This window comes from Pinus tabuliformis, chromosome 3_2, assembly GCF_031772625.1.
Source record: "Pinus tabuliformis cultivar Carrire ecotype Pingquan chromosome 3_2, CPIR1, whole genome shotgun sequence".
Classification (NCBI taxonomy): Eukaryota; Viridiplantae; Streptophyta; class Pinopsida; order Pinales; family Pinaceae; genus Pinus; species Pinus tabuliformis.
The window spans coordinates 558,841,759-558,913,847 of NC_142302.1; positions in this window are offsets into that span (position 1 = coordinate 558,841,759).

The following is a 72,089-nucleotide window of genomic DNA, read 5'->3' on the forward strand; positions in this document are numbered from 1 at the left end:
CCTTCAAAAAGTGTTGTCCTCAATGCTTGAGTAGTTCTTGATGCTTCTGTATAAATTCTTGTCCTCCCATGTGGAATCTTCAGCGGGTAAGTTCTTCCACTTGATGAGATACTCTGAAATTGATTGATTTCATAGCTGTCAGGTTCTTGTTTCTGTGACTTCTCCAGGTTCCAATATGATTTTTCCTTCCTCTTCAAGTTCTGGTAATATTGTTTGAATTGGGATATTCTGCAACTTTTGAATGACTGGCCACACTTCTTTGTCCTTCTTCCATTCATCCCTTGCTTCATTTATCCAATCTGATTGGATAATATAAATAGCACAAAATAATGCTTCCACATCTTCATCCTTTCTTGAGAGTGCATCTGCAACAAAAATTTTCTTCCCTTTTTTGTAGATGATGTCAAAGTCATAACCCAACATATTTATGAAACCAGCTCACAAAAAGATACAAAAGAAAGATAAATGCATTAGAATTCAGCCTCTTCAAGGGGGAAACCTCCTTTACATTACACAAATGAACAATTCTTGGTTGATACAAATGACAAGACCTCCTTTCTATATATAGGAGTCTAAGGGGTCATAATATAATCAGAGCCGACATAACAATAATAATGTAAGGGCACAATAATAACAATAGTGGGCTTTCTATGGGCACAATAATAACAATATGGGGACTACAAGGGCACAACAATATAATAAGAGGGTTGTACTAATAACAATAAGGGGTTACACTAGTAGTATAGGGACCTAACAGTTGCACGATAAACTGTGAAAGTGATGTCATGTTTCCATCACTTGTCAAAGCAAAAATAGTGTTTGGCCTTATCTTTGTAAATCATGTGTTGCAGTGATGATGTGTTTTCCATCACTTGTTGGAGCAACAATGATATGTTGGCCTTGTTTTCGTAGCTAGGGGGTTGTTTCCATTTCGATGTAAACTTGACCACTGAGTATGTGTTATAAACTCATGGTAAGTGTGGGATGCTTGGGTCATTAGTTGGTCATGAAAGTCAAGCATGTAACTTGCAAAAACAATGTACTACAGGTTGCAGAGGTTGCAGGTGTAGGCTCATCGCTTGAGGCTCCAAAGAACAAAGGTGAAGGAAATAGAAGCGAGACCTTTTCAGAACGCTTATGATGCAGACAAGGTATAGAGAAGTTTTAGATTATTTTTCATTCTTTTGGAGGACCAAAAGCTCCTCAGTGGGGAGGATTGATCTAGGTGGCTCCAAAGACACACATAGGACAAAGGGGGCTTATGGAAGCTCAAAAATCAAAGTGATTAGAATGCTTTTGAACTAGGACCAGAGCATAGATCTTGTCGTCTTGATCGCAGCGGTGTAAACGCTTTGTCAATCCAAGCTCGTATGAGGGAGAACAATCCAGTTAATGTTTTGGTCAAAGTTGGACTGTGGGCCAAGTTTAAGTGTCCTACAATTTGACTGAAACCTAGCTCCCAAAAATGGGCGAATTTGTTGGATCATTAATTTGTCTAATATCCCCTATATTAGACAAATTTGAAAAAATGGTGTTTGTTTAAAAAAATAAAAAATATTATGGGGTGGCAGGCCACCAACCCTGCCACCCCCCCAATGACCAATGTAACAAATTTTTAAAAAAATGGCTGACTGGCCATGAACCCCGCCTACCCCAACCATCATAAAAAAAATTAATATTAAAAGTGGGTCGATGGGCCATGACCCCTACCGACCCTCCCAAACTCCAACCATATATATAACTATCTACAGTGTGGGAGGGCCACCTTTGGTGGACCTGAACCACACCCCAACCACAACCATACATTAAACCAAATGCCAGAGCAGGTGGGAGATGAACCCACAGCCAGTGGGCCCGCCGGCCCCGCCCACGCAACAACCCCATATGGTGGCATACACCAACCAACACCAAACCAAAACATTAATGCAAAAAACTTAACGTGCCCCATTTAATACCACATGCGAACGGTTACAACCGCAACCCTCCAATGGTCACAAACAACCCTCCAATGGTCACAAACCACGCCAAAATAAAAATTATATACGTGGGTTTTATGGGGAGGTGAGATTAGATCCACCAACCTCCCACTAACAAATTTCCAAGTTTGCCAACAGGCCACAACAGTTTCTTTAGAAACTCCTTCCACGATTTTATACATAACCCATTTTTTTATCAGTGCGGGGAAGCATATTTGAGAACAGGGGAACGAACCATTATGCAGAGCGGAACAGAGACCAAGGGCACGGCATGAAAACTGAGACTGAATTTTATAATTATTTTGCAGGTGGAACCATGATTCTAGAAAAACATAGGCGGAACCATGATTCTAGAAAAACACAGGGGGAACCATGATTGAGCCAAATTATCAAGAGGGCGGAATTTTCCCAGTGTCCAAATTGGACAAATTTTATGTCTATCCTACACCTCTCAGCAACACGAACCTGATGGTGCAGTAAAAAAATTTATCTGAGCATTAGATCTTTAGAAGACCCAGAGGAGGGAATCTTTGAGGAATCTAGGGGGAATCTGAAATATTCCTTAAGCCCCATATTTTCACTTTCTCAGAATTCAAAAATTCGACAGACAATTTTACACTATTTGACGCCACAAATATGATGGTGCATTCAGATTTTCCAATTGATCATTTCATTGTTTAGCCACTTTTCAAAGTGGAGTGCAGATGTCAGCATTCAATGTGCGAGCAGTCATTCCATGAGATTTGACGCCACGAGATTGATGGTACGACCAACTTTAGCGGTTTGACATCATTTTCTTTAGATGGCCCCAGGATGTGAGGTATATGTAGTGTGTTCATGTACTTATTTTTCTATGAGATGCATTGTTTTGCACATATCCGTGTTTGATGCTTGATGTGGGATCTTGTTTCTTACTTGTTTCATGATTCCTGCTTGATGTGATGCGGAATCATTTGTGGGTTGTACTTTTTGTCGTGATTCGTCATGTTTTGTTTGAGATCCCTTTGTCGTTATGTTGATGGGATACTCATGTGTAGCCATGTATGTTTGCATTGAGATCCATTTTATGCCATGTTGGCAGGATGCTCATTATTATCATGCATGAGTTTATGTCATACTGATAGGAGTCTTTTTTGAATGAGAGTTCCCGCAGTGGAACATCTCTTGGAGCCACTCCTGCGTGAGGGCATTTCCTTGTATGATAGAGACGTCACCACCTATGTCCATCATCACTCTTTGCAGCACTTAATGCAGTGGCCTACACTATCTTAACACCGGGGCTCAAAGACGTAGTCCCTCCTGGACGAACTCCGTTATCAACGCCTTGTTATTTTATATTGCTGATGACTATCATGTTCCTTCTTCTTTACAGCATGAATATCTGTTCCTTTATGCTATTTTAAAATGCACTTCTAATCACATCATGAAAGTAAAAGATCTTGGTTAAATTCGGGAATTGAGTCAACTCAAATCATGCAGACACTTGTACATGCCAGATCCCACTATAGAAGGGCATGCCACCATGAAGTGCCTCATTGATTCCATGATTTGTAAACTCTTTTACTTGATTATTATAATGATTTTTTGTATTGGAAGGCAAGGGGAAGCATTGGATCTTATGCAAGATTGTAGGTGGATTTTTATTTTGGGCTTGGTCACCCTTTATAGGGTCCTAGCCTTCCAGAGGGACACATGGGAACTTGTAGGGTGATATTTGAGAGCCATGGGCCTCCACCCTAGTAGTGATTACTTCATGGATCACCAACATCAATCATTGATTAATCATGTTCCACCTTTTGGATTAGGATGATGCACCTTGTTCACTATTCCCATTCGGTTCCATATATTCTAAACAGATGTTCCAGGGCCCAAAGGACGTGTCCCATTGCATAGGGAGAGCTTATGCCATCATCTTATCCCTTATAGATGGTCTTCAAGAATTTTTGATCCGCTTGGAGACCCATGAGGTTATCCTTGTGCCCCCACTCCCACTTAGAAGCACCATAGGTTCTTGCTTGGAAAACAAGGGCCCAACCCCTTGTCCACTATGTTTTCAATCCATTCTCTTATCATGACACACATTGGACTTCATTTGGTCTTCTCAATGGCCCAATGACTCACTATGTTTATCATCTTTCCCACTTGAGAGGCTTATCTTTATATTATTGAGCTATTTGGTAGGCTTGTCACCAAAAGTATTGTTATTATGCACATTATTTTATTTTAGGGGCATTATTAGCCCAAATCAAGCCATTTGAATGCATTAGAGATTGTATAAATAGATGACAGGTGATTCATTCTCTCATCATCACTTGGATTGTGTTATTTTCTCTTGTGATATTTTCGTTATCACTTTTGGAGGATGAGTTTGGATGTTATGGATTAATTTTGATGTTTGGATATCACCCTCTTGTCTTGGAGCTTCTTTATTGGCATAGTTTGATGATTGGATATATTGTTCTGTACAATTGTTCTTTTCAAGGAGGAAGCAAGTCTATCTCCCTTGTGAATGATTGAGGAATTGATTCATTAACGATAATTCAATATTCTTCTGATGACTCCATTCATTTTCCAAACCCCTAGTTTACTTGAAGGTAATAACATTCCTCCTATAACTAGGGTTGTTGCAACAAGGGGAGAACGAACTCCATCACCTGTTAGAACTGTCGTTCTCCCTAAATATGAAAAGGTCAGTGATCATACCCCAAATATGGAAATTGGTTCTAGCACTGAACCAAAACAAGACCACCCAAAAATGACCAAAATTGAAAGGCATTTGGTTAGTGTCTTTTCCCCTTTGAAATTGAGTGATGACCCCAAACCTTTACCTAAGAAATACAATAACGAGTTGACGAAGTTCAAAGGAAATGGTACCATAAGTGCATGTGACTTTATTGAAGAGTGTTGGGTCGCTTAAATACCATCTTTTTACCAACCTTTCACTTATCTTTGTCATACCCTTACATTAAACTATTTTCATGATTACATCAAGTTTAGACCTATTATTTTCCAATGCACATGTTTTAGCATTTTTGAGTGAAATTATGATTAAATTTTGGAAAAATAACATGTTTTCACTTATATATGGAAGTGGGATAAGTTTCATGATGTTTGTAGGTGTATTTCAAGACTTCAACAAAGTCACATTTGACCATCAAGCCTCAAATTCGAATTTCTTCTTCAACCCCTTGAAGTTTTGATGAATATTTTGGAGATTCCTTCAAGCATACTGTTGGAGAGGTAAATCCCCTCTACGGATAGAGGTGATCGCTACTAGCCCAGAGTGGGTCTAGCAACAATCAGTCAATGCTACTATGCAAGTTCCTAATTGCAATTAAAAGGTAGGCAAAGAACACCTACTTGGATTCCAACGCTATTGTTTGATGAAGAGATGCCACCTTCGCTCCTTCGCTCTGGCCGGTCACGATCCTCCGCGATCTCCGCGAATAGATACCTGCACACACGAAGAGAAGACAAACACCAGCGTGAAATCTAATAAAAGCAACTATACATCAGTCAGAAAGGATGTAATTCACATTAACCATTGCAGAGACAAATGAGAATGGAACAATAATAGTAGTCATCTATTATTAATCAATAACAGAGAAGAGTACAACCAAATGTTCTGACGTCGATATCCTTCCCAGGAGGGTCCAGTCAGCAAGTCTCTTAAGCATTCACCTTTGGAAATGAATCTCCCAAGACAAGAAACTCTCTCTCACACACAAGCAACACAACACAACCTTCCCTAAGCTATCAAGCACTTCCACACTTATCACACCAACTACCTATAGTAGCAGCAATCTGAGCACTATAAGCTCCACACAATCCAAACTATTCCAACTTGCTACTCATGGCAATGGTAGAGGTATAAATAGGAGAGGGAGCCTCCTTGAATGGTGGAAGGATGAGCTTATCTTCAAGGGAAGTAGTTGCAAAGGGTCGAACATACATGCCATAGAAGGGAGGCGATGCTCACAAGGCCAACAACCAAGCCTGTAGTTATCTGGAAGGCTGGCCGTTGGAACAAATTCGCCCAAACTGGATCAGCGCGGGTGCATAACTGGTCTGGCGCGCTGACATCGCAAAGCAATAACGGTCAAGCCTTTGTCAGCGTGGGTTAATACAAACATAAGCTGCGCTGGTCATGAAATTCGACCAGCGCGGGAAAGTCGTGTGCTTCCGCACTGGCAACGCATGCGGTCTGTTATGAAGCGCCAGTCAGCGCGGGTATTTTGAAAACAGACGCGCTGATGAGGAAAACTTTGGAAAAAGTGGGTTTTTGGCCAGTTCAGAAGGCATGAACTTGATTATTGTGAACCCCTGACACAGTAGGGTGACTGACAGGGAGACAGTGACAAATTACTGTGTAACACATACTTTATGGAGAAGAATCATGGAACTTTTGATAAGATTTCTTATCAAAGATATTAGATATTTGTGAGAGGATTTGTAGAGATGTTACTTGCTAAGTGTTAGCACATGGTTGTAACCACATGAGACATTTTTGGATTTAGGAGAGATTTGTGGATTTCAAATATTTGTTAGTTATCTCAATTTTATGTATAAATATGAGTGCTTCCTCCATTCCAAGATTATGACTCTTGGAGCATGTATCCAACTTATGATGGAATAGAATAAAGCTTAATTTTACATAAATTTCCATTCTATAGTTTTAGATGTAAATTTTTCTAATAATTTAGATTTTGGAATTGATCTCTTTTTAGTGACTAGTTTGAGTAAGGAAGGACAATCCAAGTCTCCAAGTTGGAGCCTCTTCCTTGTGAACTAAGAATTGGACTAAAGTCTCTTTCTATGCATTCATCTTTTTTTTTTTTCTTGAATCAATTATTTCTTAAATCTGTTGTTATTATTTATGGTGTGTTTGGTTTTAGTTGAAAAAGAATCAAAGGAAGGACAACTAGGATCTCTATATATAGAGCCTCTTCTGTGTTGATTCTGTTTCAGTTAAAATCATTATTTTCTTGTTTATGCATGTATATGAAGTTTTTATGGATTTATGGAATAGTTTTTCACTTTCATCTTAGGAGAATTGAGCTCACTTTGATTTTGTTTCATTATGACCAAGTTTTCTTATCTTAAAGACAAATTCCTACTCTTGAATATATTTTGTTGGCATCATCACAAGCTTACAAGTATCCCTGGTTAATAATTTAATGAAACCAATTTAACCAATTGAATTTTCCAACGAAGATTTATATTGGAACATGTCCCCTAGGTTGAGATTCGATGAGGATAGGCTCATGATGGTTTTCACTTTGTCTCTTGAAGGAAAAGTGAGGGAATGGTACCTTAGTCTTCCCCCAACACGCATAGAAGTCTCTAACCAATTTGAGGAAATGTTCATGATAAGATGGTCATGTAATGCACAAGGAACCTTCAACATTGAGAATTTCTATCAAATAACTAGGGGAAGGGAAGACATATGAGAATTCATCCAAAAATTTGATAAGGTAGTTATGGATATCCCTAAACATTTGAAGCCCCCTGATGCTAACATTCTCGAAAAATTCATTAAAGTTGTGGGTGGCCACCTAACTTATGCATTAAGGGATAAGAAAGCTTCAACCTTGGCTGAAGCTAACGAGATAATAATGGAAGTTTAGTAAAACTGACGAATCTCCAAAATGGATGCTAATGAACACCCTAAAGCTAAGTCAGAGGTCAAGAAGGAAAAATCCAAAGATCAACATGAAGAAACCGTCCTGGTACTTCTCAAGAAAATGGAAAATCTCAATGAAGAAATGAATTCATGAGATAGGCTCTACATGAACAAACTCACTTCATTGCAAAGGGCCCAAAATTCTAGTTATATCCCAAAAGGAAATCCTTTCCCTAGGAAGAAAAATGAGGAAGACAATCCGAGCTCATCGCAAATTCCCAATACTTTTGATCCAACTATTACAATTGAGAAAAATTCATCTTCCAAAGATGAGAAAAGTGATGAGGGTGAGAGTGATGATGAAGAAGTTAATGAGTAGGCTAATCTTGTAGAATCTGGATCTTTCAAAATTTTCTAGGGGGTTCATATTTTCACCCTCTCATTAGTGAGGTCACTGATGAGCCTCAGTATTGCAACAAGAATGTTGTAACTCCCAAGGCTACCAACTTTAATTATCAACTCGAGGTTTGTAAAAACTTAAGAGGTATCGGCACTATATGTGCAACATACAATGTGTCCTTCCTTTGCTGTCATGATGTAATGGAGTGCATGTAATGAAATCAAATCCTAACTAGTTGCAGAAATGGAAATGCTCGAAATGGAAACCTTAACCTATTGCAAGAAAGAAAATACAAGGAAGGAAAAACTATTCTAATTGCATAAAGTAAATATCATTAACTAAATATCAATCATTACATTTCAAAGAGTTTAGATCCATTGACAGAGTTCATTGGATGTGGCAATCAAGAAAATCATTATTGTATTATCCAATTCATAAATTTGTCCATTAACCCAATTCACTGAGATGTTTTGCATGGGTAAAAAGGCAAGTCCTAAGTGGTGTTTATTCCTCATAAACCATTTATTTAGAACCTAGGGGTCATGATTCAACCCTAAGGGATGAAAACCAATATTTTTGAGCAAATATGGGCAAATATATACATGCTGGAAGAGTGCTACAAGAAACTACATGATGCTACAGGATGCTACAGGAAGTTATAATTCATCGAATGACAAAGAAAATCAAATCCAAATTGGATGGGGAACTTTTTTTTTATTGACTAGGATGTATTAGGTCTCCATTCCAAGTGAAATACCCCTATTAACCCATGCTAAAAAAATAACAAAAAATTACTAGTATAAAATCTAGAAATTCGAGAACTAGTGAGCTAGTAAATCTCTCAAGCGCCTAACCTAATCAAGTTCAAATGCAATGGGGATATTTTTTTTATAAACTAGAATGTTTTTTTTATTTAATGAAAGTGGAATTAAGTCGATTGAATCTCATTGTATGTTCTAAAAAATACCAAAAAATTATTGTTATTTGCCACAAGGGACTTCCAGACATTTGGATTGGGGAATACGCAAACTAATATAAGTAGCTCAATGGTTACTATGACCTTACAAATTCGTTCCAAGTATGAAATGATGCTTGTGATCCTACAAAATAACTTACTGCAACCATTTAACCAAATCCTAAAACAAGAAATCATTAATACTAAATGCAAAAATAGAAAAAGATAAGAACAAGAGATGTACGTGAATAAGAAGTGAAAGGAAGAAAATTAAATAATACAAAAGGGATTTGAGGCTTTTGGGATGGCCAAGCCCAAGGAAAATCAGATTCCTATGAAGGATACCAAGATTTAGAAGCTGAACATGGCACCAATATTCATTATTTCCATCAATACAATTACATCCTTGAAAGAAATGAAAGTGGCGCTGCAAAAATACGAGTTCTCTCCACAATAAGAATAATAAAAATCAACCCCTAGAGGAAAATTTGACTTGGTGCTTATACAAAATGATTATGAATCGGACATTGGGGTTCGGGGGAAGGACGAGGGATGAGATCGTCGGAGACCGCAGGAGTCGAACCAGGGTAGCCTAGGCCGATGGCCTAGGATGTTGCAGTCCAGGGAAAAGGCAGGCTGATGGAGACACGATGGTACGGGATGGGGTAGCTGGCTTTTCCACCGAGGCAGAGGACGTTTAGCCATGTTAGGAGGGGACAGCTGGGTATTCAGCAGAAGGGGTTCTCGGAACATGTTTGCATTACCTCTCACCGGGCTAGTTTGTTGGTAAAACCATTTTGGAGCTCTCGCGGTTGACGTTCCCAGGCGGTTTTTAGAAAGAGTAGCAGGTAACGGACCATTAGCGGTGGCTGTTATTTATTGCAGATAATTACCATGGTGAAACCTAGAGAGGCAGTTGACCTAGACCCTGCACCGGAAGATATCTTGTCAGTTTGGGGAAAGGAGGTTAACGCCCAAAATATTGTCAAGTTTTTCGGGTCAGCTGGCAGTCATGCACCCGCGGATTTCGCAGTGGAAGGTTCGTGGAGCAACAGAGCAGCAAAAGGTCTGTTGGAGGAAAGCTTGGAGCTGGCTGGACTGCATAACAAAGGAGGAAGGGGCGTCAAAGTTACAGGCCCTCTGGAGAAGGGCTTCCACCTGACTGAAAAACCCTACGGCGCCCATGTAAGTAAGGAAAAATCTCCCTCTAATGCGTTTTTTCTATCTGGAGGGCTTGAAGATATCATAAATTTCAAAGCAAACCAGGGAGTCTGGAGGCCTGTGGGTGGAGGTTTAAAGCCGGAAAGTGTAGTGACGGAAGGGGGCGGCTCGCCGGCTGTCACCAGACCTTTAATAACAAAAGGGTCACCCAAGCCCAGCTTGGGAGCTGGAGTGAGTAGTACAGGTCCCGGCGAACCTTTGGAGTTAGGGAAGGAAGGTCAGAAATTAGTTGCTGGCTGGGAGGAAGTGGTTTTAGGCTTAGGCACAGGCATAAAGGAAGGATTCGAAGGTGGACTCCATGCAGCTATCTCAGATAAGGACGAAAAAACCCTAGCAAATAGTGAGTCTGGACCTCAGGTGAATTTGGATAAGGCAGACCCAAAAACTCAAGCTAGGGAGGAAGATCCTGGATAAGAGAGGGCTAGGGGAAAACGGAAAAAGGCGAAACCCCTAAAGAAGAAAAAGATTGAGGGGAATTTGGTTCTAGGCATGGATGTTTAGGTTGAGGATGCTCTAGAGGTGGCGGAATGCACTCTAGTGGGTAGAGCTAGAGGAAGGGTTTTCTCTGGTAAATTCTTGAACCAGTGGGCAGAGCAGCAGTGGAAAGAGGCCCTGGTAAAAAACTTCAAGATTGCAGCGCTTGTGAAGGGTTGGTTTATGGTGAGATTTGAAAACAAGGAAGCGGCGGATTGGGTTGCAGGGAGAAATTGGGCTTTTGGGAATCACCCAGTCTTGTTCAAAAGGTGGTCGCCTTTATTTGATGCGAAGAGGGAGAAGGTTGATGAGTTTCCAGTTTGGGTCAGGGCACCCGGTCTTCCTCCTTTCCTGTGGGTAGAGTCTGTCTTCAGATCAATAGGGAATCTACTTGGCACTTACCTGGAAGCAGACATGTCCTTCCTTCATACCCACAAAAGAGCCATGGCCAGGATCTTGGTCCGATTAAATCCTAAAGAAGGGCTTGCCGAATCCATAAATCTACAGTATAAAGAATATGTTTTTGAGCAACCGTTGGATTATGAACATCTTCCTTTTAGATGTCACAGATGCCACGAATATGGGCATCTGGCAAGGGGCTAACCGCTGGGTAATCGTAAAAGGAGGACTCAGAAAAAAGGTGAGCAGCGGGTGAAGAAATCGCGGAAAGACAAGGATACTGAAATTGAGAATCAATCAGAGGAGAATATTACGGAAGCGGTCCAAACCCAGAAAGGAGCCTTAGATAGCCAGGCCAGAGAGGACCCGCCAGAAGAAAAAGAGGTCCAGCGCAGCCCGGAGAAGTTAAGCAAAGAGGTTATCAATGAGGCTGCAGACATCCCTGTCGAAGACCCAAATGGTATGCAACTAGACTCAAGTAATCCATCTTTATTATCTGAAACTAAAGATGCTTGCTTGAAATCTAGCTCTCCTCTAAATAATTGTTGCAATGATGATCTTTTAAACATTGAAAATCTCACTGCTGTTATCCCATCCCTAGACCTGAACTGTGAAGATGCTTCTCTTAGTAGGATGGTTCATGTTCTTTCCACACCGGTGTGTCATTATAACCTAAGATCCCTCAACAAAAAACATGTCAAAAAGCTTGAAATCCCTGATCCGGTCGGTGGGCTAGGCCCAACCTCGTCTCAGGCCTTAAAAAGGAAGGCCAGAGGCAGGAAATCAAACCTGTCCAAAGCACAGGTTAAAGCGAAGTTTGATGTGGCTGACGGTAAACAAATGTCTATACCTGGGGTGCTTAGAGCAGCAAATCCCCTTGAAAATGTTTTAAAATGATGTTCCTATCTTGGAATTGCAGGGGTTTTGATCTGGATTTAAACAGGAACGCAACAAAATACAGAGATAACCATATACACAAAGATGCAGCGGAAATAATACTTCATTTCATTAATGGAAAATACTGAAATATGCTTACAACCAGAAATGGAAATAAACCAGCTAGGGCGATGGTAGCTTATCTCTGAGAAGAGATGTGATGGCTACATGCCTCTGAACTGTGTTACAATGAGGCTTGAAGGCCTATTTATTGTTGAGAAACAATGGAAAACCCTTAACATTCCAAAACCTAACCCTAGGAGATGAAACGCCAAACTGTGGGCCCCGTTTGGGGTAAATTGGTACATCAACTTCCCGGGGTCGTAACTTTGGCATATGATCTCCGTTTGACGCATACAATAGCTCGTTAGAAAGATCTATCCGAGCACTACCATTGTTGGAACGAGCAACATCGGTCCATTCCATGGACCCATGTTGCCCCCGGATTCCCCAAAAAACGTCGTTTAGGGCCTCAAAACGGCTCCGGAAGTTCAGGACCCGAAAAACTGCTAAAAATAGTAAGTTGTGCTACAATTAAGGAAACTGAAAATGCTGAGAAAAACAATGGTGGGGGTCCAGGTGGACTTGGCAGGTGGCCACCAATATCCACCTGGATCATTCCTCCCCCCTTAGGAAGCAATGGTCCCCATTGCGTTGAGCCCCTCCATGAGATGAGGAAACTTTTGCTGAACTTGTTCCCTGGTGAGCCACTTGCCCTGCTGAAGGAGTTGGCCTGCTTTGACAATTCGATACAGTTGGATATTCTGTTGGCGAGTGTTCTTGATCTGTGTGTCCATGATCTGATCAGTTGCAGCTTGTTCCATGCAATCTGGATTTAATTCTGTGGGTTTGAGCTGTTCTGCAATGTCGGATGTGTCTAGCAATGGTGGAAAGTATGGTCGAAGGCGGTCCACATTGAACACTGGGTGCAGGCCAAGGAATGGGGGAATGCTGAGCTCAAATGCATTGTCTCCCATAGCCTTAGTAATGGTGTAAGGACCATATCGGAGTGGTCTCAATTTCCGATAGGCTCCAGTAAGGCGTTCCTTCTGCAAAGGCAACCAGACTTTGTCGCCCACCTGAAACTTCTGTGGCACCCGATGTTGATCATGTCGCTGCTTGTACTTGGCATTTGATTTCTCAAGAATGTCATGGACCTGCTGGCGAATATGTTGGATGCGCTCAATGAAGCTGGTGGCCTTATCTGTTTCGGACTGGACATGAGCTGAATTTATGTGAGTAGCTGCAAGTGGCATGGCCACATCAATGGGGCATAGTGGCTGGAATCCCAAACCCACCTGAAAAGGGCTATGGCCAGTGGAGCTGTGAAGAGCTCAGTTGTAGCTGTGCTGAACATAGGGGAGGCTCTCGTCCCATGTGCGTGGATGCTTTGAGTTATACATGCGCAGAATGTGTACAATCATCCTATTGACAACCTCTGTCTGGCCATCAGTTTGAGGATGGAAGGTTGTGGACTTCGTGAGTTTGGTGTCTAGCATTGACCAGAGACTGGACCAAAATGTGCTGAGAAACCAACTGTCTCGATCTGAGATGATAGACTGTGGGATCCCAAAGTGCACCCACACTCGTTCAAAGAAGAGTTTAGTAGTGGCTTCTGCTGTGATATTCTTCTTGCAGGCCACCATAATGACCATCTTCGAGAACCTGTCGACGACCACAAAAACACAGTCATTTCCATGCTTAGTGGAAGGAAGGCCTGACATGTAATCCATGGAGATGGATTCCCAAGGTCGACTAGGGGTAGGCAACGGGGTATAGAGGCCGTGCTTTTTAATGGTCGGTTTGGCAATGGCATAGGCAGTACATGATCTGATGTACTTCCCAACATCCTGTCGAAGATTCGGCCAATAGAAATAATTTTGCAGTACTACCACTATTTTCTCAACCCCGAAATGCCCAGCAGCCCGACTGTAGTGTGCTTCCCAAATCATCTTGGCACGCTCGCTTGAAGGAACACAAAGGTGACCGAGGTGGCATAATAGGGCATCCTGGAGGTGAAAATCTGGAACATGCCGACCCTCCAAGAGTGTCTGGTATGTGTGCCCTGACTGGCCATGAACCCCGCCTACCCCAACCATCATAAAAAAAATTAATATTAAAAGTGGGTCGATGGGCCATGACCCCTACCGACCCTCCCAAACTCCAACCATATATATAACTATCTACAGTGTGGGAGGGCCACCTTTGGTGGACCTGAACCACACCCCAACCACAACCATACATTAAACCAAATGCCAGAGCAGGTGGGAGATGAACCCACAGCCAGTGGGCCCGCCGGCCCCGCCCACGCAACAACCCCATATGGTGGCATACACCAACCAACACCAAACCAAAACATTAATGCAAAAAACTTAACGTGCCCCATTTAATACCACATGCGAACGGTTACAACCGCAACCCTCCAATGGTCACAAACAACCCTCCAATGGTCACAAACCACGCCAAAATAAAAATTATATATGTGGGTTTTATGGGGAGGTGAGATTAGATCCACCAACCTCCCACTAACAAATTTCCAAGTTTGCCAACAGGCCACAACAGTTTCTTTATAAACTCCTTCCACGATTTTATACATAACCCATTTTTTTATCAGTGCGGGGAAGCAGATTTGAGAACAGGGGAACAAACCATTATGCAGAGCGGAACAGAGACCAAGGGCACGGCATGAAAACTGAGACTGAATTTTATAATTATTTTGCAGGTGGAACCATGATTCTAGAAAAACACAGGCGGAACCATGATTGAGCCAAATTATCAAGAGGGCGGAATTTTCCCAGTGTCCAAATTGGACAAATTTTATGTCTATCCTACACCTCTCAGCAACACGAACCTGATGGTGCAGTAAAAAAATTTATCTGAGCATTAGATCTTTAGAAGACCCAGAGGAGGGAATCTTTGAGGAATCTAGGGGGAATCTGAAATATTCCTTAAGCCCCATATTTTCACTTTCTCAGAATTCAAAAATTCGACAGACAATTTTACACTATTTGACGCCACAAATATGATGGTGCATTCAGATTTTCCAATTGATCATTTCATTGTTTAGCCACTTTTCAAAGTGGAGTGCAGATGTCAGCATTCAATGTGCGAGCAGTCATTCCATGAGATTTGACGCCACGAGATTGATGGTACGACCAACTTTAGCGGTTTGACATCATTTTCTTTAGATGGCCCCAGGATGTGAGGTATATGTAGTGTGTTCATGTACTTATTTTTCTATGAGATGCATTGTTTTGCACATATCCGTGTTTGATGCTTGATGTGGGATCTTGTTTCTTACTTGTTTCATGATTCCTGCTTGATGTGATGCGGAATCATTTGTGGGTTGTACTTTTTGTCGTGATTCGTCATGTTTTGTTTGAGATCCCTTTGTCGTTATGTTGATGGGATACTCATGTGTAGCCATGTATGTTTGCATTGAGATCCATTTTATGCCATGTTGGCAGGATGCTCATTATTATCATGCATGAGTTTATGTCATACTGATAGGAGTCTTTTTTGAATGAGAGTTCCCGCAGTGGAACATCTCTTGGAGCCACTCCTGCGTGAGGGCATTTCCTTGTATGATAGAGACGTCACCACCTATGTCCATCATCACTCTTTGCAGCACTTAATGCAGTGGCCTACACTATCTTAACACCGGGGCTCAAAGACGTAGTCCCTCCTGGACGAACTCCGTTATCAACGCCTTGTTATTTTATATTGCTGATGACTATCATGTTCCTTCTTCTTTACAGCATGAATATCTGTTCCTTTATGCTATTTTAAAATGCAATTCTAATCACATCATGAAAGTAAAAGATCTTGGTTAAATTCGGGAATTGAGTCAACTCAAATCATGCAGACACTTGTACATGCCAGATCCCACTATAGAAGGGCATGCCACCATGAAGTGCCTCATTGATTCCATGATTTGTAAACTCTTTTACTTGATTATTATAATGATTTTTTGTATTGGAAGGCAAGGGGAAGCATTGGATCTTATGCAAGATTGTAGGTGGATTTTTATTTTGGGCTTGGTCACCCTTTATAGGGTCCTAGCCTTCCAGAGGGACACATGGGAACTTGTAGGGTGATATTTGAGAGCCATGGGCCTCCACCCTAGTAGTGATTACTTCATGGATCACCAACATCAATCATTGATTAATCATGTTCCACCTTTTGGATTAGGATGATGCACCTTGTTCACTATTCCCATTCGGTTCCATATATTCTAAACAGATGTTCCAGGGCCCAAAGGACGTGTCCCATTGCATAGGGAGAGCTTATGCCATCATCTTATCCCTTATAGATGGTCTTCAAGAATTTTTGATCCGCTTGGAGACCCATGAGGTTATCCTTGTGCCCCCACTCCCACTTAGAAGCACCATAGGTTCTTGCTTGGAAAACAAGGGCCCAACCCCTTGTCCACTATGTTTTCAATCCATTCTCTTATCATGACACACATTGGACTTCATTTGGTCTTCTCAATGGCCCAATGACTCACTATGTTTATCATCTTTCCCACTTGAGAGGCTTATCTTTATATTATTGAGCTATTTGGTAGGCTTGTCACCAAAAGTATTGTTATTATGCACATTATTTTATTTTAGGGGCATTATTAGCCCAAATCAAGCCATTTGAATGCATTAGAGATTGTATAAATAGATGACAGGTGATTCATTCTCTCATCATCACTTGGATTGTGTTATTTTCTCTCGTGATATTTTCGTTATCACTTTTGGAGGATGAGTTTGGATGTTATGGATTAATTTTGATGTTTGGATATCACCCTCTTGTCTTGGAGCTTCTTTATTGGCATAGTTTGATGATTGGATATATTGTTCTGTACAATTGTTCTTTTCAGGGAGGAAGCAAGTCTATCTCCCTTGTGAATGATTGAGGAATTGATTCATTAACGATAATTCAATATTCTTCTGATGACTCCATTCATTTTCCAAACCCCTAGTTTACTTGAAGGTAATAACATTCCTCCTATAACTAGGGTTGTTGCAACAAGGGGAGAACGAACTCCATCACCTGTTAGAACTGTCGTTCTCCCTAAATATGAAAAGGTCAGTGATCATACCCCAAATATGGAAATTGGTTCTAGCACTGAACCAAAACAAGACCACCCAAAAATGACCAAAATTGAAAGGCATTTGGTTAGTGTCTTTTCCCCTTTGAAATTGAGTGATGACCCCAAACCTTTACCTAAGAAATACAATAACGAGTTGACGAAGTTCAAAGGAAATGGTACCATAAGTGCATGTGACTTTATTGAAGAGTGTTGGGTCGCTTAAATACCATCTTTTTACCAACCTTTCACTTATCTTTGTCATACCCTTACATTAAACTATTTTCATGATTACATCAAGTTTAGACCTATTATTTTCCAATGCACATGTTTTAGCATTTTTGAGTGAAATTATGATTAAATTTTGGAAAAATAACATGTTTTCACTTATATATGGAAGTGGGATAAGTTTCATGATGTTTGTAGGTGTATTTCAAGACTTCAACAAAGTCACATTTGACCATCAAGCCTCAAATTCGAATTTCTTCTTCAACCCCTTGAAGTTTTGATGAATATTTTGGAGATTCCTTCAAGCATACTGTTGGAGAGGTAAATCCCCTCTACGGATAGAGGTGATCGCTACTAGCCCAGAGTGGGTCTAGCAACAATCAGTCAATGCTACTATGCAAGTTCCTAATTGCAATTAAAAGGTAGGCAAAGAACACCTACTTGGATTCCAACGCTATTGTTTGATGAAGAGATGCCACCTTCGCTCCTTCGCTCTGGCCGGTCACGATCCTCCGCGATCTCCGCGAATAGATACCTGCACACACGAAGAGAAGACAAACACCAGCGTGAAATCTAATAAAAGCAACTATACATCAGTCAGAAAGGATGTAATTCACATTAACCATTGCAAAGACAAATGAGAATGGAACAATAATAGTAGTCATCTATTATTAATCAATAACAGAGAAGAGTACAACCAAATGTTCTGACGTCGATATCCTTCCCAGGAGGGTCCAGTCAGCAAGTCTCTTAAGCATTCACCTTTGGAAATGAATCTCCCAAGACAAGAAACTCTCTCTCACACACAAGCAACACAACACAAACTTCCCTAAGCTATCAAGCACTTCCACACTTATCACACCAACTACCTATAGTAGCAGCAATCTGAGCACTATAAGCTCCACACAATCCAAACTATTCCAACTTGCTGCTCATGGCAATGGTAGAGGTATAAATAGGAGAGGGAGCCTCCTTGAATGGTGGAAGGATGAGCTTATCTTCAAGGGAAGTAGTTGCAAAGGGTCGAACAGACATGCCATAGAAGGGAGGCGATGCTCACAAGGCCAACAACCAAGCCTGTAGTTATCTGGAAGGCTGGCTGTTGGAACAAATTCGCCCAAACTGGATCAGCGCGGGTGCATAACTGGTCTGGCGCGCTGACATCGCAAAGCAATAACGGTCAAGCCTTTGTCAGCGCGGGTTAATACAAACAGAGGCTGCGCTGGTCATGAAATTCGACCAGCGCGGAAAAGTCGTGTGCTTCCGCGCTGGCAGCGCATGCGGTCTGTTATGAAGCGCCAGTCAGCGCGGGTATTTTGAAAACAGACGCGCTGATGAGGAAAACTTTGGAAAAAGTGGGTTTTTGGCCAGTTCAGAAGGCATGAACTTGATTATTGTGAACTCCTGACACAGTAGGGTGACTGACAGGGAGACAGTGAAAAATTACTATGTAACAGATGCCCCCTAAAGCATGAAGACCGAGAGAGTGGGAGGGGTGAAATGCTTTACCAAACTCGCCGAACTGGAACACCACCAGGAAGGACCGAAATATCTCTGATAATCAAGTACATGCAGTCTAGGCATGGGCACAGCCATCCGAAAGACATGCGAAAGGTCTGTGGAATGGACGCAGCCACCCATCTAAAGAGACCATAGTAATGATAAGGTATGGTCGCAGCCATCCGTAAAGACTCAGGTATGGGCGCAGCCATCCATCAATGAGTCATGTAATGATCATCCACAAAATCGCAGCCTGGACCATAACAGACAGGGATCCAGGGTCTTGCGCTCCGTCCCGACCCGAACAAAGTACAAGTCCAAGCATGTGAATACATGAGCCGAAGTCGAACATGCATGAACATCGTCTGATTACCAGTCAATGATGAAAACTGTTAACAGACGCGAGAGGTACCACCAATAATGACGATGGTCCTCAAGGTACTATAGGTACAATCCGTGGCGTGTGAATCAATGAGCTGGTGTCGAACACCCGCAGAATCATCCGATCGGAGGCCAATGATGAAAACCTCGCGTCGAACACGAAGAACCTGCCATTGAGGCATGCAGGCTCCAAGGCACCTGAAGGGAGTCTCTAAGTCGCCTTCCTGGATAATGAGTTGAAGTCGACAGGAAGTGACCTTGATCGAATGTGGGCCATGATGTTTCCCACATCATCGACACGAGACAGAGGTCAAATGATTTGTGTGAGATAGCAGATGAGGTTGTACTACTGCAGAGGTCAACTTCTCTTGAACATATCGGCGGCACGACAGTGGATTTGGCAGTATTTGACATCAAATGAGCAGAGGGTATGATGACGAGGCAATGAGCAAATGAGAGGTCAAATAGGATTACCCGCACCCACGGAGGCCAGTGTGAAACAAGCTGAGAAATCCCCACCCGACACGAATGCAGACCAGTGCCATGTTCAAGAGCGACACGACAATTATTACAGTTCCATTTTCCCCACCATTTCTGGCAGGTACCCTGGTTATTTTTGGATGACAAGCTTGACGGGGATAGCATATGCTTGGAAAGTGTCATTTCGACGATGCCCGATGTCATCAAGTTTTAACGAGCCCGACAAAGGAAAAACTCGGCATCTTTTCTTGTTTAGAGAGTCTGAAAAGACAGCGGAAAAGGAAACTCCAGGGGGGTCCTTTTTCATAAAGTTGTGTCTCTCGAGCCCGAAAAAGTATAAAACAATGCTCGAAAGAACAGCCCGACCATTACGATCAAGGAGTACTTTTCGTAAATAGCGCCTTCGACCAGAAAAAGTAAAAAAATCCGTCGGAAGCACGTCGCTTTAGAGCCAATAACGAGTGCGAAACGACACACACCCGGCAATCTTTTTAAGTTGAACGGTCGAAAAAGAGCTTAAAACGACCGCCTCTCGTTCCTTTTAACGAGCCGAAAGGAAGCTCGGCCATCTTTTCTTGATTCATGTCGGAAAAGAGCTCAAAGACGACATTTTTTGGGACCAAGTGCACGAAGAACCGTTATGACCACGCCGGTTACCAGAACCTGCACAAGAACACCACCTGCATAAATCTGTTCGATATGTGCAAAAACATAGCAAAACATGCATAAAGGCATAATATAGTGACATTAGTGCTAAATCCATGGTGAAAAGACGACAAAAACCCATATGGATAAGAAATTATAGCTAATTATGAATTTTTTACCATAAATAGGGGGGTAAAAGTCATTTTTTATCATTGTTACCATTTTGAGTTGTGAAGAACGTTGAGGAGCTGCAAGGTTGACGGAGCGATTTCCAGCCCGTGTGGACACCATTCATCCGGCAGCTTTTTCCAGGTAGGTTCTCCTCTCCCTGCGTTTCATTTTGAGCCTTTTTGAGAGCAATTCCATGGTGGAATTTGGCCGTTTGGGCAAATTCTTTGAGCGTTGGTGCGCTCTCGGTCAGCGCGGATTTCCCGCTCGGGTCCGCGCTGATCGATTTATATTTACACGTACCACCTCATGGGTCAGCGCGGAAAACACGTGTGCTTCCGCGCTGACCCAAGGAAAAAACAAAGGTGCGCCATTATCAGCGCGACTGTTTTAAAAACAGTCGCGCTGGCACCGAAAAGTTTTGTTTTTAAGAAAATGAACGTTCAAAACTCCACGATTAGCGTCCTAATGTTTCTTCATGGTCTTGCAGGGCAAAATGTCTTTTGTTTGGCAAGAGAGAGCTCACGATGATGAGGATATAGCCGCTTATGCACTTGCCGAATGCCGAAATGCAATGCGGGCATGCGGGTTCTTGAAATTCTTCCTGACTCCGCGCCTGAGGGCGCAACCTGACTTGCTGGAGTTCTTAATCAGAGCTTGGAACCCAGTGGATGGAAAATTCACGATCCGTGGCCAGGACATTGAGTTTGATTCCACGGATATCTATTTTTTGACTGGATTATCACGCCGGGGCCAGATGCCCATCCTGGAGGGGCAACGACCCAGCGGTGAGACTCTTGACCAGCTGATGGCTCGAGTATGCCCAGGAGCCGTTAAAACACGGAGCGGGAAGGTTGGTATCCCGACAGTGAGAGACATGCCTCTTCGCACTATACTCTTTCTGGTGACACGGGCAGCGGGTTCTTTGGCCAATCATGAGGCCTCAAAGACCCAACTACTACTAGCTCTGGAGTGCTTACAGCCCACCATTTTCAACTGGGCAGCGGCTGTGACGACTAGCATGAAGAGGCAACTAAGCAACTGTCGACGCGGAGAGTCGAAGCAGTTTGCATATGGGTCGCTTCTACTTCCGCTCATGCTGGAGCGGGTGCCGGCCCTACAGCTACAGACCATGGCCGTGGATCCACCTAGAGGTCCCCAGGAGACGAGGGCCAGCCGATGGGCCCGCGTCATGCCACGTGGAGGTGGAGGCCGCCCAGTGGCTTGGGGGGTGTATTTCCGAGAGTGGCTGGATCGGCAGGTCATTTTTGTCGAGGACTGGCCATATGCCGGTATGGACTTCCGCAACGATCCTGACATGCCACTGCCTGCAGGAGAGCATTGGGACGATGGAGGTATGACACTTGATCTCATTTTAATATTTTTTGATGTTTTTGATTTTTCATGTACATGTCTTGATAAATGTCACGGTGTGCAGATGTGGGACCCGCGAGACCCATTGGCCTAGCCCCAACGGCATGGAGAGAGGGGCAAGGAGCTGGAGCCCTGGCCCTAGTTCCTCCAGGAGTTGACACAACGGAGACTGTAGCTCGCAACCTTGAGGGTTTGCTGGAGGGGGTACCAGATTACCAGGGGGTCGAGGAGGTCCCCATAGCTCATCAGATCCACACAGTGGGGGTGGAACCCAGGATGCACCGCCTTTTGAGGCGGGTGGCACGAGCAGCTGTATGCTACAGAGAGCATAACCCGGCACAGTAGTCGCCTAGGTTTTACTTCCACTGACGTTTTGAGAGACATATGTCTCGGATGTATTGAGGACACTGACTCTATTTTTGACATATACATTTATTTTTGAGCGCCTTAGTGCGCCACACGATATATATATATATATATATACATACCGATTTTTTGGATGGATCTTGTTACATGTGATGATGTTTTTTATATGCTATGCAAATGTTCAGTACAAATGTAATCTCATGTATGAATTGCATAACACATGACCCATGTATTTTAATTTTTTAAATGCAAGCTTAAAAGCACACACGACACGCATGCAAACTATGCTTGGAAAAATATTTTATTTACATATGCTTTACTCTATGGTCTTATTATGCTTTCTATGTCTTCTTGTATGATGTTTATCTATTCCGAAAATGCCTATCTAACACACGATTTGCCAATGCATCAGTCAACGTGTTTAATCGTCTCGGAATATGTTGATATGTGATATAGTCAAAATTCCTTTCCAACAATCTGACACGTAGATACAACCTTAGAATGCGTTGGTCTCTGACGGAATATCGCCCGTTGAGTTGATGGACGACAAGCTGAGAGTCCAGGTTTACCATCATTGCACGAATGCCGAGATCAACTGCTTCGGCTAGTAATTCAATTACGGCACTATATTCGGCAACAGTATTAGTGGTACGACCGAGGCAGACTCCTTGAAGGTCTAGCAACTCTCTGTGAGGATCATAGATTGCCCACGCCGCAGAAGACAAATTGCAAGTACTACGGCAGGCGCCATCAGTGAAACCAACATAGGGTGCACTAGACATCTGCACAAGAAGGAGAAAACACAATAATTGGCAAACACGCCTTCACACCAAAGAAAAACATGAAATCATGCACACACAAAACACACTAGACACGTCTATGTACAAGCTGAGTGCACGAAATCATGCATAATATTTCTTCAAATAAATCCCGTTGCGGGGCTTGTCAAGAGGATTTCCTTCGTAATCAATCAACTCATATGCGCCCTTCTGTAAAACTCTCTTCACGATATAGGGACCTAGCCACATGGATTTGAGTTTTCCTGCCCCCAGCTTGCCTTTAGCTTGATCATAGAGCAGTACTAGATCTCCCTCAATGAAGGAACGAGGTTGAATATTATGGTCGAAGTGAGCCTTGACTCTCTTCTTTTGCTCTTCGATAGCCAGAGAAGCTAAACGACAGGTCTCGTCTAACCGTTCTAGGTAAAGAAGCCGTTCCTCCACCAGAGTGGTGTTGGGAAGCAACTCGACAGCTAATTTCAACGAAGGAATCTCACACTCAACGGGAAGGGTGGCCTCCAGTCCATAAACCAACTGAAACGGAGTGAAACCGGTGGCGTCCTTCACAGAAGTCCGGTAGGCCCACAAGGCAGGGAACAGCATCAGATGCCAATTAGACTTGTGCGTATTGACGGTGCGTTGAAGCATAGTGATCAAAACTTTGTTCACGGCCTCGACTTGACCGTTAGATTGTGGATAGTATGGTGTCGAACTATCTTGACGCAAGCCTAGCTGGGTTGTTAGTTCCGTCATCATGTGATTACGGAAATGTTTTCCGTGATCCGTGACGATAGCCTGAGGGACTCCGAAACGAGTAATGACATGATTAAACAAAAACTGCGCCGTTGTGTAACCGTCTTCGTTCAATGTAGGCATCGCTTCGGCCCACTTGGTGAAATAATCCACAGCAACGATGATATACCCATGCCCCCCGGCCGAACGAGGGTTACAGGACGTATAATCGATGCCCCATTTGGCAAATGGACCTACGGTAACAACAGGGTGCAGTGGTGCAGGAGGTGCACGCATTTTCCGGTGGTACACCTGGCATTCATGGCATGCACGAACGGCAAGAATGCAATCTTTGAAGATAGAAGGCCAAAAGTAACAAGCACGGAGAATCTTCTGGGCGGTAGCATATCCGGACATGTGGCCGCCACAAGCACCAGAGTGGCAGTCATTCAACACTCGCTCAGCTTCCTCGAGAGTCAAACATCGGCGGAGAACAGAATCAACGCCGAGGCGGTACAGGGTATCACCCAAAATGCGATAGGGTTGAGATTGGTGACGAATTCGCCGTCGAGCATCTTTCGACACATTGGGATGGAAGGAAGATGTGTGCAAATATACTATAATGTCCCCGTACCACGGGTCGAGGGTACTGATTTGAAACAATGTTTCATCTGGGATATGCTCCTCCGAACGAGATGGTGCAGAATGAGATGGCAAGGAACAGAGCAGTTCGGCAAAGAACAGAGATTTCTTAGACTTGGCCGCAGTAAATTCCAAGTCGAACTCTTGGAGGATTACAATCCACTTCGAGTATTTTCCCCCCAGCAGTTGACGCGACAAAATGTAGGTCATTGGGTTGCAGTCAGAGATCACGGTCGTTGTGCGCAACAGGATATAATGCCGGAATCGTTGAACGGCGCAGACAGCTGCCAATGCCAACTTCTCGACATATGCGTAGCGAGTTTCCGTATCCAGAAGGTTGCGACTAAGGTAATAGATAACGTGCTCAGTGCCGGCATCATCATCCTGCACTAGAACCATGCCGATGGTGGTGTCAGCGGCAGCTAGATAGAGAGTGTAATCACGGTGGTAGTTCAGAGGTCTTAAGAGCGGAGCTGAGACAAGAAGGTCTTTAAGGCGCTCGAAAGATTCCTGGGCGATAGCATCCCAACGAAAGGGTGTGTCTCGCTTTAATAACCGTGTGAAACCCTTAGCCACCTCGGCATAATTCGGAATGAATCGTCTAAGAAAATTAGCTTTGCCCTGCAAGCTCTGCAATTGCTGCAAAGAGGCAGGGGGAGGAAGATTCAAGATGGCCTCGACTTTGAGGGGATCCAGACGGATGCCTTCCCGAGAGACGATGAACCCGAGCAGTCGGCCAGATTCTACGCAGAAGACACACTTGTGCGGATTGAGTCGAATACGGTAGTGTCGACAGCGGAGAAAAATTTCGCGTAGATGAGATGGATGGTCCTGACGCTTAGCTGAATGAGCCGGAAGGTCATCCAGGTAAGGCTGTACGATGTGTCGAATATCATGAAAAGCATATGACATCGCACGCTGGAAGGTGGCACCGGCATTTTTGAGACCGAAAGGGAGCTTCTTATAGGTGAAGGTGCCCCAAGGACAAATGAAAGCTGTCTTATGTTGGTCTGCAGGGGCTATGTTGATCTGGTTATAGCCAGAGAAGCCGTCCATAAACGATTAAATTTCACTTCCTGTGCAGTCATTAATAAGCTGATCAATGAAAGGCGTAGGAAAGTTATCTTTTGGACAGGCACGATTGATATCGCGGTAGTCAACACAGACCCGGATAGTGCCCTGTTTTTTATTCACAGGGACTATATTGGACACCCACTCTGTGAGGGGGATGGCGTAGATGAAACCAGCTCTAAGAAGCTTTTCGACTTCGGCCTTGATGGCTGCAGCCTTTCGAGGGTGCACTGGACGTAAGCGCTGACGAACAGGCTTAGCATCTGGATAAGTAGGTATTTCGTGCACCACGATACTAGGGTCGATGCCGGGCATTTCCTCGTAGGACCATGCGAAGACATCACGGAATTCGCGAAATAGGGCAGTATAGAGATGAACTTCCTCAGGAGTGCACGTGACTCCAATAAAAATATTCTCGACAACCCCTGGTTTGACAGAGATGTCGATAGGCTGGGTTTGCATGATGTTGCCCATATTGCCCTCTGAAGACACTTGATATAGCTGAACAGGTGTTTGGAGGGGCGGGGATGGGACACATGAAGCAAACCGCTCGAGACATGCGACCATTTCCGAATGTGGAGGGAGAAACGAAGAGCGATGGTGGTGATCTGACCAAGGGAGCTCTTCGAGAGACATAGTCTCTATGATGGCCTCATCGGAGGGAAATGTTTCCTTCAGTGGATCCGAAGTGGCCTCATCACCCAACCAAGGGAAATGATCATATGAATCGGGAACACTGCTTAGAAAAGCAGGTTCAGGAGGGGGAGCCGATGCAGCGACAATCTCGATGTAGTTGAGCTCGGCAGGACTCAACGGCATCATATCACCCCAAGAGTCTTCCTGATTCAAGGGAGGAAGAACCCATGGATCAGAACGTACTGAAATCATGTTAACAGGGGCGAGATTCGGAGGTGGGAGGGGAAAGACTCCCATTAAGGAGGGATCTTTGAACAGTCCGGCACCCACACTCACTAATGACTTGGAGGTATGCTCCACGAACGACACATTACCTTCAGAAGAAGAAGCAAAAAAGGAGAGCTGGTCCACCGTGACGATCTTCCCCTGATGAGGGAAGCGAACGACACGGAACAAGGAGGAAGCCACGGCTTGCATGGCGTATGTCCAGCTTCGTCCAAGGAGGAGGTTGTAAGTGAGATTAGCGTCAACAACTTCGACCTCCACCTCTACGGTCTTCCCTTCTAAAGAGATAGGCAATCGTTGGAGGATACCATATGGACGAGATTCTCTTCCATCGAAGGCTTCCAGGGTCGTAGGAGACTGGCTCAAAGTAGGAGAACCAATAGCCTTCCAGCAAGCAACAGACATGATGCAGGTTGAGGCACCCTCATCAATAACTGTACGATGGATCGTTTTGCCATTGATGATGACCTGTATAAGGAAAGCCACTTGGGGAGGCAGTCTCTGTGTGAAACCCTCGAGATCAAAAGAGATTAAATCCGAATCTACTGGGTCGATGCCACCAATAGCTGATAGCAAGGACTTCCTCTGGGAGGGGCAGCTCTGGAGGACTTCTAACGCGGACATAGCAGACGGAGCCTGAGCTAAGTCCTCGACAATGCTATAGTGCTGGGTGGCACGAGCATTGGGGTTATAAGATGACTTCCTGAGTACACCTTTGGGAGGGGGTCGGGGGATCGTCTCAGTGCTGGGCCGTTCGATGTGAAGGGGACCAGAACTAGACGGAGGAGCGCTGGAGGGAACCTCTGGCTCTTTCCTGGCTTGAGATGGATAATCTTTCGCTCGAGTTGAAACATGGATGGGAATCGTTCCAGCCATGAACACTTGGGAACCGAACGAGGAAGAGGATTGAGACGTATCTGCCACCATTTGAGTCTGCTGGGAAGGGAAAGGCTCTTTAAGCACAACAGGAGGCCCAGGAGCACCTTTCAAAAGTCGACTAACTTCGGACCGCCTCGGGCAGTCCTTGGTGTAGTGATCCTCATCACAGATGAGACAAGGATACTTAGGCTTTCGCTTAGCTCCTTCCTCGGAGGGAGGCTTAGGGGGATCCTGCTTGGGCTGTCCAGATTTATCTTTAGCTTTCCCTTTCTTTTTCCCTTTTGAGGATTTATCCGCTGCGGTGGACTGAACGGCGTTTACCTCGGAGGTACTCCCAGAAATTGATTGGCCCTGAGAAGCATTCTCGTTAGAAGCATTATGTTTCTGTTTCCCAGGGTTCGCGGCCGATTTCTTTGATGACGAATTCACAGAGCCAATGACTCCATCAACAGAGGGTTTCGGTGGAGCCTTGGACTGTCCAGGCCTCGGGGCATCTGGCAAATACTCATACAAAGTACCCGACTGAGAGTATACTAAGTCGAGGTACTGAGCTCGCGCGATTGCTTGCTCTTCAGTTACACACGCTCCCATTGCGATGTCTTTTGCGATCTTAGGGACAAAGGACGTCGTGAACCAATCAGTCAGGAGTTGATCAGGAATCCAAAATTTGATCAGGCGACGACGTCTTCTCCATTCATGTATATGATCAGAGATGTGCGTAGCCGTATCCTGTTTGAGAGACGTGAGGAGATGTGTCCCAGTCTCGTACCGAATGGGTAACTGAAAATGAGTCAAGAAGGCCATAGCCAATGAGTTGAAATCTTGAAACATGCCGCAATTCAGTTCAATGTACCACTTAGCGGCTGAACCAGTGAGAGTTCTCTGAAAGAGGCGGAGTCGGATAGAGTCATCAAGCCATGAGTTCGATGAACACCAAAGGTGATAGGTCATTACATGGGCCTGAGGATCTTCACCAGCTTTGCCATCAAATTTTGGACAATCACCTGGTATTTTGGTTGGAACTGGTGGCCAATATGGATTATGCAAAATAGGATCATTTGTTAACTTGGACACATCAGGAAGTTCCAACGTCGCTAAGAACGGCAACTGCGGGTTAAAGGACATTTGTGGCTGCGAATTCGAGGTAGTATTAGGGTTCCAACCAGTGGTGGTTTCCCCCATGAGCTCTGTCCAGATGGACCCGGCCCAAAAGGACCCGGTGCATAGGGACCTTGCCCATAGGAGTTCTGTCCATATGGATTCTGGCCATATGCGGACAGTTGTCCCTGTGTCTGCCCCCCAGCTCCCCATGTATTAGCAACTTGCCCTGAAGGTGCAGCATACTGATAATTTTGGTAAGGAGTGACCTGTGGCTGTTGATAATTTTGATAAGGAGCAAACTGAGTTTGCCCCTGGGGTTGCTGGTAGCCATACATTTGCTGGGCTCCATACTGAGCCTGATAAGGAGGCTGCATCTGGTAAGAAGGTTGAGGTTGTGGCCCACCTTGCATCTGATAACCCATTTGAGTTTGGGGCCCAGAATAATGTCCTTGAACCGGTTGGGCTTGGATCATCTGGCCCGAAGGTTGACTTGGTTGGGTTTGGGATGGACCTGCCTGCCCAGAAGGACGAACTTGCTGGGCGCCAGGTTGTCCGTGAACCACCAAGGGTTGTCCTTGCGGAACAGATGGCTGAGCCGGCTGGACGGCTGGTTGACCCTGAGGTTGGCCAGCTTGTCCAGATGGATGATTAGGGCGGACAGCGGGTTGGCCTTGCTGCATAGAAGGTTGGCCCGTCTGCCCCCCAGGGTGCACAGGCTGAGCAGTGGGTTGGCCTTGCTGTATAGCAGGCTGCCCCCCTTGCCCAGAAGGATGCATGGATTGAGCAGTGGGTTGGCCCTGCTGTACGTAGGGTTGCCCTCCTTGCCCAGAAAGATGACCAGACTGGGCAGTAGGTTGGCCCTGCTGTAAGTAGGGTTGCCCCTGCTACCCAAGAGGATACCCCTGCTGGACTGTTGGTTGACCTTGAGGAGTGTAAGCTTGCCTAGCTTGTCCAGATGGGTACCCCTGCTGGAAACCAGGTTGGCCTTGTTGGATGTAAGGCTGCCCTGGTTGTCCAGTCGGGTAACCTTGCTGGGTACCAGGTTGCCCTGGGTAACCAGAAGGTTGATTCTGATAAGAAAACGACGGACCATCAACGGCCGAGGGTTGTCCCGGGTAGGGTTGTCCCTGCGGACCCCCAGATTGTCCTGGGTAAGGCGGGCCATAAAGTGGTTGCCCTTGAGGGGTTTGCACATAAGGTGGCTGGCCTTGATTTGGCGGTCCTTGAGGCTGCCCAGGGATTACCTGGCGTCCCTGAAAAGTATGAGTACTGGCATCATAAGAGATAGACAATGGTACCGAGACTTCAACGACAGGTTGAAGAGGCGCGGATTGAGCAAACTGAAGGTACTGACCAGTAGAGTCATAATAGAAGAGGGGACCTTGGTAATTCAGATCCACTATGGGCTGCCCCTGAATATCATAGGGCCCCCCTCCTGGAACAGCACCAGAAGAGGGTTGAGCACTCTGTGCAGGATCAACGACTCCAGATGAAACTTCTGGCTGGCCCTGACTGTGAGAAGGACCAGCACCATCGTTTGTAGACGAAGACGCTGACACGGCACTAACGACCGGAGTCGAGTGCGCTACACAAATGGTTGGATTGGTAGGAACTGAGGTAACAGGCGTATTAAGAGGTCGTGAAATAAAGGGCCCCGTGGTGGCAATAAGACTAGGATCCCATATAGTCGTAGAAGTAGTTCTGGCAGCTATTCTATCCCTCACTGACTGATATCGTGGAGGGAGTGGAGAAGTAGCTGGGATGGGAGTTTCAATATTTGACACCATGGGTGTCTCACCTGTGCTGGGAGATGTCTCATCCATGTGGGAAGTGGACATCGGAGATGACATACCGTGAGGAGTACGAGGGGTATCGCCTCTGTCAGGCTCCCAGATAGGATTCCAATCTTCTATGTAATCCTCGTCGCCCGGGGCACGTACGTTGATAGGCTGGATACTCGGAACGATAGGAAGAGTATCACTTACAACTGGTACCTCAGGAGCAACAGAAGATGGAGAACCTTGATCACTTGGACCGGGAGTTGACGGGTCAGCCAGGATGACAAGACCCCTTAGAAAACCTAAAGAAAACGAACGATAAAGACCCTACTCAAGCTAACGCACACAAGATCTAACCAGGTGATATTATCGTGGCCGAATAAATTTTAAGACACAGGAACCAAACTTGACTTTTCATGTTTCAAGAGTCGAGAAAAGGACAAAAGGATGACTCCAGTCCCTAGGAATGAAAAATGAGGAAGACAATCCGAGCTCATCGCAAATTCCCAATACTTTTGATCCAACTATTACAAGTGAGAAAAATTCATCTTCCAAAGATGAGAAAAGTGATGAGGGTGAGAGTGATGATGAAGAAGTTAATGAGTAGGCTAATCTTGTAGAATCTGGATCTTTCAAAATTTTCTAGGGGGTTCATATTTTCACCCTCTCATTAGTGAGGTCACTGATGAGCCTCAGTATTGCAACAAGAATGTTGTGACTCCCAAGACTACCAACTTTAATTATGAACTCGGGGTTTGTAAAAACTTAAGAGGTATCGGCACTATATGTGCAACATACAATATGTCCTTCCTTTGCTGTCATGATGTAATGGAGTGCATGTAATGAAATCAAATCCTAACTAGTTGCAGAAATGGAAATGCTCGAAATGGAAACCTTAACCTATTGCAAGAAAGAAAATACAAGGAAGGAAAAACTATTCTAATTGCATAAAGTAAATATCATTAACTAAATATCAATCATTACATTTCAAAGAGTTTAGATCCATTGACAGAGTTCATTGGATGTGGCAATCAAGAAAATCATTATTGTATTATCCAATTCATAAATTTGTCCATTAACCCAAATCACTGAGATGTTTTACTTGGGTAAAAAGGCAAGTTCTAAGTGGTGTTTATTCCTCATAAACCATTTATTTAGAACCTAGGTGTCATGATTCAACCCTAAGGGATGAAAACCAATATTTTTGAGCAAATATGGGCAAATATATACATGCTAGAAGAGTGCTACAAGAAACTACATGATGCTACAGGATGCTATAGGAAGTTATAATTCATCGAATGACAAAGAAAATCAAATCCAAATTGGATGGGGAACTTTTTTTTTATTGACTAGGATGTATTAGGTCTCCATTCCAAGTGAAATACCCCTATTAACCCATGCTAAAAAAATAACAAAAAATTACTAGTATAAAATCTAGAAATTCGAGAACTAGTGAGCTAGTAAATCTCTCAAGCGCCTAACCTAATCAAGTTCAAATGCAATGGGGATATTTTTTTTATAAACTAGAATGTTTTTTTTATTTAATGAAAGTGGAATTAAGTCGATTGAATCTCATTGTATGTTCTAAAAAATACCAAAAAATTATTGTTATTTGCCACAAGGGACTTCCAGACATTTGGATTGGGGAATACGCAAACTAATATAAGTAGCTCAATGGTTACTATGACCTTACAAATTCGTTCCAAGTATGAAATGATGCTTGTGATCCTACAAAATAACTTACTGCAACCATTTAACCAAATCCTAAAACAAGAAATCATTAATACTAAATGCAAAAATAGAAAAAGATAAGAACAAGAGATGTACGTGAATAAGAAGTGAAAGGAAGAAAATTAAATAATACAAAAGGGATTTGAGGCTTTTGGGATGGCCAAGCCCAAGGAAAATCAGATTCCTATGAAGGATACCAAGATTTAGAAGCTGAACATGGCACCAATATTCATTATTTCCATCAATACAATTACATCCTTGAAAGAAATGAAAGTGGCGCTGCAAAAATACGAGTTCTCTCCACAATAAGAATAATAAAAATCAACCCCTAGAGGAAAATTTGACTTGGTGCTTATACAAAATGATTATGAATCGGACATTGGGGTTCGGGGGAAGGACGAGGGATGAGATCGTCGGAGACCGCAGGAGTCGAACCAGGGTAGCCTAGGCCGATGGCCTAGGATGTTGCAGTCCAGGGAAAAGGCAGGCTGATGGAGACACGATGGTACGGGATGGGGTAGCTGGCTTTTCCACCGAGGCAGAGGATGTTTAGCCATGTTAGGAAGGGACAGCTGGGTATTCAGTAGAAGGGGTTCTCGGAACATGTTTGCATTACCTCTCACCGGACTAGTTTGTTTGGTAAAACCATTTTGGAGCTCTCGCGGTTGACGTTCCCAGGCGGTTTTTAGAAAGAGTAGCAGGTAACGGACTATTAGCGGTGGCTGTTATTTATTGCAGATAATTACCATGGTGAAACCTAGAGAGGCAGTTGACCTAGACCCTGCACCGGAAGATATCTTGTCAGTTTTAGGAAAGAAGGTTAACGCCCAAAATATTGTCAAGTTTTTCGGGTCAGCTGGCAGTCATGCACCCACGGATTTCGCAGTGGAAGGTTCGTGGAGTAATAGAGCAGCAAAAGGTCTGTTGGAGGAAAGCTTGGAGCTGGCTGGACTGCACAACAAAGGAGGAAGGGGCGTCAAAGTTACAGGCCCTCTGGAGAAGGGCTTCCACCTGACTGAAATACCCTACGGTGCCCATGTAGGTAAGGAAAAATCTCCCTCTAATGCGTTTTTTCTATCTGGAGGACTTGAAGATATCATAAATTTCAAAGCAAACCAGGGAGTCTGGAGGCCTGTGGGTGGAGGTTTAAAACCGGAAAGTGTAGTGACGGAAGGGGGCGGCTCGCCGGCTGTCACCAGACCTTTAATAACAAAAGGGTCACCCAAGCCCAGCTTGGGAGCTGGAGTGAGTAGTACAGGTCCCGGTGAACCTTTGGAGTTAGGGAAGGAAGGTCAGAATTTAGTTGCTGGCTGGGAGGAAGTGGTTTTAGGCTTAGGCACAGGCATAAAGGAAGGATTCGAAGGTGGACTCCATGCAGCTATCTCAGATAAGGACGAAAAAACCCTAGCAAATAGTGAGTCTGGACCTCAGGTGAATTTGGATAAGGCAGACCCAAAAACTCAAGCTAGGGAGGAAGATCCTGGATAAGAGAGGGCTAGGGGAAAACGGAAAAAGGCGAAACCCCTAAAGAAGAAAAAGATTGAGGGGAATTTGGTTCTAGGCATGGATGTTCAGGTCGAGGATGCTCTAGAGGTGGCGGAATGCACTCTAGTGGGTAGAGCTAGAGGAAGGGTTTTCTCTGGTAAATTCTTGAACCAGTGGGCAGAGCAACAGTGGAAGGAGGCCCCGGTAAAAAACTTCAAGATTGCAGCGCTTGTGAAGGGTTGGTTTATGGTGAGATTTGAAAACAAGGAAGCGGCGGATTGGGTTGCAGGGAGAAATTGGGCTTTTGGGAATCGCCCAGTCTTGTTCAAAAGGTGGTCGCCTTTATTTGATGCGAACAGGGAGAAGGTTGATGAGTTTCCGGTTTGGGTCAGGGCACCCGGTCTTCCTCCTTTCCTGTGGGTAGAGTCTGTCTTCAGATCAATAGGGAACCTACTTGGCACTTACCTGGAAGCAGACATGTCCTTCCTTCATACCCACGAAAGAGCCATGGCCAGGATCTTGGTCCGATTAAATCCTAAAGAAGGGCTTGCGGAATCCATAAATCTACAGTATAAAGAATATGTTTTTGAGCAACCGTTGGATTATGAACATCTTCCTTTTAGATGTCACAGATGCCACGAATATGGGCATCTGGCAAGGGACTCTCCGCTGGGTAATCGCAAAAGGAGGACTCAGAAAAAAGGTGAGCAGCGGGTGAAGAAATCGTGGAAAGACAAGGATACTGAAATTGAGAATCAATCAGAGGAGAATATTACGGAAGCGGTCCAAACCCAGAAAGGAGCCTTAGATAGCCAGGCCAGAGAGGACCCGCCAGAAGAAAAAGAGGTCCAGCGCAGCCCGGAGAAGTTAATCAAAGAGGTTATCAATGAGGCTGCAGACATCCCTGTCGAAGACCCAAATGGTATGCAACTAGACTCAAGTAATCCATCTTTATTATCTGAAACTAAAGATGCTTGCTTGAAATCTAGCTCTCCTCTAAATAATTGTTGCAATGATGATCTTTTAAACATTGAAAATCTCACTGCTGCTATCCCATCCCTTGACCTGAACTGTGAAGATGCTTCTCTTAGTAGGATGGTTCCTGTTCTTTCCACACCGGTGTGTCATTATAACCTAAGATCCCTCGACAAAAAACATGTCAAAAAGCTTGAAATCCCTGATCCGGTTGGTGGGCTAGGCCCAACCTCGTCTCAGGCCTTCAAAAGGAAGGCCAGAGGCAGGAAATCAAACCTGTCCAAAGCACAGGTTAAAGCGAAGTTTGATGTGGCTGACGGTAAACAAATGTCTATCCCTGGGGCGCTTAGAGCAGCAAATCCCCTTGAAAATGTTTTAAAATGATGTTCCTATCTTGGAATTGCAGGGGTTTTGATCTGGATTTAAACAGGAACGCAACAAAATACAGAGATAACCATATACACAAAGATGCAGCGGAAATAATACTTCATTTCATTAATGGAAAATACTGAAATATGCTTACAACCAGAAATGGAAATAAACCAGCTAGGGCGATGGTAGCTTATCTCTGAGAAGAGATGTGATGGCTACATGCCTCTGAACTGTGTTACAATGAGGCTTGAAGGCCTATTTATTGTTGAGAAACAATGGAAAACCCTTAACATTCCAAAACCTAACCCTAGGAGATGAAACGCCAAACTGTGGGCCCCGTTTGGGGTAAATTGGTACATCAACTTCCCGGGGTCGTAACTTTGGCATATGATCTCCGTTTGACGCATACAATAGCTCGTTAGAAAGATCTATCCGAGCACTACCATTGTTGGAACGAGCAACATCGGTCCATTCCATGGACCCATGTTGCCCCCGGATTCCCCAAAAAACGTCGTTTAGGGCCTCAAAACGGCTCCGGAAGTTCAGGACCCGAAAAACTGCTAAAAATAGTAAGTTGTGCTACAATTAAGGAAACTGAAAATGCTGAGAAAAACAATGGTGGGGGTCCAGGTGGACTTGGCAGGTGGCCACCAATATCCACCTGGATCATTCCTCCCCCCTTAGGAAGCAATGGTCCCCATTGCGTTGAGCCCCTCCATGAGATGAGGAAACTTTTGCTGAACTTGTTCCCTGGTGAGCCACTTGCCCTGCTGAAGGAGTTGGCCTGCTTTGACAATTCGATACAGTTGGATATTCTGTTGGCGAGTGTTCTTGATCTGTGTGTCCATGATCTGATCAGTTGCAGCTTGTTCCATGCAATCTGGATTTAATTCTGTGGGTTTGAGCTGTTCTGCAATGTCGGATGTGTCTAGCAATGGTGGAAAGTATGGTCGAAGGCGGTCCACATTGAACACTGGGTGCAGGCCAAGGAATGGGGGAATGCTGAGCTCAAATGCATTGTCTCCCATAGCCTTAGTAATGGTGTAAGGACCATATCGGAGTGGTCTCAATTTCCGATAGGCTCCAGTAAGGCGTTCCTTCTGCAAAGGCAACCAGACTTTGTCGCCCACCTGAAACTTCTGTGGCACCCGATGTTGATCATGTCGCTGCTTGTACTTGGCATTTGATTTCTCAAGAATGTCATGGACCTGCTGGCGAATATGTTGGATGCGCTCAATGAAGCTGGTGGCCTTATCTGTTTCGGACTGGACATGAGCTGAATTTATGTGAGTAGCTGCAAGTGGCATGGCCACATCAATGGGGCATAGTGGCTGGAATCCCAAACCCACCTGAAAAGGGCTATGGCCAGTGGAGCTGTGAAGAGCTCAGTTGTAGCTGTGCTGAACATAGGGGAGGCTCTCGTCCCATGTGCGTGGATGCTTTGAGTTATACATGCGCAGAATGTGTACAATCATCCTATTGACAACCTCTGTCTGGCCATCAGTTTGAGGATGGAAGGTTGTGGACTTCGTGAGTTTGGTGTCTAGCATTGACCAGAGACTGGACCAAAATGTGCTGAGAAACCAACTGTCTCGATCTGAGATGATAGACTGTGGGATCCCAAAGTGCACCCACACTCGTTCAAAGAAGAGTTTAGTAGTGGCTTCTGCTGTGATATTCTTCTTGCAGGCCACCATAATGACCATCTTCGAGAACCTGTCGACGACCACAAAAACACAGTCATTTCCATGCTTAGTGGAAGGAAGGCCTGACATGTAATCCATGGAGATGGATTCCCAAGGTCGACTAGGGGTAGGCAACGGGGTATAGAGGCCGTGCTTCTTAATGGTCGGTTTGGCAATGGCATAGGCAGTACATGATCTGATGTACTTCCCAACATCCTGTCGAAGATTCGGCCAATAGAAATAATTTTGCAGTACTGCCACTATTTTCTCAACCCCGAAATGCCCAGCAGCCCGACTGTAGTGTGCTTCCCAAATCATCTTGGCACGCTCGCTTGAAGGAACACAAAGGTGACCGAGGTGGCATAATAGGGCATCCTGGAGGTGAAAATCTGGAACATGCCGACCCTCCAAGAGTGTCTGGTATGTGTGCCCTGACTGGCCATGAACCCCGCCTACCCCAACCATCATAAAAAAAATTAATATTAAAAGTGGGTCGATGGGCCATGACCCCTACCGACCCTCCCAAACTCCAACCATATATATAACTATCTACAGTGTGGGAGGGCCACCTTTGGTGGACCTGAACCACACCCCAACCACAACCATACATTAAACCAAATGCCAGAGCAGGTGGGAGATGAACCCACAGCCAGTGGGCCCGCCGGCCCCGCCCACGCAACAACCCCATATGGTGGCATACACCAACCAACACCAAACCAAAACATTAATGCAAAAAACTTAACGTGCCCCATTTAATACCACATGCGAACGGTTACAACCGCAACCCTCCAATGGTCACAAACAACCCTCCAATGGTCACAAACCACGCCAAAATAAAAATTATATATGTGGGTTTTATGGGGAGGTGAGATTAGATCCACCAACCTCCCACTAACAAATTTCCAAGTTTGCCAACAGGCCACAACAGTTTCTTTATAAACTCCTTCCACGATTTTATACATAACCCATTTTTTTATCAGTGCGGGGAAGCAGATTTGAGAACAGGGGAACAAACCATTATGCAGAGCGGAACAGAGACCAAGGGCACGGCATGAAAACTGAGACTGAATTTTATAATTATTTTGCAGGTGGAACCATGATTCTAGAAAAACACAGGCGGAACCATGATTGAGCCAAATTATCAAGAGGGCGGAATTTTCCCAGTGTCCAAATTGGACAAATTTTATGTCTATCCTACACCTCTCAGCAACACGAACCTGATGGTGCAGTAAAAAAATTTATCTGAGCATTAGATCTTTAGAAGACCCAGAGGAGGGAATCTTTGAGGAATCTAGGGGGAATCTGAAATATTCCTTAAGCCCCATATTTTCACTTTCTCAGAATTCAAAAATTCGACAGACAATTTTACACTATTTGACGCCACAAATATGATGGTGCATTCAGATTTTCCAATTGATCATTTCATTGTTTAGCCACTTTTCAAAGTGGAGTGCAGATGTCAGCATTCAATGTGCGAGCAGTCATTCCATGAGATTTGACGCCACGAGATTGATGGTACGACCAACTTTAGCGGTTTGACATCATTTTCTTTAGATGGCCCCAGGATGTGAGGTATATGTAGTGTGTTCATGTACTTATTTTTCTATGAGATGCATTGTTTTGCACATATCCGTGTTTGATGCTTGATGTGGGATCTTGTTTCTTACTTGTTTCATGATTCCTGCTTGATGTGATGCGGAATCATTTGTGGGTTGTACTTTTTGTCGTGATTCGTCATGTTTTGTTTGAGATCCCTTTGTCGTTATGTTGATGGGATACTCATGTGTAGCCATGTATGTTTGCATTGAGATCCATTTTATGCCATGTTGGCAGGATGCTCATTATTATCATGCATGAGTTTATGTCATACTGATAGGAGTCTTTTTTGAATGAGAGTTCCCGCAGTGGAACATCTCTTGGAGCCACTCCTGCGTGAGGGCATTTCCTTGTATGATAGAGACGTCACCACCTATGTCCATCATCACTCTTTGCAGCACTTAATGCAGTGGCCTACACTATCTTAACACCGGGGCTCAAAGACGTAGTCCCTCCTGGACGAACTCCGTTATCAACGCCTTGTTATTTTATATTGCTGATGACTATCATGTTCCTTCTTCTTTACAGCATGAATATCTGTTCCTTTATGCTATTTTAAAATGCAATTCTAATCACATCATGAAAGTAAAAGATCTTGGTTAAATTCGGGAATTGAGTCAACTCAAATCATGCAGACACTTGTACATGCCAGATCCCACTATAGAAGGGCATGCCACCATGAAGTGCCTCATTGATTCCATGATTTGTAAACTCTTTTACTTGATTATTATAATGATTTTTTGTATTGGAAGGCAAGGGGAAGCATTGGATCTTATGCAAGATTGTAGGTGGATTTTTATTTTGGGCTTGGTCACCCTTTATAGGGTCCTAGCCTTCCAGAGGGACACATGGGAACTTGTAGGGTGATATTTGAGAGCCATGGGCCTCCACCCTAGTAGTGATTACTTCATGGATCACCAACATCAATCATTGATTAATCATGTTCCACCTTTTGGATTAGGATGATGCACCTTGTTCACTATTCCCATTCGGTTCCATATATTCTAAACAGATGTTCCAGGGCCCAAAGGACGTGTCCCATTGCATAGGGAGAGCTTATGCCATCATCTTATCCCTTATAGATGGTCTTCAAGAATTTTTGATCCGCTTGGAGACCCATGAGGTTATCCTTGTGCCCCCACTCCCACTTAGAAGCACCATAGGTTCTTGCTTGGAAAACAAGGGCCCAACCCCTTGTCCACTATGTTTTCAATCCATTCTCTTATCATGACACACATTGGACTTCATTTGGTCTTCTCAATGGCCCAATGACTCACTATGTTTATCATCTTTCCCACTTGAGAGGCTTATCTTTATATTATTGAGCTATTTGGTAGGCTTGTCACCAAAAGTATTGTTATTATGCACATTATTTTATTTTAGGGGCATTATTAGCCCAAATCAAGCCATTTGAATGCATTAGAGATTGTATAAATAGATGACAGGTGATTCATTCTCTCATCATCACTTGGATTGTGTTATTTTCTCTCGTGATATTTTCGTTATCACTTTTGGAGGATGAGTTTGGATGTTATGGATTAATTTTGATGTTTGGATATCACCCTCTTGTCTTGGAGCTTCTTTATTGGCATAGTTTGATGATTGGATATATTGTTCTGTACAATTGTTCTTTTCAGGGAGGAAGCAAGTCTATCTCCCTTGTGAATGATTGAGGAATTGATTCATTAACGATAATTCAATATTCTTCTGATGACTCCATTCATTTTCCAAACCCCTAGTTTACTTGAAGGTAATAACATTCCTCCTATAACTAGGGTTGTTGCAACAAGGGGAGAACGAACTCCATCACCTGTTAGAACTGTCGTTCTCCCTAAATATGAAAAGGTCAGTGATCATACCCCAAATATGGAAATTGGTTCTAGCACTGAACCAAAACAAGACCACCCAAAAATGACCAAAATTGAAAGGCATTTGGTTAGTGTCTTTTCCCCTTTGAAATTGAGTGATGACCCCAAACCTTTACCTAAGAAATACAATAACGAGTTGACGAAGTTCAAAGGAAATGGTACCATAAGTGCATGTGACTTTATTGAAGAGTGTTGGGTCGCTTAAATACCATCTTTTTACCAACCTTTCACTTATCTTTGTCATACCCTTACATTAAACTATTTTCATGATTACATCAAGTTTAGACCTATTATTTTCCAATGCACATGTTTTAGCATTTTTGAGTGAAATTATGATTAAATTTTGGAAAAATAACATGTTTTCACTTATATATGGAAGTGGGATAAGTTTCATGATGTTTGTAGGTGTATTTCAAGACTTCAACAAAGTCACATTTGACCATCAAGCCTCAAATTCGAATTTCTTCTTCAACCCCTTGAAGTTTTGATGAATATTTTGGAGATTCCTTCAAGCATACTGTTGGAGAGGTAAATCCCCTCTACGGATAGAGGTGATCGCTACTAGCCCAGAGTGGGTCTAGCAACAATCAGTCAATGCTACTATGCAAGTTCCTAATTGCAATTAAAAGGTAGGCAAAGAACACCTACTTGGATTCCAACGCTATTGTTTGATGAAGAGATGCCACCTTCGCTCCTTCGCTCTGGCCGGTCACGATCCTCCGCGATCTCCGCGAATAGATACCTGCACACACGAAGAGAAGACAAACACCAGCGTGAAATCTAATAAAAGCAACTATACATCAGTCAGAAAGGATGTAATTCACATTAACCATTGCAAAGACAAATGAGAATGGAACAATAATAGTAGTCATCTATTATTAATCAATAACAGAGAAGAGTACAACCAAATGTTCTGACGTCGATATCCTTCCCAGGAGGGTCCAGTCAGCAAGTCTCTTAAGCATTCACCTTTGGAAATGAATCTCCCAAGACAAGAAACTCTCTCTCACACACAAGAAACACAACACAACCTTCCCTAAGCTATCAAGCACTTCCACACTTATCACACCAACTACCTATAGTAGCAGCAATCTGAGCACTATAAGCTCCACACAATCCAAACTATTCCAACTAGCTGCTCATGGCAATGGTAGAGGTATAAATAGGAGAGGGAGCCTCCTTGAATGGTGGAAGGATGAGCTTATCTTCAAGGGAAGTAGTTGCAAAGGGTCGAACAGACATGCCATAGAAGGGAGGCGATACTCACAAGGCCAACAACCAAGCCTGTAGTTATCTGGAAGGCTGGCTGTTGGAACAAATTCGCCCAAACTGTATCAGCGCGGGTGCATAACTGGTCTGGCGCGCTGACATCGCAAAGCAATAACGGTCAAGCCTTTGTCAGCGCGGGTTAATACAAACATAGGCTGCGCTGGTCATGAAATTCGACCAGCGCGGAAAAGTCGTGTGCTTCCGCGCTGGCAGCGCATGCGGTCTGTTATGAAGCGCCAGTCAGCGCGGGTATTTTGAAAACAGACGCGCTGATGAGGAAAACTTTGGAAAAAGTGGGTTTTTGGCCAGTTCAGAAGGCATGAACTTGATTATTGTGAACCCCTGACACAGTAGGGTGACTGACAGGGAGACAGTGAAAAATTACTATGTAACAGATGCCCCCTAAAGCATGAAGACCGAGAGAGTGGGAGGGGTGAAATGCTTTACCAAACTCGCCGAACTGGAACACCACCAGGAAGGACCGAAATATCTCTGATAATCAAGTACATGCAGTCTAGGCATGGGCACAGCCATCCGAAAGACATGCGAAAGGTCTGTGGAATGGACGCAGCCACCCATCTAAAGAGACCATAGTAATGATAAGGTATGGTCGCAGCCATCCGTAAAGACTCAGGTATGGGCGCAGCCATCCATCAATGAGTCATGTAATGATCATCCACAAAATCGCAGCCTGGACCATAACAGACAGGGATCCAGGGTCTTGCGCTCCGTCCCGACCCGAACAAAGTACAAGTCCAAGCATGTGAATACATGAGCCGAAGTCGAACATGCATGAACATCGTCTAATTACCAGTCAATGATGAAAACTGTTAACAGACGCGAGAGGTACCACCAATAATGACGATGGTCCTCAAGGTACTATAGGTACAATCCGTGGCGTGTGAATCAATGAGCTGGTGTCGAACACCCGCAGAATCATCCGATCGGAGGCCAATGATGAAAACCTCGCGTTGAACACGAAGAACCTGCCATTGAGGCATGCAGGCTCCAAGGCACCTGAAGGGAGTCTCTAAGTCGCCTTCCTGGATAATGAGTTGAAGTCGACAGGAAGTGACCTTGATCGAAGGTGGGCCATGATGTTTCCCACATCATCGACACGAGACAGAGGTCAAATGATTTGTGTGAGATAGCAGATGAGGTTGTACTACTGCAGAGGTCAACTTCTCTTGAACATATCGGCGGCACGACAGTGGATTTGGCAGTATTTGACATCAAATGAACAGAGGGTATGATGACGAGGCAATGAGCAAATGAGAGGTAAAATAGGATTACCCGCACCCACGGAGGCCAGTGTGAAACAAGCTGAGAAATCCCCACCCGACACGAATGCAGACCAGTGCCATGTTCAAGAGCGACACGACAATTATTACAGTTCCATTTTCCCCACCATTTCTGGCAGGTACCCTGGTTATTTTTGGATGACAAGCTTGACGGGGATAGCATATGCTTGGAAAGTGTCATTTCGACGATGCCCGATGTCATCAAGTTTTAACGAGCCTGACAAAGGAAAAACTCGGCGTCTTTTCTTGTTTAGAGAGTCTGAAAAGACAGCGGAAAAGGAAACTCCAGGGGGGTCCTTTTTCATAAAGTTGTGTCTCTCGAGCCCGAAAAAGTATAAAACAATGCTCGAAAGAACCGCCCGACCATTACGATCGAGGAGTACTTTTCGTAAATAGCGCCTTCGACCCGAAAAAGTAAAAAAATCGGTCGGAAGCACGTCGTTTTAGAGCCAATAACGAGTGCGAAACGACAAACACCCGGCAATCTTTTTAAGTTAAACGGTCGAAAAAGAGCTTAAAACGACCGCCTCTCGTTCCTTTTAACGAGCCGAAAGGAAGCTCGGCCATCTTTTCTTGATTCATGTCGGAAAAGAGCTCAAAGACGACATTTTTTGGGACCAAGTGCACGAAGAACCGTTATGACCACGCCGGTTACCAGAACCTGCACAAGAACACCACCCGCATAAATCTGTTCGATATGTGTAAAAACATAGCAAAACATGCATAAAGGCATAATACAGTGACATTAGTGCTAAATCCATGGTGAAAAGACGACAAAAACCCATATGGATAAGAAATTATAGCTAATTATGAATTTTTTACCATAAATAGGGGGGTAAAAGTCATTTTTTACCATTGTTACCATTTTGAGTTGTGAAGAACGTTGAGGAGCTGCAAGGTTGACGGAGCGATTTCCAGCCCGTGCGGACACCATTCATCCGGCAGCTTTTTCCAGGTAGGTTCTCCTCTCCCTGCGTTTCATTTTGAGCCTTTTTGAGAGCAATTCCATGGTGGAATTTGGCCGTTTGGGCAAATTCTTTGAGCGTTGGTGCGCTCTCGGTCAGCGCGGATTTCCCGCTCGGGTCCGCGCTGATCGATTTATATTTACACGTACCACCTCATGGGTCAGCGCGGAAAACACGTGTGCTTCCGCGCTGACCCAAGGAAAAACAAAGGTGCGCCATTATCAGCACGACTGTTTTAAAAACAGTCGCGATGGCACCGAAAAGTTTTGTATTTAAGAAAATGAACGTTCAAAATTCCACGATTAGCGTCCTAATGTTTCTTCATGGTCTTGCAGGGCAAAATTTCTTTTGTTTGGCAAGAGAGAGCTCACGATGATGAGGATATAGCCGCTTATGCACTTGCCGAATGCCGAAATGCAAGGCGGGCATGCGGGTTCTTGAAATTCTTCCTGACTCCGCGCCTGAGGGCGCAACCTGACTTGCTGGAGTTCTTAATCAGAGCTTGGAACCCAGTGGATGGAAAATTCACGATCCATGGTCAGGACGTTGAGTTTGATTCCACGGATATCTATTTTTTGACTGGATTATCACGCCGGGGCCAGATGCCCATCCTGGAGGGGCAACGACCCAGCGGTGAGACTCTTGACCAGCTGATGGCTCGAGTATGCCCAGGAGCCGTTAAAACACGGAGCGGGAAGGTTGGTATCCCGACAGTGAGAGACATGCCTCTTCGCACTATACTCTTTCTGGTGACACGGGCAGCGGGTTCTTTGGCCAATCATGAGGCCTCAAAGACCCAACTACTACTAGCTCTGGAGTGCTTACATCCCACCATTTTCAACTGGGCAGCGGCTGTGACGACTAGCATGAAGAGGCAACTAAGCAACTGTCGACGCGGAGAGTCGAAGCAGTTTTCATATGGGTCGCTTCTACTTCCGCTCATGCTGGAGCAGGTGCCGGCCCTACAGCTACAGACCATGGCCGTGGATCCACCTAGAGGTCCCCAGGAGACGAGGGCCAGCCGATGGGCCCGCGTCATGCCACGTGGAGGTGGAGGCCGCCCAGTGGCTTGGGGGGTGTATTTCCGAGAGTGGCTGGATCGGCAGGTCATTTTTGTCGAGGACTGGCCATATGCCGGTATGGACTTCCGCAACGATCCTGACATGCCACTGCCCGCAGGAGAGCATTGGGACGATGGAGGTATGACACTTGATCTCATTTTAATATTTTTTGATGTTTTTGATTTTTCATGTACATGTCTTGATAAATGTCACGGTGTGCAGATGTGGGACCCGCGAGACCCATTGGCCTAGCCCCAACGGCACGGAGAGAGGGGCAAGGAGCTGGAGCCCTGGCCCTAGTTCCTCCAGGAGTTGACACAACGGAGACTGTAGCTCGCAACCTTGAGGGTTTGCTGGAGGGGGTACCAGATTACCAGGGGGTCGAGGAGGTCCCCATAGCTCATCAGATCCACACAGTGGGGGTGGAACCCAGGATGCACCGCCTTTTGAGGCGGGTGGCACGAGCAGCTGTATGCTACAGAGAGCATAACCCAGCACAGTAGTCGCCTAGGTTTTACTTCCACTGACGTTTTGAGAGACATATGTCTCGGATGTATTGAGGACACTGACTCTATTTTTGACATATACACTTATTTTTGAGCGCCTTAGTGCGCCACACGATATATATATATATATATATACATACCGATTTTTTGGATGGATCTTGTTACATGTGATGATGTTTTTTATATGCTATGCAAATGTTCAGTACAAATGTAATCTCATGTATGAATTGCATAACACATGACCCATGTATTTTAATTTTTTAAATGCAAGCTTAAAAGCACACACGACACGCATGCAAACTATGCTTGGAAAAATATTTTATTTACATATGCTTTACTCTATGGTCTTATTATGCTTTCTACGTCTTCTTGTATGATGTTTATCTATTCCGCAAATGCCTATCTAACACACGATTTGCCAATGCATCAGTCAACGTGTTTAATCGTCTCGGAATATGTTGATATGTGATATAGTCAAAATTCCTTTCTAACAATCTGACACGTAGATACAACCTTAGAATGCGTTGGTCTCTGACGGAATATCGCCCGTTGAGTTGATGGACGACAAGCTGAGAGTCCAGGTTTACCATCATTGCACGAATGCCGAGATCAACTGCTTCGGCTAGTAACTCAATTACGGCACTATATTCGGCAACATTATTAGTGGTACGACCGAGGCAGACTCCTTGAAGGTCTAGCAACTCTCCGTGAGGATCATAGATTGCCCACGCCGCAGAAGACAAATTGCAAGTACTACGGCAGGCGCCATCAGCGAAACCAACATAGGGTGCACTAGACATCTGCACAAGAAGGAGAAAACACAATAATTGGCAAACACGCCTTCACACCAAAGAAAAACATGAAATCATGCACACACAAAACACACTAGACACGTCTATGTACAAGCTGAGTGCACGAAATCATGCATAATATTTCTTCAAATAAATCCCGTTGCGGGGCTTGTCAAGAGGATTTCCTTCGTAATCAATCAACTCATATGCGCCCTTCTGTAAAACTCTCTTCACGATATAGGGACCTAGCCACATGGATTCGAGTTTTCCTGCCCCCAGCTTGCCTTTAGCTTGATCATAGAGCAGTACTAGATCTCCCTCAACGAAGGAACGAGGTTGAATATTATGGTCGAAGTGAGCCTTGACTCTCTTCTTTTGCGCTTCGATAGCCAGAGAAGCTAAACGACGGGTCTCGTCTAACCGTTCTAGGTAAAGAAGCCGTTCCTCCACCGGAGTGGTGTTGGGAAGCAACTCGACAGCTAATTTCAACGAAGGAATCTCACACTCAACGGGAAGGGTGGCCTCCAGTCCATAAACCAACTGAAACGGAGTGAAACCGGTGGCGTCCTTCACAGAAGTCCGGTAGGCCCACAAGGCAGGGAACAGCATCAGATGCCAATTAGACTTGTGCGTATTGACGGTGCGTTGAAGCATAGTGATCAAAACTTTGTTCACGGCCTCGACTTGACCGTTGGATTGTGGATAGTATGGTGTCGAACTATCTTGACGCAAGCCTAGCTGGGTTGTTAGTTCCGTCATCATGTGATTACGGAAATGTTTTCCGTGATCCGTGACGATAGCCTGAGGGACTCCGAAACGAGTAATGACATGATTAAACAAAAACTGCGCCGTTGTGTAACCGTCTTCGTTCAATGTAGGCATCGCTTCGGCCCACTTGGTGAAATAATCCACAGCAACGATGATATACCCATGCCCCCCGGCCGAACGAGGGTTACAGGACGTATAATCGATGCCCCATTTGGCAAATGGACCTACGGTAACAACAGGGTGTAGTGGTGCAGGAGGTGCACGCATTTTCCGGTGGTACACCTGGCATTCATGGCATGCACGAACGGCAAGAATGCAATCTTTGAAGATAGAAGGCCAGAAGTAACCAGCACGGAGAATTTTCTGGGCGGTAGCATATCCGGACATGTGGCCGCCACAAGCACCAGAGTGGCAGTCATTCAACACTCGCTCAGCTTCCTCGAGAGTCAAACATCGGCGGAGAACAGAATCAACGCCGAGGCGGTACAGGGTATCGCCCAAAATGCGATAGGGTTGAGATTGGTGACGAATTCGCCGTCGAGCATCTTTCGACACATTGGGATGGAAGGAAGACGTCTGCAAATATACTATAATGTCCCCGTACCACGGGTCGAGGGTACTGATGAGAAACAATGTTTCATCTGGGATATGCTCCTCCGAACGAGATGGTGCAGAATGAGATGGCAAGGAACAGAGCAGTTCGGCAAAGACCAGAGATTTCTTAGACTTGGCCGCAGTAAATTCCAAGTCGAACTCTTGGAGGATTACAATCCACTTCGAGTATTTTCCCCCCAGCAGTTGACGCGACAAAATGTAGGTCATTGGGTTGCAGTCAGAGATCACGGTCGTTGTGCGCAACAGGATATAATGCCGGAATCGTTGAACGGCGCAGACAGCTGCCAATGCCAACTTCTCGACATATGCGTAGCGAGTTTCCGTATCCAGAAGGTTGCGACTAAGGTAATAGATAACGTGCTCGGTGCCGGCATCATCATCCTGCACTAGAACCATGCCGATGGTGGTGTCAGCGGCAGCTAGATAGAGAGTGTAATCACGGTGGTAGTTCGGAGGTCTTAAGAGCGGAGCTGAGACAAGAAGGTCTTTAAGGCGCTCGAAAGATTCCTGGGCGATAGCATCCCAACGAAAGGGTGTGTCTCGCTTTAATAACCGTGTGAAACCCTTAGCCACCTCGGCATAATTCGGAATGAATCGTCTAAGAAAATTAGCTTTGCCCTGCAAGCTCTGCAATTGCTGCAAAGAGGCAGGGGGAGGAAGATTCAAGATGGCCTCGACTTTGAGGGGATCCAGACGGATGCCTTCCCGGGAGACGATGAACCCGAGCAGTCGGCCAGATTCTACGCAGAAGACACACTTGTGCGGATTGAGTCGAATACGGTAGTGTCGACAGCGGAGAAAAATTTCGCGTAGATGAGATGGATGGTCCTGACGCTTAGCTGAATGAGCCGGAAGGTCATCCAGGTAAGGCTGTACGATGTGTCGAATATCATGAAAAGCATATGACATCGCACGCTGGAAGGTGGCACCGGCATTTTTGAGACCGAAAGGGAGCTTCTTATAGGCGAAGGTGCCCCAAGGACAAATGAAAGCTGTCTTATGTTGGTCTGCAGGGGCTATGTTGATCTGGTTATAGCCAGAGAAGCCGTCCATAAACGAATAAATTTCACTTCCTGCGCAGTCATCAATAAGCTGATCAATGAAAGGCGTAGGAAAGTTATCTTTTGGACAGGCACGATTGATATCGCGGTAGTCAACACAGACCCGGATAGTGCCCTGCTTTTTATTCACAGGGACTATATTGGACACCCACTCTGTGAGGGGGATGGCGTAGATGAAACCAGCTCTAAGAAGCTTTTCGACTTCGGCCTTGATGGCTGCAGCCTTTCGAGGGTGCACTGGACGTAAGCGCTGACGAACAGGCTTAGCATCTGGATAAGTAGGTATTTCGTGCACCACGATACTAGGGTCGATGCCGGGCATTTCCTCGTAGGACCATGCGAAGACATCACGGAATTCGCGAAATAGGGCAGTATAGAGATGAACTTCCTCAGGAGTGCACGTGACTCCAATAAACATATTCTCGACAACCCTGGTTTGACAGAGATGTCGATAGGCTGGGTTTGCATGATGTTGCCCATATTGCCCTCCGAAGACACTTGATATAGCTGAACAGGTGTTTGGAGGGGCGGGGATGGGACACATGAAGCAAACCGCTCGAGACATGCGACCATTTCCGAATGTGGAGGGAGAAACGAAGAGCGATGGTGGTGATCTGACCAAGGGAGCTCTTCGAGAGACATAGTCTCTATGATGGCCTCATCGGAGGGAAATGTTTCCTTCAGTGGATCCGAAGTGGCCTCATCACCCAACCAAGGGAAATGATCATATGAATCGGGAACACTGCTTAGAAAAGCAGGTTCAGGAGGGGGAGCCGATGCAGCGACAATCTCGATGTAGTTGAGCTCGGCAGGACTCAACGGCATCATATCACCCCAAGAGTCTTCCTGATTCAAGGGAGGAAGAACCCATGGATCAGAACGTACTGAAATCATGTTAACAGGGGCGAGATTCGGAGGTGGGAGGGGAAAGACTCCCATTAAGGAGGGATCTTTGAACAGTCCGGCACCCACACTCACTAATGACTTGGAGGTATGCTCCACGAACGACACATTACCTTCAGAAGAAGAAGCAAAAAAGGATAGCTGGTCCACCGTGACGATCTTCCCCTGATGAGGGAAGCGAACGACACGGAACAAGGAGGAAGCCACGGCTTGCATGGCGTATGTCCAGCTTCGTCCAAGGAGGAGGTTGTAAGTGAGATTAGCGTCAACAACTTCGACCTCCACCTCTACGGTCTTCCCTTCTAAAGAGATAGGCAATCGTTGGAGGATACCATATGGACGAGATTCTCTTCCATCGAAGGCTTCCAGGGTCGTAGGAGACTGGCTCAAAGTAGGAGAACCAATAGCCTTCCAGCAAGCAACAGACATGATGCAGGTTGAGGCACCCTCATCAATAACTGTACGATGGATCATTTTGCCATTGATGATGACCTGTATAAGGAAAGCCACTTGGGGAGGCAGTCTCTGTGTGAAACCCTCGAGATCAAAAGAGATTAAATCCGAATCTACTGGGTCGATGCCACCAATAGCTGATAGCAAGGACTTCCTCTGGGAGGGGCAGCTCTGGAGGACTTCTAACGCGGACATAGCAGACGGAGCCTGAGCTAAGTCCTCGACAATGCTATAGTGCTGGGTGGCACGAGCATTGGGGTTATAAGATGACTTCCTGAGTACACCTTTGGGAGGGGGTCGGGGGATCGTCTCAGTGCTGGGCCGTTCGATGTGAAGGGGACCAGAACTAGACGGAGGAGCGCTGGAGGGAACCTCCGGCTCTTTCCTGGCTTGAGATGGATAATCTTTCGCTCGAGTTGAAACATGGATGGGAATCGTTCCAGCCATGAACACTTGGGAACCGAACGAGGAAGAGGATTGAGACGGATCTGCCACCATTTGAGTCTGCTGGGAAGGGAAAGGCTCTTTAAGCACAACAGGAGGCCCAGGAGCACCTTTCAAAAGTCGACTAACTTCGGACCGCCTCGGGCAGTCCTTGGTGTAGTGATCCTCATCACAGATGAGACAAGGATACTTAGGCTTTCGCTTAGCTCCTTCCTCGGAGGGAGGCTTAGGGGGATCCTGCTTGGGCTGTCCAGATTTATCTTTAGCTTTCCCTTTCTTTTTCCCTTTTGAGGATTTATCCGCCGCGGTGGACTGAACGGCGTTTACCTCGGAGGTACTCCCAGAAATTGATTGGCCCTGAGAAGCATTTTCGTTAGAAGCATTCTGTTTCTGCTTCCCAGGGTTCGCGGCCGATTTCTTTGATGACGAATTCACAGAGCCAATGACTCCATCAACAGAGGGTTTCGGTGGAGCCTTGGACTGTCCAGGCCTCGGGGCATCTGGCAAATACTCATATAAAGTACCCGACTGAGAGTACACTAAGTCGAGGTACTGAGCTCGCGCGATTGCTTGCTCTTCAGTTACACACGCTCCCATTGCGATGTCTTTTGCGATCTTAGGGACAAAGGAAGTCGTGAACCAATCGGTCAGGAGTTGATCAGGAATCCAAAATTTGATCAGGCGACGACGCCTTCTCCATTCATGTATATGATCAGAGATGTGCGTAGCCGTATCCTGTTTGAGAGACGTGAGGAGATGTGTCCCAGTCTCGTACCGAATGGGTAACTGAAAATGAGTCAAGAAGGCCATAGCCAATGAGTTGAAATCTTGAAACATGCCGCGATTCAGTTCAATGTACCACTTAGCGGCTGAACCAGTGAGAGTTCTCTGAAAGAGGCGGAGCCGGATAGAGTCATCAAGCCATGAGTTCGATGAACACCAAAGGTGATAGGTCATTACATGGGCCTGAGGATCTTCACCAGCTTTGCCATCAAATTTTGGACAATCACCTGGTATTTTGGTTGGAACTGGTGGCCAATATGGATTATGCAAAATAGGATCATTTGTTAACTTGGACACATCAGGAAGTTCCAACGTCGCTAAGAACGGCAACTGAGGGTTAAAGGACATTTGTGGCTGCGGATTCGAGGTAGTATTAGGGTTCCAACCAGGTGGTGGTTGCCCCCATGGGCTCTGTCCAGATGGACCCGGCCCAAAAGGACCCGGTGCATAGGGACCTTGCCCATAGGAGTTCTGTCCATACGGATTCTGGCCATATGCGGACAGTTGTCCCTGTGTCTGCCCCCCAGCTCCCCATGTATTAGCAACTTGCCCTGCAGGTGCAGCATACTGATAATTTTGGTAAGGAGTGACCTGTGGCTGTTGATAATTTTGATAAGGAGCAAACTGAGTTTGCCCCTGGGGTTGCTGGTAGCCATACATTTGCTGGGCTCCATACTGAGCCTGATAAGGAGGCTGCATCTGGTAAGAAGGTTGAGGTTGTGGCCCACCTTGCATCTGATAACCCATTTGAGTTTGGGGCCCAGAATAATGTCCTTGAACCGGTTGGGCTTGGATCATCTGGCCCGAAGGTTGACTTGGTTGGGTTTGGGATGGACCTGCCTGCCCAGAAGGACGAACTTGCTGGGCGCCAGGTTGTCCGTGAACCACCAAGGGTTGTCCTTGCGGAACAGATGGCTGAGCCGGCTGGACGGCTGGTTGACCCTGAGGTTGGCCAGCTTGTCCAGATGGATGATTAGGGCGGACAGCGGGTTGGCCTTGCTGCATAGAAGGTTGGCCCGTCTGCCCCCAGGGTGCACAGGCTGAGCAGTGGGTTGGCCTTGCTGTATAGCAGGCTGCCCCCCTTGCCCAGAAGGATGCATGGATTGAGCAGTGGGTTGGCCCTGCTGTACGTAGGGTTGCCCTCCTTGCCCAGAAAGATGACCAGACTGGGCAGTAGGTTGGCCCTGCTGTAAGTAGGGTTGCCCCCCCTGCCCAAGAGGATACCCCTGCTGGACTGCTGGTTGACCTTGAGGAGTGTAAGCTTGCCCAGCTTGTCCAGATGGGTACCCCTGCTGGAAACCAGGTTGGCCTTGTTGGATGTAAGGCTGCCCTGGTTGTCCAGTCGGGTAACCTTGCTGGGTACCAGGTTGCCCTGGGTAACCAGAAGGTTGACTCTGATAAGAAAACGACGGACCACCAACGGCCGAGGGTTGTCCCGGGTAGGGTTGTCCCTGCGGGCCCCCAGATTGTCCTGGGTAAGGCGGGCCATAAAGTGGTTGCCCTTGAGGGGTTTGCACATAAGGTGGCTGGCCTTGATTTGGCGGTCCTTGAGGCTGCCCAGGGATTACCTGGCGTCCCTGAAAAGTATGAGTACTGGCATCATAAGAGATAGACAATGGTACCGAGACTTCAACGACAGGTTGAAGAGGCGCGGATTGAGCAAACTGAAGGTACTGACCAGTAGAGTCATAATAAAAGAGGGGACCTTGGTAATTCAGATCCACTATGGGCTGCCCCTGAATATCATAGGGCCCCCCTCCTGGGACAGCACCAGAAGAGGGTTGAGCACTCTGTGCAGGATCAACGACCCCAGATGAAACTTCTGGCTGGCCCTGACTGTGAGAAGGACCAGCACCATCGTTTGTAGACGAAGACGCTGACACGGCACTAACGACCGGAGTCGAGTGCGCTACACAAATGGTTGGATTGGTAGGAACTGAGGTAACAGGCGTATTAAGAGGTCGTGAAATAAAGGGCCCCGTGGTGGCAATAAGACTAGGATCCCATATAGTCGTAGAAGTAGTTCTGGCAGCTATTCTATCCCTCACTAACTGATATCGTGGAGGGAGCGGAGAAGTAGCTGGGATGGGAGTTTCAATATTTGACACCATGGGTGTCTCACCTGTGCTGGGAGATGTCTCATCCATGTGGGAAGTGGACATCGGAGATGACATACCGGGAGGAGTACGAGGGGTATCGTCGCTGTCAGGCTCCCAGATAGGATTCCAATCTTCTATGTAATCCTCGTCGCCCGGGGCACGTACGTTGATAGGCTGGATACTTGGAACGACAGGAAGAGTATCACTTACAACTGGTACCTCAGGAGCAACAGAAGATGGAGAACCTTGATCACTTGGACCGGGAGTTGACGGGTCAGCCAGGATGACAAGACCCCTTAGAAAACCTAAAGAAAACTAACGATAAAGACCCTACTCAAGCTAACGCACACAAGATCTAACCAGGTGATATTATCGTGGCCGAATAAATTTTTAAGACACAGGAACCAAACTTGACCTTTTCATGTTTCAAGAGTCGAGAAAAGGACGAAAAGATGACTCCAGTCTCCTTCGAATGTTTAATGAGCACGAAGTGACAAGACGCTCACAGGCACCTTTTCTTTTAGGGAGTCCGAAAAGGATCAAAAGTGACTGCTCTGGAGACTCTAGGTAAAGGGTTTACCAAGTAATCCGTAAAACTACTTATACACCTTGGCAATCGTATGAGAACCAAGGACTTTCCGTACTGCAGTCAATCTTCCCGAATGCTGTGTTCGGTGCGTTACGGTTCACAAGGCGGCAGACTCGGCTTCCTATGGATCAAGGATAAAAGCCTAGTGGGGTCTCCCTATATACGCGACGGTACGTGGGAGCACAATCCGTGTTAGACCACTATCGAGTCACAGAAGGAGGAATCACCCAACCGTAATGTGAAACAATAGTGACTATGTTTAAAGACGCCGGAACACGTCTCTAACCTAGACCTCTAGATGTTTGTGTTAAGTTCCAATGCGTTTTTAGGTTTATTCAGTTCATTTTATGGTTGATCTTGAATTTAAGTTTCGATTTCAGGCCCTATCGTGTGATCTCTCACAATTACCTAGATGCAAGCTATATGCCAAAGAACACCATTTCGTTCGATGAATTCTAACTATGAGAAGGTTAAGAGCTTTCAATCAAACGAAACGAACCCAAACAATCAAACAATCTAATGCAGCTAATGACAAAGAAATAAGGCTTTTCTTTAGAGAATGCAAATTAACAAAATGCTCTTCCTTTGATTAACTATTGAATGCAAAAGATATTAGTTCGATTTCTTTTTCAATGACATAATGCACTTACAATGAATTTTGAGAGACAGCAACACCGAGTAAAAGAAACAAAAATCACTCAATGGAACACACAACAAGCGTGAAAAGAGCTGGTTGAACCCAAGCAATTGTAATCTATGTCTGGGCGGCGAAGAGTAACCGAAACAACCGAAGGACTGGTTCGAGAACAACCACCTAAACAACCAAGCGAGGAAAGCAAAAGGGAAGGTTTCCGCAGCAGCAAAGGCAAGCAGCAACGAACTTTTGCGAACAAGTGAACAAGCGAATAAAACAAGGTCAGTCCAGTGGAAACTGGACGATGGCACTAGGTCACGGGACACAAAAACGAAATTCGTTCGACAAGACTTTGCAAGCAAGTGTGTAACAGTTCAAACAATAAATATCAAGTCACAAACCAAGTAGAAAGAGCTGGAGATAGTCAAACCAATAGGCTCAGGAGGTAAAATTGAGACAAATTCGATTTTACAGGATCAGCGCGGGTAGCGCTCAGCAACTGTGCGCTGACTAGAGGTCACGCGTAGCAACTTGGCGTTGTCAGCGCGGAAGGACACGGCTTAAGCGCGGTGGTTCGGTTTCAGAACCGTCGCGACTGTTTTACGTACAAGCGCGATGACAACAGGTTTAAAGAAACAGCTATGCGCTGTCAGCGCAACTGTTTTGATATAAACCGCGCTGAGGTAAAAAAAGAGGCAAAATCAAGCCAAAAAACTCCCAAACCAAGGCCAGAACTCTTTAAACAATTTATACACCTCCCAGACTGAACCAGGAAGTCTAAAAGCAGAGAACTAATCTCCAATTTTGAAAAGAGAGAACAATCAAACTCAAACACAAAAATGGACACAAGAGACAAAAGGCTGATCTCCCCAGTGGAGTCGCCAAATTGTTGGAGAGGTAAATCCCCTCTACGGATAGAGGCGATCCCTACTAGCCTAGAGTGGGTCTAGCAACAATCAGTCAATGCTACTATGCAAGTTCCTAATTGCAATTAAAAGGTAGGCAAAGAACACCTACTTGGATTCCAACGCTATTGTTTGATGAAGAGATGCCACCTTCGCTCCTTCGCTCTGGCCGGTCACGATCCTCCGCGATCTCCGCGAATAGATACCTGCACACACGAAGAGAAGACAAACACAAGCGTGAAATCTAATAAAAGCAACTATACATCAGTCAGAAAGGATGTAATTCACATTAACCATTGCAGAGACAAATGAGAATGGAACAATAATAGTAGTCATCTATTATTAATCAATAACAGAGAAGAGTACAACCAAATGTTCTGACGTCGATATCCTTCTCAGGAGGGTCCAGTCAGCAAGTCTCTTAAGCATTCACCTTTGGAAATGAATCTCCCAAGACAAGAAACTCTCTCTCTCACACAAGCAACACAACACAACCTTCCCTAAGCTATCAAGCACTTCCACACTTATCACACCAACTACCTATAGTAGCAGCAATCTGAGCACTATAAGCTCCACACAATCCAAACTATTCCAACTTGCTGCTCATGGCAATGGTAGAGGTATAAATAGGAGAGGGAGCCTCCTTGAATGGTGGAAGGATGAGCTTATCTTCAAGGGAAGTAGTTGCAAAGGGTCGAACATACATGCCATAGAAGGGAGGCGATGCTCACAAGGCCAACAACCAAGCCTGTAGTTATCTGGAAGGCTGGCTGTTGGAACAAATTCGCCCAAACTGGATCAGCGCGGGTGCATAACTGGTCTGGCGCGCTGACATCGCAAAGCAATAACGGTCAAGCCTTTGTCAGCGTGGGTTAATACAAACATAGGCTGCGCTGGTCATGAAATTCGACCAGCGCGGGAAAGTCGTGTGCTTCCGCACTGGCAACGCATGCGGTCTGTTATGAAGCGCCAGTCAGCGCGGGTATTTTGAAAACAGACGCGCTGATGAGGAAAACTTTGGAAAAAGTGGGTTTTTGGCCAGTTCAGAAGGCATGAACTTGATTATTGTGAACCCCTGACACAGTAGGGTGACTGACAGGGAGACAGTGACAAATTACTGTGTAACACATACTTTATGGAGAAGAATCATGGAACTTTTGATAAGATTTCTTATCAAAGATATTAGATATTTGTGAGAGGATTTGTAGAGATGTTACTTGCTAAGTGTTAGCACATGGTTGTAACCACATGAGACATTTTTGGATTTAGGAGAGATTTGTGGATTTCAAATATTTGTTAGTTATCTCAATTTTATGTATAAATATGAGTGCTTCCTCCATTCCAAGATTATGACTCTTGGAGCATGTATCCAACTTATGATGGAATAGAATAAAGCTTAATTTTACATAAATTTCCATTCTATAGTTTTAGATGTAAATTTTTCTAATAATTTAGATTTTGGAATTGATCTCTTTTTAGTGACTAGTTTGAGTAAGGAAGGACAATCCAAGTCTCCAAGTTGGAGCCTCTTCCTTGTGAACTAAGAATTGGACTAAAGTCTCTTTCTATGCATTCATCTTTTTTTTTTTTCTTGAATCAATTATTTCTTAAATCTGTTGTTATTATTTATGGTGTGTTTGGTTTTAGTTGAAAAAGAATCAAAGGAAGGACAACTAGGATCTCTATATATAGAGCCTCTTCTGTGTTGATTCTGTTTCAGTTAAAATCATTATTTTCTTGTTTATGCATGTATATGAAGTTTTTATGGATTTATGGAATAGTTTTTCACTTTCATCTTAGGAGAATTGAGCTCACTTTGATTTTGTTTCATTATGACCAAGTTTTCTTATCTTAAAGACAAATTCCTACTCTTGAATATATTTTGTTGGCATCATCACAAGCTTACAAGTATCCCTGGTTAATAATTTAATGAAACCAATTTAACCAATTGAATTTTCCAACGAAGATTTATATTGGAACATGTCCCCTAGGTTGAGATTCGATGAGGATAGGCTCATGATGGTTTTCACTTTGTCTCTTGAAGGAAAAGTGAGGGAATGGTACCTTAGTCTTCCCCCAACACGCATAGAAGTCTCTAACCAATTTGAGGAAATGTTCATGATAAGATGGTCATGTAATGCACAAGGAACCTTCAACATTGAGAATTTCTATCAAATAACTAGGGGAAGGGAAGACATATGAGAATTCATCCAAAAATTTGATAAGGTAGTTATGGATATCCCTAAACATTTGAAGCCCCCTGATGCTAACATTCTCGAAAAATTCATTAAAGTTGTGGGTGGCCACCTAACTTATGCATTAAGGGATAAGAAAGCTTCAACCTTGGCTGAAGCTAACGAGATAATAATGGAAGTTTAGTAAAACTGACGAATCTCCAAAATGGATGCTAATGAACACCCTAAAGCTAAGTCAGAGGTCAAGAAGGAAAAATCCAAAGATCAACATGAAGAAACCGTCCTGGTACTTCTCAAGAAAATGGAAAATCTCAATGAAGAAATGAATTCATGAGATAGGCTCTACATGAACAAACTCACTTCATTGCAAAGGGCCCAAAATTCTAGTTATATCCCAAAAGGAAATCCTTTCCCTAGGAAGAAAAATGAGGAAGACAATCCGAGCTCATCGCAAATTCCCAATACTTTTGATCCAACTATTACAATTGAGAAAAATTCATCTTCCAAAGATGAGAAAAGTGATGAGGGTGAGAGTGATGATGAAGAAGTTAATGAGTAGGCTAATCTTGTAGAATCTGGATCTTTCAAAATTTTCTAGGGGGTTCATATTTTCACCCTCTCATTAGTGAGGTCACTGATGAGCCTCAGTATTGCAACAAGAATGTTGTGACTCCCAAGACTACCAACTTTAATTAGCAACTCGAGGTTTGTAAAAACTTAAAAGGTATCGGCACTATATGTGCAACATACAATATGTCCTTCCTTTGCTCTCATGATGTAATGGAGTGCATGTAATGAAATAAAATCCTAACTAGTTGCAGAAATGGAAATGCTCGAAATGGAAACCTTAACCTATTGCAAGAAAGAAAATACAAGGAAGGAAAAACTATTCTAATTGCATAAAGTAAATATCATTAACTAAATATCAATCATTACATTTCAAAGAGTTTAGATCCATTGACAGAGTTCATTGGATGTGGCAATCAAGAAAATCATTATTGTATTATCCAATTCATAAATTTGTCCATTAACCCAAATCACTGAGATGTTTTACTTGGGTAAAAAGGCAAGTTCTAAGTGGTGTTTATTCCTCATAAACCATTTATTTAGAACCTAGGTGTCATGATTCAACCCTAAGGGATGAAAACCAATATTTTTGAGCAAATATGGGCAAATATATACATGCTAGAAGAGTGCTACAAGAAACTACATGATGCTACAGGATGCTATAGGAAGTTATAATTCATCGAATGACAAAGAAAATCAAATCCAAATTGGATGGGGAACTTTTTTTTTATTGACTAGGATGTATTAGGTCTCCATTCCAAGTGAAATACCCCTATTAACCCATGCTAAAAAAATAACAAAAAATTACTAGTATAAAATCTAGAAATTCGAGAACTAGTGAGCTAGTAAATCTCTCAAGCGCCTAACCTAATCAAGTTCAAATGCAATGGGGATATTTTTTTTATAAACTAGAATGTTTTTTTTATTTAATGAAAGTGGAATTAAGTCGATTGAATCTCATTGTATGTTCTAAAAAATACCAAAAAATTATTGTTATTTGCCACAAGGGACTTCCAGACATTTGGATTGGGGAATACGCAAACTAATATAAGTAGCTCAATGGTTACTATGACCTTACAAATTCGTTCCAAGTATGAAATGATGCTTGTGATCCTACAAAATAACTTACTGCAACCATTTAACCAAATCCTAAAACAAGAAATCATTAATACTAAATGCAAAAATAGAAAAAGATAAGAACAAGAGATGTACGTGAATAAGAAGTGAAAGGAAGAAAATTAAATAATACAAAAGGGATTTGAGGCTTTTGGGATGGCCAAGCCCAAGGAAAATCAGATTCCTATGAAGGATACCAAGATTTAGAAGCTGAACATGGCACCAATATTCATTATTTCCATCAATACAATTACATCCTTGAAAGAAATGAAAGTGGCGCTGCAAAAATACGAGTTCTCTCCACAATAAGAATAATAAAAATCAACCCCTAGAGGAAAATTTGACTTGGTGCTTATACAAAATGATTATGAATTGGACATTGGGGTTCGGGGGAAGGACGAGGGATGAGATCGTCGGAGACCGCAGGAGTCGAACCAGGGTAGCCTAGGCCGATGGCCTAGGATGTTGCAGTCCAGGGAAAAGGCAGGCTGATGGAGACACGATGGTACGGGATGGGGTAGCTGGCTTTTCCACCGAGGCAGAGGATGTTTAGCCATGTTAGGAAGGGACAGCTGGGTATTCAGCAGAAGGGGTTCTCGGAACATGTTTGCATTACCTCTCACCGGACTAGTTTGTTTGGTAAAACCATTTTGGAGCTCTCGCGGTTGACGTTCCCAGGCGGTTTTTAGAAAGAGTAGCAGGTAACGGACTATTAGCGGTGGCTGTTATTTATTGCAGATAATTACCATGGTGAAACCTAGAGAGGCAGTTGACCTAGACCCTGCACCGGAAGATATCTTGTCAGTTTGGGGAAAGGAGGTTAACGCCCAAAATATTGTCAAGTTTTTCGGGTCAGCTGGCAGTCATGCACCCGCGGATTTCGCAGTGGAAGGTTCATGGAGCAACAGAGCAGCAAAAGGTCTGTTGGAGGAAAGCTTGGAGCTGGCTGGACTGCATAACAAAGGAGGAAGGGGTGTCAAAGTTACAGGTCCTCTGGAGAAGGGCTTCCATCTGACTGAAAAACCCTCCGGTGCCCAAGTAAGTAAGGAAAAATCACCCTCTAATGCGTTTTTTCTATCTGGAGGGCTTGAAGATATCATAAATTTCAAAGCAAACCAGGGAGTCTGGAGGCCTGTGGGAGGAGGTTTAAAGCCGGAAAGTGTAGTGACGGAAGGGGGCGGCTCGCCGGCTATTACCAGACCTTTAATAGCAAAAGGGTCACTCAAGCCCAGCTTGGGAGCTGGAGTGAGAAGTACAGGACCCGGCGAACCTTTGGAGTTAGGGAAGGAAGGTCAGAATTTAGTTGCTGGCTGGGAGGAAGTGGTTTTAGGCTTAGGCACAGGCATAAAGGAAGGATTCGAAGGTGGACTCCATGCAGCTATCTCAGATAAGGACGAAAAAACCCTAGCAAATAGTGAGTCTGGACCTCAGGTGAATTTGGATAAGGCAGACCCAAAAACTCAAGCTAGGGAGGAAGATCCTGGATAAGAGAGGGCTAGGGGAAAACGGAAAAAGGCGAAACCCCTAAAGAAGAAAAAGATTGAGGGGAATTTGGTTCTAGGCATGGATGTTTAGGTTGAGGATGCTCTAGAGGTGGCGGAATGCACTCTAGTGGGTAGAGCTAGAGGAAGGGTTTTCTCTGGTAAATTCTTGAACCAGTGGGCAGAGCAGCAGTGGAAAGAGGCCCTGGTAAAAAACTTCAAGATTGCAGCGCTTGTGAAGGGTTGGTTTATGGTGAGATTTGAAAACAAGGAAGCGGCGGATTGGGTTGCAGGGAGAAATTGGGCTTTTGGGAATCACCCAGTCTTGTTCAAAAGGTGGTCGCCTTTATTTGATGCGAAGAGGGAGAAGGTTGATGAGTTTCCAGTTTGGGTCAGGGCACCCGGTCTTCCTCCTTTCCTGTGGGTAGAGTCTGTCTTCAGATCAATAGGGAATCTACTTGGCACTTACCTGGAAGCAGACATGTCCTTCCTTCATACCCACAAAAGAGCCATGGCCAGGATCTTGGTCCGATTAAATCCTAAAGAAGGGCTTGCCGAATCCATAAATCTACAGTATAAAGAATATGTTTTTGAGCAACCGTTGGATTATGAACATCTTCCTTTTAGATGTCACAGATGCCACGAATATGGGCATCTGGCAAGGGGCTAACCGCTGGGTAATCGCAAAAGGAGGACTCAGAAAAAAGGTGAGCAGCGGGTGAAGAAATCGCGGAAAGACAAGGATATTGAAATTGAGAATCAATCAGAGGAGAATATTACGGAAGCGGTCCAAACCCAGAAAGGAGCCTTAGATAGCCAGGCCAGAGAGGACCCGCCAGAAGAAAAAGAGGTCCAGCGCAGCCCGGAGAAGTTAAGCAAAGAGGTTATCAATGAGGCTGCAGACATCCCTGTCGAAGACCCAAATGGTATGCAACTAGACTCAAGTAATCCATCTTTATTATCTGAAACTAAAGATGCTTGCTTGAAATCTAGCTCTCCTCTAAATAATTGTTGCAATGATGATCTTTTAAACATTGAAAATCTCACTGCTATTATCCCATCCCTAGACCTGAACTGTGAAGATGCTTCTCTTAGTAGGATGGTTCCTGTTCTTTCCACACCGGTGTGTCATTATAACCTAAGATCCCTCAACAAAAAACATGTCAAAAAGCTTGAAATCCCTGATCCGGTTGGTGGGCTAGGCCCAACCTCGTCTCAGGCCTTAAAAAGGAAGGCCAGAGGCAGGAAATCAAACCTGTCCAAAGCACAGGTTAAAGCGAAGTTTGATGTGGCTGACGGTAAACAAATGTCTATACCTGGGGTGCTTAGAGCAGCAAATCCCCTTGAAAATGTTTTAAAATGATGTTCCTATCTTGGAATTGCAGGGGTTTTGATCTGGATTTAAACAGGAACGCAACAAAATACAGAGATAACCATATACACAAAGATGCAGCGGAAATAATACTTCATTTCATTAATGGAAAATACTGAAATATGCTTACAACCAGAAATGGAAATAAACCAGCTAGGGCGATGGTAGCTTATCTCTGAGAAGAGATGTGATGGCTACATGCCTCTGAACTGTGTTACAATGAGGCTTGAAGGCCTATTTATTGTTGAGAAACAATGGAAAACCCTTAACATTCCAAAACCTAACCCTAGGAGATGAAACGCCAAACTGTGGGCCCCGTTTGGGGTAAATTGGTACATCAACTTCCCGGGGTCGTAACTTTGGCATATGATCTCCGTTTGACGCATACAATAGCTCGTTAGAAAGATCTATCCGAGCACTACCATTGTTGGAACGAGCAACATCGGTCCATTCCATGGACCCATGTTGCCCCCGGATTCCCCAAAAAACGTCGTTTAGGGCCTCAAAACGGCTCCGGAAGTTCAGGACCCGAAAAACTGCTAAAAATAGTAAGTTGTGCTACAATTAAGGAAACTGAAAATGCTGAGAAAAACAATGGTGGGGGTCCAGGTGGACTTGGCAGGTGGCCACCAATATCCACCTGGATCATTCCTCCCCCTTAGGAAGCAATGGTCCCCATTGCGTTGAGCTCCTCCATGAGATGAGGAAACTTTTGCTGAACTTGTTCCCTGGTGAGCCACTTGCCCTGCTGAAGGAGTTGGCCTGCTTTGACAATTCGATACAGTTGGATATTCTGTTGGCGAGTGTTCTTGATCTGTGTGTCCATGATCTGATCAGTTGCAGCTTGTTCCATGCAATCTGGATTTAATTCTGTGGGTTTGAGCTGTTCTGCAATGTCGGATGTGTCTAGCAATGGTGGAAAGTATGGTCGAAGGCGGTCCACATTGAACACTGGGTGCAGGCCAAGGAATGGGGGAATGCTGAGCTCAAATGCATTGTCTCCCATAGCCTTAGTAATGGTGTAAGGACCATATCGGAGTGGTCTCAATTTCCGATAGGCTCCAGTAAGGCGTTCCTTCTGCAAAGGCAACCAGACTTTGTCGCCCACCTGAAACTTCTGTGGCACCCGATGTTGATCATGTCGCTGCTTGTACTTGGCATTTGATTTCTCAAGAATGTCATGGACCTGCTGGCGAATATGTTGGATGCGCTCAATGAAGCTGGTGGCCTTATCTGTTTCGGACTGGACATGAGCTGAATTTATGTGAGTAGCTGCAAGTGGCATGGCCACATCAATGGGGCATAGTGGCTGGAATCCCAAACCCACCTGAAAAGGGCTATGGCCAGTGGAGCTGTGAAGAGCTCAGTTGTAGCTGTGCTGAACATAGGGGAGGCTCTCGTCCCATGTGCGTGGATGCTTTGAGTTATACATGCGCAGAATGTGTACAATCATCCTATTGACAACCTCTGTCTGGCCATCAGTTTGAGGATGGAAGGTTGTGGACTTCGTGAGTTTGGTGTCTAGCATTGACCAGAGACTGGACCAAAATGTGCTGAGAAACCAACTGTCTCGATCTGAGATGATAGACTGTGGGATCCCAAAGTGCACCCACACTCGTTCAAAGAAGAGTTTAGTAGTGGCTTCTGCTGTGATATTCTTCTTGCAGGCCACCATAATGACCATCTTCGAGAACCTGTCGACGACCACAAAAACACAGTCATTTCCATGCTTAGTGGAAGGAAGGCCTGACATGTAATCCATGGAGATGGATTCCCAAGGTCGACTAGGGGTAGGCAACGGGGTATAGAGGCCGTGCTTTTTAATGGTCGGTTTGGCAATGGCATAGGCAGTACATGATCTGATGTACTTCCCAACATCCTGTCGAAGATTCGGCCAATAGAAATAATTTTGCAGTACTGCCACTATTTTCTCAACCCCGAAATGCCCAGCAGCCCGACTGTAGTGTGCTTCCCAAATCATCTTGGCACGCTCGCTTGAAGGAACACAAAGGTGACCGAGGTGGCATAATAGGGCATCCTGGAGGTGAAAATCTGGAACATGCCGACCCTCCAAGAGTGTCTGGTATGTGTGGCCGAATCCTGGGTCGCTTTTGTAGAGAAGTGGCCAATCAGAAGTCTCATGCCCACAAGAGTTGAGCACGGTGGTTAACGCCATGATCGGTGGTCGACTGAGGCAATCTGCAACATTATTGGTGCTGCCCTTCTTATACTTGATATTCAAGTGGAACTGTTGCAGGTATGTAGACCACTTCTGATGGCGATCATTCTGCAATTTCCCTTGGGTTTGTATGAACTGCAGGGGTCGGTGGTCTGTGTGGACGACCGTTTCCTTCCCCAAAATGTAATGCTTCCATTGTCGGCAGGCCTGTACAATGGAATACATCTCTTTATCATAAGTGGGGTACTTCCGGACTGTGTCTGAAAGTGTTTCACTGTGATATGCCACTGGATGTCCATGTTGAGTAAGGACTGCCCCAATAGCATAGTCAGAGGCATCTGTCTCGACCTCAAATGGTTGTTGTAAATCTGGTAATGTGAGCACTGGTGCCGTGCAGAGGCGATCCTTCAACTCCATGAATGCCTTCTGTTGAGATTCAGACCAAAAGAATTTTGCTTTCGCCCCTCCCTTGGTGACTTGACTCAAGGGCCAAGAAATATGAGAAAACCCCAACACAAACCTGCGGTAGAAGTTGGCAAGACCTAGAAAGCTGAGGAGCTCTGTTAGAGTGGTTGGAGAGGGCCAATCCCGAATGACTTGGATCTTGGCTAGATCGACATGCACCCCCTGTTCATCAATGATGTATCCCAAATACTGAACCTGGGTCATGCCAAAAGTGCATTTCTCCAAATTGGCACATAGCTTGTGTTGCCGCAGTGTTTGGAGAACCTGTCGGATGTGGTGGAGGTGCTCTTCCCAACTCTGGCTGAAGATCAGAATGTCACCCAAGTATACTACTACAAAGGAGTTGGTGAATGGCCGCAAGATGTCATCCATTAGCTTCATGAAGGTTGCAGGAGCATTCGTCAATCCGAAAGGCATAACCAATCATTCGAAGAGGCCCTCCTTGGATTTGAAGGCAGTCTTCCACACATCAGAGGGTTCGATTGGTACCTGGTGATATCCTGACTTCAGATCGATCTTGCTGAAATATTTCGCCCCCTTTAGTTGGTCTAGGAGGTCATCAATCTGCGGGATCGGGTACCTATTACGGACAGTGATCTTGTTCAGCGCCCGATAGTCAATACAGAGTCTCCACGTCCCATCCTTCTTCTGTACCAACACGATCGGGCTCCCACAAGGCGATGAACTCGGACGGATGTGACCTTTCTGCAGGAGCTCCTGAATCTGCCTCTTGATTTCATTATTCTCCAGAACGGAGCGCCGATAAATTGGTCCATTGGGTAGCGGCGCACCTGGGGTCAGATCGATGGAGTGCTTGACTTGACAGTGCAGAGGAACCCCTGCCGGGGAGGTGAAGATGTCCTCGTACTCCTCCACAACCTTGTCCATCTGTAGTTGTCGTGCAGAGGGACCCCGTCTGGAGGCTGCGGCCACTGTCTTCTTCTTTCCTTGAGGGCATATCATCAGGAAAACAAATTTCCTGGTTTTGGAAATGATCTTACTGCATTGTTTTGCAGTAATCAAAGAGATGGCGGTAGGTGGTGCTACCTCTGGTATCCTGTACAACTTATTTCCCAATGTAATAATAACAGCACGGGGCCTTGATTCATACACAACATGTCGCTTCCACAAGTATGGTTGTCCTAGTAATACATCACAAACTTCAAGGGGAGCAATGTCACACAATACCTCATCCGTGAAGGGCTTGATGTTGTATGGAAGGCGACACTGCTGACTCACGCGAAGATCTCATCCTTGGTGAAGCCACCCAATGGTGTATGGTTGTGGATGTGTTGTGGTCGGTAAGCCTAACCGCTTCACGACCTCTGCCGAAATGAGGTTCTTTTGACTCCCGCTATCAACAATGAACTGTATCAGGGAGCCCTTTACCCACATCTGGGAGTGGAAGAGACGCTCCTCCTCCTCTGGATCTTCGGGTTCATTTTTCTGGATCTTTGCGGTAGCAACAGTGGCGTTGGGATCCGCATCAATGATCTGCTTCCCTTTTTCATTCCCCTTATCGGGTTTTGACTCAGAGTCAGAACATGCATCTGATTCTGAAGCCTTTAGCTCAGCCACCAGTGACTGCTTGGCCCGACACTCAGTTGTGTTGTGAGTGGAGCTCTTATGGAACTCGCACCATTTTCCAGTGTCCTTTCTCGGCTTCGTGGCGCTGTTCTTTGCTTGCAGCTTCGGCTGGTTGTCTTGGGTTGTCTCGCCTTGGCTTTGTCCTTTGTTCTGTGGTTTAGGGGCACCTTTCCCCTCCTTTGGATTCGCAGATCCAAAGTCTCACTTCTTTTGTTTAAACTTTTGCTCGACCTTGATGGCATATCGGTATGCTGCGCCGAGCAAGGAGATGTTTAGGAATTGTATTTCTTCCTGGATGTACTTGTGCAGGCAGCCACGGTATTTGAGTATCAAATGTTGCTCTGAATCCTTGATACCCAAATTTGTGCGAAGGGTATGGAAAAGATTGGTGAACTTCGGCACGTCTTGGTCCCTTCCCTGCCGCAGCGTGGTCCACTTTATGTATTCATCCTCATAGCTTCCAACAGGGTAGTACTGCTCCTTGATGGCATCCCGGAACGAATCCCAGGTGGGTGCGGCTGAAAATAGTGAGCCAGTACTTTCGTCCTTCTGCTCGCAGTAGGTTTCCCACCAGTCCTTGACGTGGGGGGCTGCTTTGAGAAGAGCGAAAACAATATTTTCCCGACTCGAAAATTCATGAACAGAAAAATAACCCTCTAGAAGATTTAACCATTTATCTACGACATCTGCGTCTATCTGACCCTCGAATATGGGGATTTCAAAATTAACTTGTACCTTAAAGGGTGTGGCGTTTCCAGAGTAGCTGCTGGAAGCCGATGCGTCGCTTCTGGGTAGCCGCTGAAGGATCTGGGCAAAGTTGTCCATCATCGCGTTCCGTTGTCGCTCGAGGGCTTCTTCGATCAAGATTTTGATGGGATCTCCTGCCCCCTCGTCTTTCTTCTCATCCGCCATGGGAGGTCGTCGAGATTTGCGAGGCTGGTCTTGCAAAGGTTCAACTAGTTCAAGCCCTAACTCCTTATATCCCGACCTTGTTGGGGACATGCAAAGAAAAACAGAGAAAAAGCAGACCGCTCTGATACCACTGATCCGGATTTAAACAGGAACGCAACAAATTACAGAGATAACCATATACACAAAGATGCAGCGGAAATAATACTTCATTTCATTAATGGAAAATACTGAAATATGCTTACAACCAGAAATGGAAATAAACCAGCTAGGGCGATGGTAGCTTATCTCTGAGAAGAGATGTGATGGCTACATGCCTCTGAACTGTGTTACAATGAGGCTTGAAGGCCTATTTATTGTTGAGAAACAATGGAAAACCCTTAACATTCCAAAACCTAACCCTAGGAGATGAAACGCCAAACTGTGGGCCCCGTTTGGGGTAAATTGGTACATCAACTTCCCGGGGTCGTAACTTTGGCATATGATCTCCGTTTGACGCATACAATAGCTCGTTAGAAAGATCTATCCGAGCACTACCATTGTTGGAACGGGCAACATCGGTCCATTCCATGGACCCATGTTGCCCTCGGATTCCCCAAAAAACGTCGTTTAGGGCCTCAAAACGGCTCCGGAACTTCAGGACCCGAAAAACTGCTAAAAATAGTAAGTTGTGCTACAATTAAGGAAACTGAAAATGCTGAGAAAAACAATGGTGGGGGTCCAGGTGGACTTGGCAGGTGGCCACCAATATCCACCTGGATCAGGTTTAGCTAGTAAACCCAAAAAACTGGCCCTGAAGGAGTTAGTTTCGCGATACAATCCGGATGTCATCTTTCTCCAAGAGACCCTAGGCAAAAGCTTTGAGGTGGAATCTTCCCTTAGGATCTCTCTCCCTGGATGGGTTTTCCTTGCTATAGACGCTGTGGGACATTCGGGTAGCCTGGCAATTGGTGTCAGGGAAGGAAGGATGCAGATTATCAATCATTGGGGAATGGCTCATGTGCTAGGTATGGAGATCCATTCTCCTAAGTTTGGATTTCCTCTTTTGATCATAAATATCTATGGGCCATGCCAGGGAATGGAATCCTTTTGGAATGACCTTTTGTCAAAATCTCTGCTAAAAGACAGAAGTTTGATTATAGGAGGAGATTTAAATTTTTCTCTGGGGAGTGCGGAAGCATGGGGTCCCTCAGCCAGAGAAGATCCACTCTCAGATTTCTTTTCAAATGCCCTCCTCTCTAATAACCTGATAGATGTAAACCTAATCAATGTAAAACCTACCTGGAGGAATAGAAGAGCAGGGGAGGAGAGAGTGGCAAAGAGATTGGACCGTTTCCTCTTATGCGAAGACCTGGCATCCAGAATCCCAATGTTCAGATAATGGGTGGGCGAGGGGGGGAACTCAGATCACTTCCCCATCTTAATGGAATTATCAAAACCTCCCCTTAAGCCAATGGCCCCTTTCAAATTCAATGCTTCCTGGCTGCAAGAGGAATCTTACAATAAGCTTTTCAGGGACACATGGAGACATCCGAACATAACCTCTTTGGAGAGCAAAGGGGCCCTTTTCATGGAAAACTTAAAAAGACTTAAAAAAGCTACCATGGAATGGGCAAAAGAAAGGAAACAAAAGCAGAATGAGGAAATCTCCAAAATTGATGCTGAACTGCGGGCTTTGGAGGAACCTGAGGCAGATGGGTATGCTACTCAAGAATCAAAAGAAAAAACTCTGATGCTTGAAAAGCGCAAAGGAAAACTCTTACTAGACAGAGAGGAGGAATGGAGGCTAAAGCACAGGGCGATCTGGTTAAGAGCTGGGGACGAAAATACGAAATTTTTCCATAATTATGCAAAAGGGCGGAAAAATGAAAACACGATATGGAAGCTAAAGGATCATGAGGGTAGAGAAGCCACCTCTTTTGAGTCTCTATCAAATATGGGAAGGACTCACTTTCAGAATCTGTTTACTGAACAAGGAGGGATAACTTTAGTAGAAGTAATAAGAACAGCTCAATGTTTCCCCCGGTTTGTGGAGGAGGAGGAAGTAGAAGACTTAATCAGAGAAGTGACAAAGGAGGAAGTGGAAAGCATTGTAAAATCAATGGCAAAAGATAAAAGCCCGGGCCCGGACGGGTGGACTATTGAACTCTTCCATCATTTTTTTGAAGCGATTGGAGCAGAACTAACTGAGGTGGTGGAAGAGTCGAGGAGGAAAGGCGAGATATATTCTCCTTCTAATGCAAATTTTATAGCTCTTATCCCAAAAAAGGAGGATTCGGATTCCTTTGAATATTTCTGGCCTATTTCTCTATGTAACTGTGTTTATAAAATCATTGCAAAACTTATAGCTGTCCGTCTAAAACCGATCCTGTCCAAATGCATTTCAAGTGAACAGTTTGGGTTCCTAGACGGTCGAAAAATCCATGAAGCCATAGGAGTGGCGCAGGAGACAATTCACAGCATTAGACAATCAAACAAGAAAGGGGTTGTGATTAAAATTGATCTATCAAAAGCATATGACAGGATCAGCTGGACATATCTCAAGATGTTGTTGACCCATCTGGGGTTCAATCTGGAGTTTATAAATTGGGTTATGGGATGTGTAACCAGTGTAAGTTTTGCAGTCTTAATCAATGGGGCCTCATCACAGTTTTTCAAAGGTCAAAGGGGACTGAGACAGGGATGTCCTCTATCGCCACTGCTTTTCCTTCTAGCGGCAGAGGGTCTAAGTAGACTGATCTTGGAAGCTAGAAGAACAGGTTTGGTAAAAGGTTTGGAAGTTGTTGTAAATATGTTCATTACTCACCTCCTTTTTGTAGATGATATTTTATTATTTACAAATGGGAACTTGAAAGAAATTAAATAACTAAAAAACATTCTTGATCTGTTCATGAAAGCCACAGGGATGCAAATTAACCTCAGAAAGTCTCAGTTAATTATGGAAGGATTCAATAGACATGAAAAGAACCAGATCTCCTCTATCCTGCCCTTTGAGGTTTATAATATGGAGAATCCGTTCAAATAATTGGGCTTCTGGCTGAAGCCAAATGCATACAAAAAGCAGGATTGGAACTGGCTGGTGGCCAAAATAGAAGAAAAAATCACTCACTGGAGTTTCAAGTGGCTATCTAGAGCAGGCAGACTGACCCTAGTAAACTCTGTGTTGCAAGCCATGCCGGTTTTTTGGGCAGCCCTGACTTGGATTCCAAAAGGGATTCTTCACAAGATAAAAAAGATCTGTAGCAGATTCCTATGGTCAGGAACAAAGGAGGACTTTGTTCTTCCCTGGGTTGCTTGGGAGAAAATTGCAAAGCCAAAAGATTGGGGAGGATGGGGAATAAAAAATCTTTATGATTTTAGTGTTTCCTTGGCAGCCAAGTCTAGATGGAGGATCATCAATTCTGAGAATCTGTGGACGAGAGTGGTGAAGCGAAAGTATATAGATCCTGTTCCTCTAGAAGAATGGATTCGTAACCCAAATAAGAAAGGAAGGAATGTTTCAGTGGTATGGAAAGCTACTATTGAGGCATTTAAAATCATAGAACAAGGATTGGCATGGCAGGTAGGGAACAGAGGAACTTTGAGATAGGGAGGGATCCATGGGTGGGTTGCAATGAATTGTTCGCTTTGTCCCCAGGACTGATCAGACACTTGGAATCAAAGGGCATCATATACTTGAAGCAGATTGAGAAAATAGGTCAGTCCACTATATGGGGGCAAGCATGGAAATCTGGAGAAGAACTAGAGCTTAGACCTCTTTGGTGGAATGAGTGGCAGGCTTTCATTCGGGAACTTTCCAGATCCAATGTAAGATTAAAGGATAGACCAGACCTTCTGGTATGGGCTCATGCAGACTCAGGAGCCTACTCCCCTAAGGCCGGTTATAAGTTCTTAATGACGAAAAAAGGATGGGATGAACCAGAATGGTGGTCAAAACCTCTGTTGAAACTAAAATGCCCAAAAAAAGCTAGGTTGTTCTTTTGGTGTGTGTTAAAAAAGAAAATTCCAACATGGGATATCCTCCAATCTAGATACAAGCAAGGGCCGGGGAGATGCCCTTTATGTATAGCTGACTCTAAGACCATCACTCATCTGTTTTTGGTCTGTCCATTCGTAAAAAAGGTATGGGAAGAGGTGCAAAAGTTGTTAAAAAAATAGTTAAGCTGGGAAGGGGAAAATTTATCTGTAGCATGGGAAAAATGGTGGAGACTTAGCTCAGAAGGGAATATGAGAAACCTTCCTCCCATCATCTGTTGGGGGGTTTGGATAGCAAGAAACAGATGCATTTTTACTGACAAATCTACCCCAGCTGAAACTATTGCAATTCAATGCACAACAATCCTGTCCAGCATCCCTGAACCAGAGGAGTCAAGAAAATCAACTCAGAGCAGGGAAGAACAAATCAGAGCCGGGATCCCTTGGGCCTATTTTGATGGGGCTTCTCAGAATAACTCAGCAGGGGCAGGGATAATCATTCATTTAAATGATTCTCATTCTTTAAAAGCTTCAGTGGGCCTTGGAACCAGATCAAACAACTTTGTTGAACTTTCTGCATTAAAATATCTTCTATGTTGGCTTATCCACAGGAACATCTTCACAGTTCAGATCTTTGGGGACTCTTTAAATGTTGTGAAATGGGTTAATGGTCAAAGTAGATGTCAGAATTACATGTTGAGGCCTCTATTAGAAGAAATCCTGAATCTAAAACTCTCTTTTAATGTGTTTTCAATTGGACATATTTACAGGGACCGAAATGAAGCAGCGGACAGGCTTTCTAAAGATGGTCTGCAGCAAGCTATGGGCAGTTGGATATTAACAGAGCAAGTCCATGATCAGATCCGTGTGTCGGATCATCCTCCATATGCTTAATTTCAAAATTATCTGTTGTTTTGTGTTTTTTGGTACTTTCATATATTATATAGTTGTTGTAAACAATGATGATTCAGTTTTTGTTGTTGGACATGTTGAAGTTTTGTTGTCACTGCTCTTATCCAGGATAACTTGTTTCCTTTTTGTGGGTTGTTTTCCTCTATGAGGAGACCCAGGAATCGAAACTCGACCTGTGATATCGCGTCTCTGCTGGTCTTTTAAAGGATTGTTTTTAGCGATCTGCTGGAATGGGTGAATGTACTGTTTAGACTCAAGAGAACAGAGTCTTGCTTTTCCCCAGTTTTGTACAGAGGAGATAGGTTCTTCTCTAGGGCTGCTGGTTTCGTCCCTACAACAAACTGAATGCTATGCATCTGCTTGTAA